Genomic DNA, 72,089 nt, shown 5'->3' on the forward strand with positions numbered 1-72,089 from the left:
AAATGAGAAGATTGATATCGTATCTTTTTTTTATAGAAAATGGTTTCCGGTAACTGATTTAAATGCATAGCCTAATTGAGAAAGGAAACCGAGATTTGGCTTTAAATGTTTTCTACGAAAAACTGTGACCATTAAGAGAACATACCAAAAAAAAAAAATTAGACCGCAAAGATGGAGAAAAACTTATCAGTTTATCAGCATTACAAGCTATCCAGGCTATTCTTAATAAATATGTCAGACTATAATACTTGTACGGATACTAAGCATGTCCATACCCTATAGAATATGACAATCTTTCATATCTATATTTGTAGAATAAATTGATAAATTAATATCGTATCTGTGTTCATAGAAAATGGTTTCTGCTAACTGTTTTAAATGCAAAGCCCAATTGAGAAAGGAACCCGAGATTTGGCTTTAAATGTTTTTTAGGGAAAACTGTGACCATTAAGACAACATACAAAAAAAAAAATGAGACCGCAAAGATGGAAAAAAACTTATCAGCTTATCTGCATTACAAGCTATCCAGGCTATTCTTAATAAATATGTCAGACTATAATACTTGTACGGATACTAAGCATGTCCATACCCTATAGAAAAGGACAATCTTTCATAGAAAATGGTTTCTACTAACTGTTTTAAATGCATAGCGCAATAAAGAAAGGAAACTGAGATTTGGCTTGAAATGTTCTTCACGAAAAACTCCGGCTATTAAGACAAGATTTAAAAAAAAATGAGCCGTTCAACCAAAAACTTATCAGCTTTTACATTACAAGCTATCAGAGCTATTCTTTAATAGAATTGGCAGCATATGTTGCGGATATTTACGATTGAAGCAGCATGCCCATTCCTGATAGAAAAGGTTCAGTTTTATAGTATTTTGGATCCGTTTGAAGCATTAATAAAAACTTGTTGGTCTCCATTAAAATCAGCCATAAAACAAAGGAACTCAGGCCCTAAGCATTTTTTGTTTTCTTAAATTTTAGTTAACGACAAATGTATGCTAAGTTCTGAATAAAGGCTGAATATCATTATACCCTGTACCCAAAGGGTACAAGGGTATATTAGTTTTGTGCGAGTGCACATGGAACACACAGAAGGAGGCTTGGTAGACCCCACAAAGTATATATATTCTTGATCAGCATGACAAGCCGAGTCGATATAGCCATGTCCGTCTGTCCGTCTGTCCGTCTGTCTGTCTGTCTGTCTGTCTGTATGAACGCAAGGATCTCCGAAAGTAGAAGAGCTAGAATAACCAAACTTGGTATACAGATTCTCCTGAGACCGAGAAAGGACGAGTTTGTTCATTTTTTCTGATCCACCCCCCCCCCCACTCCCCCCCCCCCCCCCCCCCCCCTATTAACGATTTTCTATAACTCCCGTAATTCTTGGAATTTTGAACTGAAATTTGGTAGACACATCCAGTTAGTAATTGTATATCCGTATACCAAGTTTCATTATGATAGAATGATCGGAAAGAAAGTTATAGCCATATAACCAGGCCCAATGCACACATACATACATATGTACAAGTACACAAACACACATAGACACGATTCTGATGTAATTGTAAATGTATGTATGCATGCATGGAATATTTTATATTTAATTAGTTAATATTTAGTTAATTAATTAAATTAATTTAGTTAATTAATTTAATTAAATTAATTTAATTACTTTTTTGTGGGGTGGTACAGGGTATTTAAGAGTTGAGCCTGCTCGACTTTAGCATTCCTTTCTTGTTTTTATTTAAGAAGAAAAAATTATATAATTCTGCCATTCTGGTTCTGGTTTTACACGCAGAGAAATTTTTTTTGCAATTACGTTAAATGGCTTAAACTCAATTTCAGTTTTAGTAATACACATTATAAGATTCCATCTTTTTGACCATTTTTTGTTGTACATTTATAACTCATCTAGCCCTTTTTGTTGCACTGTCACGAGCTTGCTCCCTGGAACGGTTAGACAATGCGCCTGACAGACCAACACTTGTGCATGTGAAAGCTAATGTCCTGTCAAGAAGTCGCTTCTTTTGCCCTTAAACGTCACAAATTGCTGAATGTGTGTGTGTGTGTGTGCGTGGTTTTCGAGCGCATTTCTTGTACCCGCTCTCCAGCATTCGGAGACAAAAGGAACTTTTTGCCTTGAATTTTTCACGCAGCGCATCGGGACAAGTGAGACAACGCCAACTTGCAGCGAAGCGCACACCTCGAGCGCGTTGACTTGAGACACTCACATGTCGGAGCACACTTCTCTCACTCATGACAGTTAGGAGTTCCGTCCCGGGTGGCTTCCTGTCTTATTCGTGAAATGATGCGTGTACGAGTAGGCATTTTGCAAAATAAAACACCCATGGATTGATGGACGCTAATTGAAAAGCAAAAACTCTGCGATGCACTGCACAATCACATTGTCATGTGCTTCCAATTAGCAACGAAACCAGCAGCTACAGAAGCTGCAACAAATGACTGAAGTAAACAATAACATGCCCAGGGCCATCCGTCCACAGTGGCTCGTTTTTATATTTTCCAAGAGCTTTTCCCAGTGAACGTGTTCGGGTTCGAAAAATGTTGAAGTAACTCAATATTTAATTAATATTCCAATAAGAGTTTTTTACAACGTTAACAGATTTTGCAGTTTTTTTTATAGAAACAGCAGACAAGCTTGGGTTGCCTGCACTATGTAGTGCCATAAAATATACGTTTTTTAACATAAATAAATCGAATGCTTATTAAAATTATTAATGTGTTTTAATAGAACAATTTATCTTTCAGAAAAAATAGAAATAGAACTAATAAATGTGATTTTATAAAAATAAAATAGTATTATTTTCAGCTGCACGACCTACATATTATCTTGTATGGCATAATTTTACGAGTATATGGCTGCAATTGAAACGATCAGTTGAATTGCAAATATGAGGCATCGCTGTATTAAAATGTAGGTAAGAACTTACCTTCACAGATCTTCCAAATCCTTATAAGTTCAGCATTATAGCCAGCCCGCTCCAGCCCCTTTCTAGTTTGATCAAAATTCTTTTCTAATATTTTACGATTCTCAAACCAGAACTTGACTTCATCTATAGGACTACTCCAACGTTCAAATATGAACTCGATTTCGCTGCACAAACTTCACTTAGACCGTTTCTGAATATAATACAAGGTGTGCTCCAAAGCAAAGAGGACTTTTTTAAAAAAAAAAACAAAACACGATCCAAAAGCATGTCGAACGAGTGTTTTAGCTCGTTGGTCGGTATGGCCGCCAGTACGCCGGTGCAAGCCTTTTGAATAGCCTCTACGTCTGCATAACGCTTTCCTTTCATGGGCAAATGCATTTTTCCGAAAAGGTAGAAGTCGCACGGTGCCATATCAGGTGAATACGGTGAGTGGTTAATGGTTAAATTGTGATTTTTGGTCAAATAATCGATTCTGAGCAATTTTTGGTCGTCAGTCAATTTGTGAGGAACAAACCGTGCACACACCTTTCGTAAGGCCAAATGTTCGGTGAAAATGCGATAAATCGATGTTTTGGAGATGTTCAATTCCATTTCCATCAATTTCAATGATGATTTCGGCTGATTTTTGATGAATTCACGCACAGTTTCGATGGAATTTTCGGTGATCACGAATTTAGATCCAAGAATAAAATCCAGGAGCTTCTAGCATGCTCGTCAAGTGTTGCAAAAATATTTGTTGCTGCTGCCATCCGTTAATGCCTGTACTGCCAGTGACGTTAACTTTATGCGAACTGAACAGCAGACGAACCTCTCTTTTTTGGACACAAGCCAGAAGCATTTAAGTTAAATAATTTACACAATTGTCGCCTTTTTCAAAGTTTTTCTGGGCCTTTTTGCATTTTTGATTCCAAGTGCGAAATGTGTTAAAAGTTACACGTAATTAACGGGCCCATACGAAAGTTTCTCCACAAAGAGGAAGAACAATTTTGTGCACATGCAATGTTTTCAACTCCTGCTTTTCCTGTTGCCTTCCTGAAGCAGCTGCTATCCTTGTTGTCAGTCAAAACCTTCCTCCAACAATATACGCACGCACTCATGCTTTTGTTTCCGAATAACTTTAAAGTGCTTCCGCGTTTGGAAGCTCCTTCAGCATAAAACTATTGATAAAATGTAACTGCATTTAGACTTAAATATTAAATTAAGTAGTAAACGAAACAAATAATTAAAACAATAAACTTAATCTTACTTTAAATAATTTTTTACATTGTACAATTAGCAATCATAACAAGAGAGAACGCTACAGTCGAGCAAGCCCGACAGTGTAATACCCTGTACCCAGGTAAACTTCAGACACTGAGGTATATGCGCCCATAGCAGCAGCAAAAAGAGGAAGAAGAAGGGCGAACTTGTTGCTGCAGTTTGGGGGGTTGTACTGGCGAGAATTTGTTTCGCTAATAACTTTTCTTAGAATTGACTGAATTGAATAAAATTTTTTAAACAACAGTATATAATTGTATATAAATTATGTGTGCAAAGTTTGGTTTAGGTAGCATTTGAAATGTAGACGCTATTGAGGAAATTCTGTAGCGGGGGAAGGGGGGGGAAATTAAAAAAAAAAAAAATAAACTCGTCCTTTCTCGCACCTAGGAGAATCCGGATGCCAACTTTGGTTATTCTAGCTTTTATAGTTTCTGAGATCCTTGCGTTCATCCAGACGGACGGACAGACGGATGGACAGGTGGACGGACGGACGGATATGTCTAGATCGATTTCTCTCGTCATGCTGAATCAGAATATATATACTTTATGGGGTCGGAGATGCTTCCTTCTGTATGTTACATACTTTGCACAAACCTAATATACCCTTTTTACCCTACGGGTACAGGGTATAAAAAGGTGGGCCTAGTTGAAAAGGAACTACGAAAGTGTACCAATTCTAACGTATAATCGTCGTTCCGAACGATCTTATTATTATCTCGAGTAACTTGACCACGAAATTATATTATGTACTATAAACGTAAAGCGTTACAAAGCTGAAAGGGAAATTGGTTGGATACAAATAGTCCCCAATGTTGCTGACGATACCCGGGAAAAGCTATAACAATTTATACAAAAATATTTCATATATATTGCCATTTACATACATTCCTTGTTTATATTTTATTTTAGATATTTAACATTTTCTAAATCTGTGAACTTTAGTATTACTTATAAAAAAACTAAACTGAATTGCAGCTTTAATCTCCAAAGTCTTTTAAAATTAGTCCACGAAATTTTCTTGACGGATTAAAATTCCTTTTAATTATAGAAACATTTATTTACATTCGATAAGCACCCATACATGTTTCGATTATAAGTATAAGGTTTAGTTTAAAATATAAGGAATTCTTTTTAGATCATAAATAAGTACATACATGAAAGCATATCAAAAAACATTGATTTAAAATTTCAACTTGTTATTAGTAATATTCAAAAAATGTATTATCGTCAATCTAATGCGGAACAAAAATGAAAAACTTATTTTATAAAGTTATACTTTATCGTAAATGAATTTATTAAATAGGTATTAAATATTTTAAAATAATCACATTATTCCTTTAAGATTAACGCTTATTAAAGGAATCTCTAATGGCTTCTCATTTCGAGCGGCAGTAACGAGAATGGTCCACTGTGCACCCACATCTAACCAACCATTCAGGCCGACTGCATTTATGTTGCAATGCTGCATCCTATATGCCTCATTCATTCATTCATTCATTCATCCACTCACTCACTGACTCACGTTCTTTGTTCATTTTTATGAGTTTTGCAGTTGGCTGCTGTTGAAATGGGAAATAGAGACATGTTGGCTTTTCTGCATCCGATTTGGCAACAGTTGACGGACGTTTCATGTTGAACAACTTTTGCCATTGTTGCAAAAACAAACACACACACACACAGACACACAAATTGGTATATAGATGTATATAGATGTGGCACACATATGCTAATACATGGACGCACTCATCCATGACGGGTTTGGCACAAAACCACCCTTGCCGATCCCTCCCCCACCATCAGACACATTCCATATTGTGTGCAACAATAAAAGCATGAACATTACTTCACCCATGCATCGCTGAAATCACAAAAGTAACTTCAATAAAAGTTTGCACAGAAATTAAAAGCACAGTTATGAGAAGCTTCAAAAATTGTTGAATTTGCACTTTTAATTTGAACAGAATAGTGCATTAAACTAAAGTCTAACCAAAGTCCAAAAAGGACTTTCAATTCAAATGTTCAAGCATATGTAATATACATATGTACGTATATGTGCTATGATGTGTGCTAGATACCTATGTATATATCCGACTGTTTGTGTTATTGTTGTTGTTTTTCACAAAATTAGCATCTAAAATATTCAGATTAACTACCAACCGTGGCTTGGACGATAACTTTAAAATCTGTTCATTTTTTTAAAGAATACTTGTATTATATATTAAAGTAAGCTGGGATTTAAGTGGGAAACAAAACAAAGTAAACAAGCTATGTATATAATACAAATAGACAGTCTTGCCGTCCAATGCCAATCGATAGTAATTAGTTTATTGAATAACAATTACAATCACAAAATAAAATTGATTAGAGGATTTAACTGAGTATTGTTGAATACGCATATTGGTCTTTTCGAATAGCTGACAATTTTATTCATATAATATCTTTGGACTTATTATACCTTGGTCCTCTAATACGCCTTGCGGTCCGGAAACAATTAATTCTTTTTTAGCCACATTTACAGCTTTATTTTTTCTATTGCACACGCTTTATGTCGAAGATTCTTTACAAGTATATATTGTAAGGGAGAGATGTGCGAATATATTTGGGATCTAGAAAGAGTTGTGTTCGATCCAACAAAGCAAACTTGGTGTTTAAGCAATACTTGTTTATTTAATTCTTTTTTTACTCTTCCCACAATGTCTACATTTCATATCTACATAAACTAAATTTTGCATCCTTCTGTAAATATCGACCTCTATTTTATCCAGTTCTTAATAACACACACAAACTGCAGCATTCTTTCGTACATTACATATATAGCAATGGTTTATTATTTTCTTTAATCAGTTTAATCAAATAAATAAATAAATAAATTTTTAAATATTTATACACAATATGTATTTATTTAAATTTTGAGAAATTGGTTTAATTTAAGGTTTCATTAGAACATATGTATTATATATTTGGTGGTTTACGTCAATCACAATAAAATAGTGAATGCAATCAAAAAGGACAGAACATTTATTGAAACAACTTGCATATTAAATAAGTTGATTCCCAAGCTTTGACTATGAATATAAAAATGTGCATGGTATAATTAGCTAAAATCCCCAATCAAAGTAAAGAACGAGTAGGCGGCTTTACAACTTGCCACAAAAGTGGACAGTTCAATGGGAACCATGCCTCCGGCCAATAGTCGCGGATGCCGTTTTGTCCGCTCTGCAAAGAGAATCACATTCTTGCGATAAACACGACTCTGATAAACCCAATTGCTGCAGAAGCTAGCATAGTGCAAACGCTTAAAGCAATGCTCTAAATTAGTTCCGAAGAAGCAAATGGGAAAGGTTTGACAAAGGAGCGCGAATAAGAGGGAAATGTGGTAGAGACGACCCGAAAGGTCCTCCACAAAAAAAACCAAGGCAAACATAACGGCTGCCATATCCACGCCAGTCACAATGAATTGCACCAGCATGGGCAGCGAAATTATATCCATGGAAAGCAGCAGTAATCTGAAAGGGATCATACATATAGAATAAGAAACAGTTGGAAATAAGAATATACAGTGAAAACTCTCTTAATGAACACAATATTATTCGAACACCCCTTTTAAGCGGACACTTTTTCTAGACCACTCGTGAAGTATTTAAGCATCCCTTTAAGCTCACACTCCCCTTGAGCGGACAAAAGCTGGCCGACGGTGTGTTTACGGCCAAGAAAGCTTTTACTGTACAAGTATATTGATAATATCCAAAATAATTAACGATTGGTTGTACAAGTATATGAGTTTGATGAAGATGTTTCCGAAATTATACATAACCCCTATTTTGTTGTATGCTTGATACTTACTTGTAAAGCTTCTCCTGATCCTCTATGCACCTTACTAGCTCCGCATCATTATCGGCATGATCAGCTTTCGTATAGCCTATGCTAGAGACACGTATAATCAGCAACTCGCAATGACCGGCAATCAGGCAGAGCACCAGAGGTGGGAACAAGTCATCCACAAAATTCTGTCCTATTTGCACAAATATGGCGCCCAGCTGATATAGCAGAGCTAGGCTGTAATTGATCAGCGATTCGCTCCAGTCGAGTGGAAACCAGGCAGGAAACGGCAGTGTCCGTTCGCCACGAAACAGGAACGACAGTTCCGAGTTTATTAAAATGCTGCTGTAGATCCCTTTGAATATGTTGGTCACGAGACGCATGCGCTTGTGCATCATCTCGGCAAAGGGTTTTTGTTCCTCAACTATGCGGCTATCCAATTCTCTAAAAATCGACTCGATTTCGAACAGCTTGTGTAGCTGGTAAGCATAGAGACCAAACTTCAATGAGGTTGCCAATGAGGTGACACTTATGTAGAAGTTGGTAGCATTCTCGAGCGGCGTATCAAAGCTGAACATAACCATACCCAGGACTGTGGGAAACCCGACGGTGAAGAGCATATTAATTAAAAAGGCGGAAATGCCAAACCTTCTGGCATTGATATTAACTGCTCCGAAGATTTTCCATACTCGCCAGGTGATGCGAAAATGTTCGTTGCTTTGACAATCCATTGATGCCGATAGTTCCAGTGACGGTTCCGTTATGCGAACTGAACAACAGACCAGGCTCTCTTTTATAGACACAAGGAGTAGCAATTAAATATAATTTACACAATTGTCGCCTTCATCAAAGCCTTGCAGGGCCTTTTTGCATTTTTGATGCCAAGTGCGAAATGTGTTAAAAGTTTCACGTAATTAAAGGCCTCATATTAAAGTTTTTCCATGTTTTTAACTCCTGCTTTCCTGCTACTTTCCTGTTCTTGTTGTGAGGCAATATCCTTTTACACCCAATACACACATGGCCTCAAAAATGTTTGTGTGTTACCAAATAACTTTAAAGTGTTTCGGCACTCCAACACGTTTTCAGCAACGTTCCCCAATATTTTTTATATTTTAAATTCAAGTTCAACAAGAGAGAATGCTACAGTCAAGCCAGCCAGCCCCACAGTGAAATCTCCTATACCTGATTTTTATTCATCTATAGGAAACGTTGATAACTTTTCATACAACTAACCGGTTTGGATGCAATTCAAAAAAATTAGATAATATATAATATATAATGATTAATATTGAGTTTTACTTTACAAGTCAATCAAAATCATTATTTTTGAACAAACAAATAAAATATAATATTTTGATCAAAAGGATGTTTTTTTAGACGAAAACTGTCGCCTTGGCTTGTTGTTTAATTATATATATGTATATAATTTATTTATTTAATATTTTGTCCTTATTCCATATGAAAAAGACAGGGTCAATACAAAAAATTAATAACAAAACTTAAGGAATAATCATTAATTTAAGAGTCGTATTTTTTGGCTTAAAAATAATGAATATTGGTTGAGTTATAAATACTTTACTCAAAATTAATATTTTTCGTAGATGTAGGAGTATTTCAGGAATCCACAAAGGCAATCCTTCGTATATTTATTCTCAATTTATTTATCCGAACACATTTGCTCATGATGATTGACCTTGATATTGACTTTTTTATCACTTGTGCTGACTCATGAGAGATATTTTATGGTTATACACTATCCACTAACCGTACTATATTCTAAATTGCAATCATACTTGGTTAAAAAATTGAGAACAAATTCCAAAAATCGCTCCATGTCACTTGTTAATAAAAATGCGAGCTAGATTTATTCAATTACTATTTCATGAATTGAAAGAACTTAAGAATGATGGGGGTTTTCCAAATCTTATATTTAAAGCCCACCTTCATAGCTCAATATGTTGTATGGATGAAGTATTTATAAAGTAGTTAAATTAAATATACATAGATCTGTACCTTCGTGAAATGCTTGCGAATTGTGTCCAAAGTTACTTGTAATTAACGGTACAGGAAGTTACTTTTGAATAGACATACGAGTACATGATATATAGTAGTAAGAGAGCACACAATTACCTATAAGCACACAATGTATGAGCAAGTTTTCAGCGACTGATTTGCTGGTGGCACTACCATTGTCAGTCACAGCTCACACCCAACTGCCACCCCTCTCCCCTCGACCATCATCAAATCCCCCCCTCTGTCGTACGCATGCACTTAAAAGCACTTACTTTTGTTTCACAATAATTTTACAGCTTTTCCGCACTTGAACACGCTTTCAACCAGCCATTCAGTTATGGTTTTCATAATTCGGGCGCTGCATTTTACTGTCTATTGTTGAAAATTTTAATGTGATGGAAATTTGCAGAGCTCTGCATAATTATCACATCTATTTTTGAGATGGGAATATTTCCGCAATTAAAAACATATTCTCCAGCACTCTTGAAATAATTATGTCCGCTCGCTCATTATCAACGAATTTATGACTTTTTTTTTGACGTTTTATGATGCTGCAATTAACGATAAAATGGATGGCAATGAATTTACAATGAGGCCGCAAGCATAAATAAGCAGATATTTAAAATAGCAGTTGATAGATTTTCGTAATATTTATGTACTCGTATTGGCAACCGAGCATCCATATTTCTTCTGACACTAAAAAATATGTTGGCATTTGAGAAAACTTAGTATGGGCTAAAAAATTTATTAGTAAGGCTTTAGAAGAATTTTTTTTGTATCCGTGAAAGTCTGTGCTGTCATAATGTCATCTGAAGTGGACAGCGATAGGGTTGACGAAACACCATACAAAGGGCAAAAGGAGAAACCAAAGAAAGTGTTCATGTTTTTCAACATCGACCTTTCGGACAAGGTTCTGAATCAAAAATGCAACGGCGACGACCGCAAAAAGGAACCGGAGCGCAGCGATAAATGTATGTTAGCTCCCATACATAACCCTTGCATTCAATTGTTTGCAATTTTCCTGCAGCTACACTATCTTTAGCTGATGAACTCGACAATGAATCGCCTGAAATACACATCAAATCGGTTGTAAAAGAAACCGGGACTCAGCGCAATCATGGCGGAGGGCTAATGTCGACATTCAGTCGAAGTTGTGCATCCCTGACGCTGCCGAATATCTTTTATATTGCAAGTCATAGTTTCGAGAACCCGAGCTCCAAATACAACAGATACCAGGGTGGGTGTAAGAAAGCCAAAGCTAACGATTTCAGCGACACCCTCAATGCCCTCAACATCTACTCAAAGAAAAACAAATTGAGTAACGACATGTACCTGGACTGGCGGAACATGTGTATGAATGAACATTATCCATACAAATTCAATTATGGTCAGGAGAGTTCTATGGAGGAACATGAAAGCGTAGACGATCTACAGCCTTCCAATGCAAAAACAAACAGTCTTAAATACGACGAAATCCCGTATCGTGTTCGTATCATGCAACGTCGCAATAGCTCCAAGTACAAACCCACAAATGAGTCCAAGCCAAAATCATATATGGGTTCCAAGCACAAGGCCAACAGTGCTCCCATGTATAGCCGTAATACTGACACTAATCTCAAAGCCAATCAGTTGAAGGGGTCCAACTACAGTTATGAACTCAATAGTGACTCGAACGTGGAACCAACATACAATATCTGCCCCAAGAAGGATGCGAAGTACAATCTCAAATCTGAGCCCAGGTACATTCCGAAAAATGCGAGTCTCAAACCAAAGTATAATCAGCATACCAATACGGAGCCGAATTACAACTCCAGCTACAAGCTTTCATATGATGCCAACTTTGAGCCTAACTACAATTCATTTCCGAATGCTGGAAGCCAATTCAGTTACGATACTGAGGCCAACTACAATTTCAGACCTGATCCAAGCATGGGGCCTAACTACAGTACCAGAGCTGAGCAGAAGTACAATGGAAATATTGTCAAGGTTGAGTGTGATCCTTACAATCCAAACAAAGAGTCCAATTATAGCTATGAGCAACATTTTTACAATTCCAATCAAAATACTCAACCTCAATGCAATCAGACCAACTATAATCCTGGGAACAACCAGAGCTCCAAATATAATGCGCATATTGAAGACAATTCTGGCGAATTTTACGGCCGCATGTATAACGCCAACAAGAGCCTGCATTGTAATTCAAATATTCCTGTTCGTGGCATGAACACACAATATTATGGAACTCAAAATCAAATAAATGCAAATTCCTGTTATGGCAGCCACCAACAATGGATGCCTGATGCGAAATTTGCCGAGATACGAAACATAGATTCTTCGCAATTGACCAACAGTTTTTATGGAATCGATGACAAGTCCAGCAGAAGGCCGCGAGGAAAGGCAGCAAGTCCAGCTTCCCATGAATATGCATATAATGCTAATCAAGAAAATGTGCCATGTACTTTCAAAAAACAGCGACAGACCAGTTTTCAAATAGAAGCACAAAGACAGGCATCGGGCTGCGTAGACAAGGAATGCTCCCCAACATCGATTCCAAACCGCATTCCCAGTCACCGAAATGAAGGGTACAATCAAATCCCACAGGTTCCATGTCCAGCTCCTCAGCCGGATCTATATATTTACAATAAAAATAATGAAAGCCGAAGACCCCCCACAACAATCAACTCCAGCTGCGCCCCCAACGAATATATACATCCGTCTGTACCGTCAAGCCAGGTTCCGCATGAGCGAAGCCAAGAATATGCTAATCAGCTGTCAAATATGCAATGCTCCGTTTCTCCGCCAAAACAATTTGTTTATACCAGTAATGAAAACACTGCAAATTACAGAACGCCACCTGCCACAAACCTTTCAGCTGTCAGCTCGGGCTGTGTAACCAAGGAATTTGAATATTCACCCACAAATATGCCGCAGCACATACAATATCAACGAAGTGAGGACTACAATCCACCTGCTCCGATGCAACGTCCCGTCAGTCCCACACAAGAATACGCCTATGGGACCCTTAGACCCAGCAAATCCTTAGCCAGTTCGAGTTGTCTAATCAAGCATTGTGAATATTGTGGGCCGAGCTACCAAATGCCTCAGACACAATGCATAATTAGTCCACCTCAACAATATGTGAATAATGAAAATGCAATCATTCAAGGATCCCCATCAACTGCAATTAGTTCAATTGAGTTTACGAACCCAAGGCTACTAGAGGAGAATGGCGAAATACCACATAGAAGTAGTAGACATCCAAAAATTACTTTTGAAGCTTCTGTGGAGAATGTTGTAAACAGTGCGGAAAAATTGCCAGCCCGAAACCCCAATGAGTGGGATATACCGTACAAAAAAATGGAGTGCAAATGCGACCCAAACGATCAATGCCACCCAATTCCAGTGCGCTACGGTTCGGGATGGGACTATGACAGGTCAAAGGAAGTAACACATCCGGTCCTTCGGGCCCAACAATGCGTAGAAATGCCAAAAATTTCGTGCCAGCAATCTTGCCATTCCTACACATCTGGCTATCAATCGCAGACCTCGCTTGGCGCTGTTCCAAGCCGGGGAGACTTTTCAGAAGCATGCCAGTATATATGTCGTAAATCACTAAGACATAAAATATCTGGGTTTTTAAAAAAGTCCAAACATAACTTAAAGAAATTTCGAAAGCAGAACAAATCGTTAGAATATGACGATCCAATATATTACGAAGCCACTGCAAAACCAACGCCAAGTAGGCATACAAAAAGCGCCTTAGGGTATTTACAGTACTCAACAACCGAGCCTGGAGGCAAGAAATTGACTGCCTCAACAGCACTATATCCTACCAATTTTAGAAATAAACGTACCGCTGACGTGGATCGCAATTTAAGCCATAATCGGTATATAATGTTAAATAAACGCAACCGCTACCAACGGCCCAAAACTAATAATCCAGAGCGACGAGGCGGTGGCACCAATCTATACAGCACTCAATCGGGTAGATTGATGAACGCAAGAGGCCCAAGCGTTTCATTTGAAAACGTTCCCCACGCCACTGCCACAAGGGATTCACACACACCCGTTCAGAAATCTGCGAATATTCAGCCGAAAACTCCCAGTGATTTAAATGTTCATCTCACAATTCACACAACAGACTGCAAACTTGCCAAGCCGCCGACAATCATATCGCACAGCTCTGAACCTGACAAAATCATAACCCTGGCAGCAGATCAGAATAATGACAACCTGGTTATGTCAAGTGGCAGTCCTTCTCCATCGCACTATCAGCCGAATGAGCCCTCAGAAATGTATCGTTCCTATCCACATTGCTTGCCTTCATGCCTTCAGATGAATGACAACTTGGATTTGCGCTGCTACCCCAATCGCTCACCTCTTCCCCATCCCCATCCCCATCAACAACAATACAACACTTCAGACATGACTTCTTGCTACCCCAACCCTGCGCCGCCACCTCAGCAGCACAGCAACAGCTTAGACAATTGCTGCTTGCCCCCAACCACAGCTCAACAAAACTCGAACTTTATCAATTGTTGCTGCCGTCCCACACCCTTCGCGCAGCCGCGAACTGAAAATTTGTCAGCAGACTGTTTAGACAGTTCGCAGTCAACCGAACAACAACAAAACGAGGCTTTGGCAGGCAAAAAATTGCTGGTCGAAGAATTGAAGCAGGAATTATTGGATCAATTAAAGGCCGACGCCCAGGCTGCAGCTGTCAGCCAAATTGCTGCCCCCATATACGGACCCTATGGGCAGGAGATCATCGCAACCGGTAACGCCGCACCCCAGCTGCCCCAATGCTATGACAGTACTAATTTAAAAATGTGGATTCCAGGATCCACGCCAGCCCAACAACCACTGGCTTCATTTCCCCAAAGGTAGTTTATATTATTAAAGTACATAATTTTTTATTTACTTGTTATTTGTATTAATTTGTTCTAGTTCTCTTTAATCTGCTCAGCATCTTGGATTAAGGGCTGTCAAAGTTCTGGAAAGGGGAAGGTTTTACTAATTTTCGGAGACAACATAGAATTCAAAAAATCGTAAATAATAATTTAAAACTGATCTTATTAAATAAATACACAAAGAGCCCAGAAAAGTTCTCTATATATCTTTTCATAAGGTACTGCAAATATGTCTGCCGAAGCTTTCATAACTGTTAAAATTGAAAAATTGGGTGACAATATTTATCAGTTTTGTAACACTCAGGCCTATTGTATTGTATATTTGTATGAACGCAATAATCTCGGAAAGTATAATATCTACAAACCCAAAATTTGACTGTAGGTTCTTCTAATTTCGAGACACAAAGAGACGCAATTCCGTTGCACAGATTGTATATTTTATTTTATTATTTTTATTTAAATAATAAACATAACAGAAGCTAGAGCAGAAGAAAGGGGAAAAGAGCTGATTCGTGTACAACTTTTCATTAGATAAACAGAGTTTGGTGTACACGTCTTAATAATAAAATGCTTATTGTGACGTCATTCCCAAAAGAGCACGTCTAGCAGACGTACAATATGACATAATTGGCATTCTTTGTACTAGGCCTTTAGTTATGAGGAAGCCATTTCACACAGTAATCATTGGCTAACTAAAGTAACCAAAAGTCTAAAACAATGAGTAAGAATTATTTGTGTGAAAATGAACATTAGATAATTAAATTTAAAAGTCAAAAGGAATATACAAATTTGATCAAAAATTATCTATTATTTCACAATATTTTCGAACAAATAACAAAAAATATTAATGATACAATTTATGAAAGAAATATATTCTGCAAGTAATATTAAGAAAAGTTGGCGGTTGTTTCACTTCTTCTGGGTACGTTGGCGAGTGTGTGACTTCAGGGGTGCCGTGATGGTCAAATTACCGCCGCGGGTAATGCTGGCACTTAGCATGGACTTATCCACGTGTGCGGGCAGGAGGAATTCTCGTTTGATTTCAAAATAATTAGCGCCCTCCTCGCGGTGCGCATGCAAACAAACCTGTTTGTGCTTGAGCCGCACTCCTACGTTCGCCAATGGAAACTCGCTCATGTCGTAGTGCCAAACCAGAGAGTTCTCAGTCTCGATATAGTTAGCTGTCGGGGGCTCTGTGGCTTCCTGCTGTGTTGGTTGATCATTGCCTTTGTCTGTATGTTTCATATTGTCGTCTTTTGGTGGCTTCGAGGCTTTTGGGCTTCTGTGGCGCCTGCAATTCCGCCGGCACTCAAAAACCTCACGCTCCAACTGCTGGATGCGCTGCTCGTACTGATCGCGCATAACCTCAAATTCCTCAGAGATGGTGAGGTGCACCTGGCTGAATTCCTTTGGAAAAGCCATTATTAGTCTGATACTATATGCTAAAATATCGTTTCTTCGGGCACTCTTTAGAACATTGAAACGGATGATAAATATTGCGTAGAATTTTCAGTGTTGAAAACTTCGAATAAAATTTCAATGTAAAGGTTGACTACTCGATAATTTTGATGTGCAACCTTTCCCCACCAGATAAACGTGACAGAGCTACTTAGGGGGTCAGAATTTTTTCTTATTGACGTTACTGCAGGAAAAAACGAAGCGCAAGAAAAATTGTTTTTATTTCTTCAAAATTAAGTAATTGATTTTGCAATATAGTTGTACAATGAACAAATTAAAGTCCGGTAATGGTAAACCGACCACTTACAGCCTGCAAGATTTTAAGGTTGTGCGCAGAATTGGCGAAGGCTCCTTTGGCGAAATCTTCCAGGCGAAGCTCCACAGCAATGGTCAGCATGTTGCTGTCAAGGTGGAACGTAAGCATACACAGCATCCTCAGCTGAGTTTCGAGCATAAGCTCTACGTCGCACTCCAGGGCCGTCCCGGTATACCAAAGGTGTACGATTTTTTCAACCAAAAGCAATATAATCTGCTTGTAATGGAGTTGTTGGGCTCGTCTCTAGATGATCTTTTGAACTATTGCGGGGGTCGTTTCTCGATTAAAACGGTGCTTATGTTGGCTGATCAGATGATTAAGCGTCTGCAGATGCTGCATGAGAATAATTTTATTCATCGCGACGTCAAACCGCAAAACTTTTTGATGGGCCTTGGTGAGAAAAGCAACGAAGTCTATATTATTGACTTTGGTCTGGCCAAGAAGTATCGCAACGCCCTTGGCACTCACATCTTGTACGGAGAGGGCAAGTCTTTGACTGGTACGGCACGCTATGTGTCCATTAACACCCATCTGGGCATTGAACAGTCGCGCCGTGACGATATGGAAGCTCTGAGCTATATGCTCATGTATTTTTTGAGTGGCCATTTGCCCTGGCAGGGTCTTGTCTCAAATTCGAAGAAGCAGAAGTTTGAGTTAATAACCGAGAAGAAGCTGTCGACCTCTCTGGATGACCTATGTAGCGGTTTTCCGCCTGAATTCGCCATTTTCATTCAAGATTGCCGCTCCCTGAAGTTCACTGAGACTCCCAAATATTTACGAGCTCGTCGCTTCTTCCATGACCTGTATGCCAAGTTACAGTATTGCAATGACAGTGTCTTTGACTGGAACACCTTGGAATTGCTCCAGAAGCAGAGAACTCAGATGTTAAACTCTGAAGTTAAGCCCTCATTGAATGACGAGAAGGACGAGAGGGACGACGCTGATATGGACGAGGTTAAAGTCAATGAAACTTAAATAATTCTACACAGACTGATAAACACATGCATACTTATAGATATAGTACATTAGATAATTTAAGCAACAGCTTTATTAAAACCCATTTATAACAAATCGCATTTTTCAACGCTTCTTCAGAGTCACATTTTGTATACGTTTTCACGTTATTTGAACTATCCATGTGCCTTGCTTTCACATTTCTTTAGCTTACACTGCCACCAATGCCGGTGCATAGAGCAATTCCAAACATGTCCTTATGCATACAGCTCTGGTCACAATAATAGGACCACTGTCGCATCATTTTATGGCTCTTTTTCATGGCACATGGATTTCTTACTTAAGCAAATTATTCTTTTACTGCAATGAAGAGAGAGAGAGAGAGAGCTCACTTGCTAGTTCCTAAATTTATTAACTTTATTCCCCCAACACAGAGTTTTGTCGAACCTGTTCAGAATTCGAAAACCTAATTGTTCACATATTATCCCTTTCACCAAATCGGTTAATCTTTCCCACTTCTGTGCCTTTTCTTTTTTTTTTTCTCTGTGTGTTCAACTTAGATTTACAATACAGCTATTAAGGATTTGAGTGCAAGATATTTTAGTAGCAGTCCCAGTCAAATTATTACTTAATTAAAATTTGTAAATTAGTCGTTTGCCATCTCCCAAAAAAAATTCAACCCTGGCTATCCAAGTTAATGGCAAGTAGATATACATAAATAATCAGCATCAAGAAGCAAATCGATTGAATCGTTTTATTTTTTTTTTTCTAGAAAGTCTTAACTGAAAGTACGTAACAGGCTAGGTACATTATTACCAAATACACTCTTGTTTATAAACATATAGTTTAAAAATAGAGAACCAAAGTTAATGTAGTCAACTTTAGTTAACAAGTCGTTGACTAATACCCGATTGGTCTATAAACTGCCAGGGGAAAAGGGTAAACATATTATTTTGATATGGCCATATGGTCGTACATACATATGTACATAAATACAAGCATGTACATATAGTGTGTAAGATACATATGTATGTATTCGACTACGCAATTGCAACACTCTAAAATGAGTCCAATTAACAAAACTCAGATTTGTGCAACGCTTGCATTTCATGTCCATGCCATTGCCAAGGATGCAGATGCAGATATGGCCCCAGCCCAGCTGCCAGAAATGTCCGTCAGTAAAATGGCAGCAAAAGTCGATGGACGCACATGACGCCGCCTGCAGGCAAGAAGGAAGCGGCACCGGACATTTGTTGGCCTGGGAGCTTTCGAACAAATGAAAACGTACCAAATGACAGCATCCAATTTACGTTTGCAATTAAACTGACACCGAACAGACACTTTTGATTTAGCCTGCAGTTTTCAGAGCCCCCTCTCCAAGCTCCCGACCAGTATAAAACTGTCCGACTGCTGCTAAAATGGCGCGCCAGCTGGCCACACATGGCGTTGTCCTCCATTGTGTGCAGGGCGTGTCGAATGCGTCAGAATTTAATCACATAACTGCTGCGCAGTTCAACCAACGCTGCAGGCAATAAAAAATTAATTGTTGCTCAAATTTATGCCATTTTATTGCCTTTGGTGTAACATGGTGTCTCTGTTTCTATGCATTTTATTGCTAGCAGAGGGCTCGATCTTATCAAGTGGGCTCGACTTGATTGTATCCGCAATTTCTTTAAATTTCTTGAGAATTTTAGTTGCTTATGACTCAAATCTAGTTGATGTTTGCAGCACCCTCTTGAGACACAACGACCACTTTTCGGCACTGAAACAAGTTTGTATAGTCCGCCATTTTTATTATTATTATTATTTTTTTTTTTTTGTACAATTAGAAATGCTCTAAATTTTTTTTTCTGGTGCTGGCCTTTAAATGAAGGCTTACTAGGATTGACTTGAATGTTCCATATACAAGTACTTGTATGTACATATTTCACAAGGTTCGCTCTGTCGTTACTTAAATATATCGATAGGGTTGTTAGACTAGAGAGTATTTTTATATCGATTACACAGTGTTATTTATGTGATTAAAACTCTATAAATTGTGGCATTTTCCGCACTGTGTTGGTGCCATAATTTTACAATTAATAGGTATAACTTTGAATACTTTTAGCATCAATATATAAACTAATTTCAACATTATGTTTAATGATCACATAGTATTATGTTAATGACTTAAGATGTTGGAACAAATTAGAAAGGTTTAGATAGAGGTGTGTCCCGTCGCACTTCCTTTTGTGAAATCCTGTCAATCCATTTGGTATGCCTGATAACACTCCACTACCAGAGCGTCTCCTCGCAGGTCTATATTAGCTAGAAGCCGATGACGGAATCGCATTCGGCTAGAAAGCTCCTTTGTTTTCGATGTTGCTTGACATTTTTATCGATGCCGACTGACAGACTCGATAAATGTCCTCAGAATGGTGTTCTGACTTTCCAAATCTCTGCTGTAAACATTTGGTGAACTTACGGAGCAAGCATGATTTTCCACAGACATCTGCTTGTAGATTATTGGTCGTTCACACATGCAGCAAATGAGCCGTCGCGATTTCTACTTTTCGGTAGGCAAATTGTCTGCGCATCTGAACATAGCTTAAGAGATATACCCAATATATAAAAAGGCTTAAACTAACAATATAATAATATTTAATATTTTTGAATAATGCACTTGTAAATAAGCGGAAATATTTCGCATGTCAAATTCGAAAACTACATAATTTTATTTATGTTCATAATTGGTCAATTTAAAATCCTTGCCCAGAAACTATTTTGAATGAATTACTACTAACTAAGTGCTTTTAACTTTTGAACGGACATTCTAAATATCGTTGGATGGGGAATCAAACGCATTATTTGTCGATAAGACTGCCTATCGATAACAAACTGCGAGTAGGTCATTAAAAGTATTTAGCTTTGGTGAATAAATTCCCTTCGCGACGCGTCTTACACCTGCGACTTATTCGTACTATTGTCCCAATCGTACAGACAGTCTGCAACTATAGCGCCGCCCCGCCCATTGGTGCGTCACTTAGGAACCGACACACACACACTATATTGTTCTCAAAAGAGCTTAAAGAAATAACTTAGGAGCAAATTTTTTTTCGTTTTGCTGCTGCCACACATACATAATTACATGAAAAGAAAATTAGTGTTGAGATTTACTTTGAGCATCTCTCCAGGTGAAAACTTTTAATGAGCAATTTTCTCACAAATTTCCAAGTGTTGCCGCATTTAATTTTTTAATTAAAAATTTTTTTGCTTGCCAACGTTGAAGTTGAAGAAAAGACAGGCAACTTGGCCAGTTGGGACAACTTTGCGCAAAGGAAAGAAACTGAGGCAGCAAACCTTTCAATTAAAAGATTTCAAAAGTCGCCACTTAGAGAGGTTGTCTCCAAAGGCCAAATATGGGTACGTCCCATCCCATCTCCCGCCCCTCTCCATCCCCACCCCCTACCGCAATAGCACTGCAAAATTTGTTTGCCTATCACTCTTATCAGTCGAGGCATCGGTCAGTGCGTCAACGACAGCTATTTATATAGGAGTACGTATGTATGTATGTACGAGTATGTGAATGGTTGTACGAGTTGTAGTTGTACTTTTATTTGGCAAGTGTTAGGCACTAGTAGGTGTTTGCTCTTATTTATTGGCGGCCACTCGGTGGCCCATGTTAATGGCCAATTGACACGCCACTTGGCTCCGACGAGACTCGTACTCGGCCTCTTACTCGGACTCGGCCTCGGACTCGACGTGTGCGCCCCGGCCTCCCAAAAGACGAACTGTTTTTGTTGCCTCTCCCTTTCGCATGATGGAAACGAAGGTGGTGCGGTAAGGGGTACGGCCGGCTTGGTTTATCATCGGCATGGGTATGGACATGGGCATGGGCTTGGGCATGGGCATGGGCATGGCCGTGGGTGTAATGAGGTGTTAACTGAGCGTGCTGATTGCTGCCATTTTTGATAAGGTGTCCGCATTAATATTTCTCTTGCGTTCATTCGAACCGTTTTGCCAGCGCGTGTATTCAGTCAGACGGCAAAGCACTTTGTTATCGCCGATGCCGCCAACAAGGAGATTGTGGCTCAGGTGTTGGGTTAGCCACAGCTGCGGGCGATTATGTCTGCAGGGCTTTAACTTGTGTCGCAGATTAAAGCGTAGCCTTAGTTCACACATTAAACATAGAACATCCTGCAAATTTACATTTTTTTTTAAAAATTATTTAAACATTTACTTCAGTTTAACAAATTTCAATTAATTTACAGATTTGTGTCGCGATACCCTAAACACCTAATCACTTAAGAGCTGAGGATGAAATCCTGGACTGTGGACATTGTCCTAGGATTATATTTCATCAATCTTTTTGCTGAAAAGGGACCCAAAGTACGGGTAGAAGGAAGTTGGAATTAATTTAAAAATGACCCAGGATCACACTGCTTTTAGCTACCGCTCTCACCTAATCTAACCAAAGTTTTCTTTGGAAATATGACTTGTATTTTGAATGAAAGGAAATTCATTTTACAGAAGAATGAAAGATACTAAACTGTTAAAGCTATTAAGGGATCGGCTTTGCGTATTTTAAATTGTATAAGGAGTCTGTATGTTGGGAATCCTAAAGTGTGTGTTTTGGTGTAAATAGAAATAAATAGAACAAATAGGTCCTTAAGTTGTGTAATACTTTAAAATGTTTTTGTATTCTGAAAGACAGAGGTGAACTATTTCTCCTTTACCAATTTGGAAATGAAACATACGTGGCTATTCTGGCATGATGTCCAAATATTTTCGCTCTCTGTAAGTCAATTTAATTATACGCATTTGTTTCTAATACTATACTTGCATTGTTTTTATTGTGTCCCCCTCTGCAATCAAATAAGCATTTTATATTCTAGGTACGAGTACACATGTGCAATGAGTGTTTTGCGAAGGATGAAGGCAACCCGAAGGTATCCTGGCAGAGCAGCTGGACAAAGTCGACGACGACGTCGATGTGCATATTTGAAAACATTGCAACTCCAATGGGAAAATGCTTAAATGTAACTCAATTTGAACGCAATATGTGATGCACTCTCTCGCAACGTAAAATGCAACAACAACAACAAGAACAACACGAAAACAACTACAACACGAATGTATGTATACAATAGATATGTACGTGTCCTCGCACAACAACAATAACAAGGAAATGGCTGACAGCAGCAGATAAATGTGCACCAACAAGAGTGTCGTTCCACCATACCCGAACTAAAATATACTTTTATTTGATTTATTTATAACTTCAATTTGCGCACATTATTTTTGCAATATTGGCAGCGCATTTCGAGCTTTGATGTATAATGGCAGGCAGTATGGCCAATGGAAGTGGAAATGGAAATGGAAGTGGATGTGGCAGTGGCAGTGGACGATGTACGAGTACTGGCACTGGACGGGTGGTTCCAGGGAATATGTAAAGTTGAATTGGAGCAAAGCAATTCAATTTGCTGGCGAGTAATGCATTTCGGTGCCAATATGCAAATCAAATGCCAAGTGATGGTCCCTGTTGTTTGCAGATATGTATGTAAATATTCACGCTGCAATTGCAAATGCATACGTGTACATACTCGTACATACTATACATTCATATTTGCGAGCTGCCACGAGTGTGGGTCCTACCCGTATATTCAAATTTGCAGCGAATTGTGTTGAAATGATCATAATGATGAACTACCTAGTATATTAGGAGTGAAGTGCTTCAATGGGTTAGGCTTCTATATCAGCAGAATAATAATAACTTCGGCTACTTGTAAGTGTACATATTTTTATATATACTAGGTATCGCGTGCTTCAAATCGATTCCAAACGTCAGTTCAACTCATAACTATTTCGAATAGAAAAGAGGTGGAAAAGTTTTTTGCAAAACTCACTCTAGATGCAGCTGTCGGAAGGTAGAAGACAATCAACTACACAATGCATTGCAATGTGTGGAACAATGCATGAGGCGTGGAGAGGAAATCTATCGTATTTCTTGTCTCGACTTAACAAGAATTGTAACGGGTATAGACAATAGCCCATTAGTGTAGGCGAGGTGGTGGGTGCAAGATTGAGAGCGCACGCTATTATGTTCCGGCTCGGGCTCGTCGGCTAATGGGTGGTGTTCGATGACTCTCAAATCTTACGGCCTTTTAATTAGCTTATTATTTAAAAACAAAGCGTGCTATCGGAAAAGCCATAAAAATCGGTAAGTTGACACAAATAGGACAAAAAAAAGAAAGCTGGGTTTGCAGATCACAGGACACAAGTGGACACACCTTTGGTATTCCTCTGTTGACGTTGAGGAAGTATTGGCCCACCCATCCTTGATCATTCATATCCCAAAACAATTATGCGAATGACCCCTTCAGACCTCTACATGCTGCGGCTAGCGGAAATCATAAGACCGAAAAATTTAAGCAATCATTATAATGTTTTTATTAAAAACTAAATTCATTGAACACCTTGTCTTTTCGAAGTTCCATATATAACCTAACTTTATCAAACGGCAAGTTAAAACTAGTTTTCAAGTCTTTCGCATTAACTTTTTCGACGAAATCAAGCCTATGAACATTTCTAATTAAATATCTAGTAGTAAAAAAAAATATATATATAAGTAGGTATAGCAAAGTGAGTAGAGCAATTGGCGTGGCTGGAAGAAATGGTTATTTATATTCAAATATTAAAGAAATTAGGGTAAGAAAATATAAACAAATATTTGAATTATATAAATTCATGCATTTTCCCCTTTTGGGATGTTTATGTGCGTGCCGATAATAGGAGAATTATGAAACAAAAGCCAAGAATTGGCATACAGGCGTTAAGTTTGTTTTTATGCCTAGCAGGCAAGCCTGTGTTCCAATTGAACAGCTGATCACTTCCGTACGCATGCACGCAAGTAAGTATGAAAAAATAAAAATTAAAACGGCTGTACTTACAGTTTTTGTCCAACGTCGAAAGATCTTTCGGGGGGGACGCGCTGTGTGGGCTCACCGCTGCTTGCATGCATAATTTTTGGCACTAAAGTTTATGTTCGATATTTACTGGGTGGGCTTTAACTTGTTTTTTTTAAACAAACCAGAAAAAAATTGTCGCCATGCACATACACATTTGTAGTTAACGAATTTTGCTTTGTGTATTATTATTTTTTTTTTTTGTGTTCACTTAGGTATATTCTTTCCCACTTCATCACGCCATGCCGAGTTGCTTTGCTCGCGTTGTTACACATATGTACATTTAAATTTTTGGATTTAACACAGGGGAAAAAAAATTAAAGAATAATAAGCGCACTAGAGAAGTTCATTTTTGCGCTGGACACATATATAAATATATATGTGGATATATATATAATGTTGCCTTTAAAGGTTGGGGTAGGCTAATTTATGCCTTTTTCTTTCCCACGGGCCTCCAACCAACACAACGGGGCTTTGCCAATTGCCCAGGCACAGGTTTCACCGAAGACAACACAAAAAATCACTCGCACTCCGTTATTAGGCGACGTCCGTCATAGACGATATGACCCACAATTCTGCACGAAAACAATGTAAATCGAAAAAATGTGAATTAGAATTTGCATTCCAAATGCGAAGAAACGAGAAAAATAAAATTTACCCGATGTCCGGAAGTGGCACCATGCAGAAAAATCCTTTCGACAATAGAATCCTCCAATTTAGTTTTCGCCAATTTATATACTTTTTATTCGCTGTTAATACTATCGTTGCTGTATTAGGTTGTAGGTTATAGGTACAAATATAATCTGTATAACCAAAAAGTTGATAACCCCGTTTGCGTGGATAAGGCACAACCTTCCTCTAGGCGATCTCGAAGTAAAAAGAAAGATCCGGATGCTAAGGCCAAGCAAGAAAACTTTCTTTTACGGAAATTGCTTCACACCTCTTTTGACAATTTCCTTTCGACAGGTCAAGGTTAAAGAAAGGGCCACTGACAACTCGCAAATATTGCCACTGTGCAACAATGAAAATAAACAATAGGTGGCCGATAGCCGTGCGGTTGCAGAAAATTAACTCCCTTTAAAATAAGTAAAAACAATTGAGAAAATTTGTTTATCTTGTTAACTAAGGCCAGAAAAAAATTTGATCGTAGGCAGTTGACGCTAAAACATAACGCTAATTCAAATCGTAACTACACAAGCAGTGTGTGTACATAAGCAGCCGAAGCACTGCTTGACCAAGGTAGTGCAATAGAAAAAAAATACGATATTCCTGCCAGCGTCGTTACAGAATTAACTCTTACGTGAATGTTACGGCTAGCCCGGTGGCTAAACACCATGTATCCAATCAAAAATAAAGTATACGCGTGTTTTCTAGAACTTACTAGTTTCTACATACCGACTTGGGCTACAACCGTTTTCTTAATCTATTCAGACAGGAAACTACAGCGATTTGTTTCGTCATGCATATACAAGTATTTCCATATGGTATATACACATATATGTTAAGAGATGCCTTATGATCTTTTGTATTTACGGGTCAAAGGGTCAGAGATTCCTATTTTATATACGTTAACTTTCCCAGTCTTTAAAGTTTAATGCATAAGCTTTTTATTAATTTTAAGTTTGCTTTCTCTGATATTTTGATTGTTTGTTATTCGGTCTATTAACGTCTCTGACTACACTTCGGGGCATAGCTAGCGTAAAGGTAAATAAAATCTGACAATCGGGTCGTGGGCGATTATTAGATACTTAGTATTGCAATTTTATAAAAAGTTTTTTCTCAAAATATGTATGGATAAAATAATTGTTGACTTCTTACATTATTTCAAGTAACATATGTATCCATATCAAAATTCTTATACCTAAAAGTTGTTAGTCTAACCAGCTGCCAGCCTAAAGCATCTCTGTTGGTTAAGAATTTCTTCCGTAAAATATAAAGGGAAACTGCTCTGTGTTTCATGATATCGAACTGGGGATCGGTCCAACCTAAACCTACCCACCTAAAGCATCTCTGCAGCTTCAGCAACGCCAGTAATGGGTTAACAATCTCTTCCGTAAAATACTGTATAAAGGGAAACTGCTCTGTGTTTCATGATATCGAGCTAGAGATCGGTCCATATCCATGCCCCTCAAACGCTTTTGAATTGTTACAGTGATATTATATTGCGGCCAGACTTTATTACAATAGTTCGCTTCTTTGGTCGACTATGTTTTATGATCTTTTGAGCTTTATAAGAAAAAGTGGGGTCCACGAATTATGCCGTTTGGTTGGAAAGTAGCGAATATACAATTTTATAATAAAGAATAACTGCTGAAGGCCTATTTAATGAAGCATTGGCCCTTCATGTAGATCTCAGACCCAACGTTCGGGGCCTTGAATTAGGCTATTTGAATGTGGTTCATTATAACGCTCATAAACACCTTTAATAAAGGAATTACAGATTGTAATTGTACAGAGTGCAGCGCATCATCTATATATATCTGCAGTAGACTGTCGAAGTTACAATAACTTCTTCCAATCGGTACCATAATACCTAAATAATCCGAAAAGCTTAAGAACAAGCTGCGAACTTCGCCTGGTGACCAAATGAATTCCCTTCCCCTCGTCCTTTTTATTTCAGTCACCGCATTTGTTATTTTAAAACAATTGTGAATTTGTTTAATTATAAACAGAATTAAAACATTTCAACAAAATGGGTAATTACAAATAAATTCTCGCCATTATTTAGTACTTACTGTTTCCAGTTTACCAACGCACAAAATTCTAATGAAAATTGCAGTTTAAATTTTGTGCAGTGTTGTTAATTGAAAAATAGTAAACAATTGGGAAAAATTGATTAAAACCAACTACTATATGTTATTTATAGTAGATGCTAGATCGCTTAAATGAACCGAATTAATTGTTGCCACAGAACGCCAAGAGCTTAGCAGAATGTTTAATTGCATTAATTTAATTTCAAATTATTTCAATTTCCTTTTGTGCATCGAACTACTAACGGGGCGTATAATTGATTTCATTTCCGCGACTGCCACGAAAATGCCAACAATAAATCTAAAAACACAAAGCAACACCAACGGCAACAGCAACAACAACAAGAACAAGAACAACAGAAACCCATTGAGTAGCAACAACAATGGGAACAGGAATAATCGGCAACGATGGCTGTGGACTTAAAATTATGCGATAAGATCACAAATAAATTTGCATAAAACTGCATTTAGACGGCCACAAACAAGCCAAAGCTAAAGCCAAAGCCGAAACCAAAACCAAAGTCGAACTTTTCTATGGAAACAAAAAACGGCGGAAAAGCGAAACAACTTGCTGAATGTTCGCCGTGATTAATTATCTACATGAAAGCGCGCAATTTACAGTTTTACCTTTAGTTACCACCGACCCCCACCACCACCAGCACCACCAGCACCACCTTCATCTGCTGCTCCATGAGTAGCACTAGCTCGCTTCTCACTTATTTATGGAGTGTTTAGTTCTGTGCCTTCTGCGCCTTCTGGGGCGTTGTGCGCTCGCTTTTGATTCGAACGGCGGATAAACTTGCATAGTTACATGGGTGGCAACTGCTGCCAACTGCTCCTGATTTCCATAGCCGGCTTTATCTAAATTAAAATCAAAAGCTTTGCCATAGTTTTCCCGCTGCACGCTAGGCACCATCACCATCACCAACACCAACAGCAACAGCAATCTCTCCAGTTCTGGGAGTGTTGTTTTAACTCACAGCTTTCGCCAATTCAGTTTAGTTTGCTTTGGTTTAATTAACAAGATGATCGAAACGGAATTTGATTAGTTTGATATGTAAACACGAGTGGAAGCAGGGGTACGAGTAATAGGGAAATGGACGCGTGGCTTGTGGCAGACATTTGCAAATGCGCCTAAAAGTTTACTACAAGTATTATGCTGTCATGTCGCTTATGAATTTTTTGACCTCCGCCATGTTCAAATAAACGAAATGACTTTTGGGGCCAGATGATGTCACAATGCCACCGCCGGCGACGTTGACGCTGTCGTTTTTGTGACATTATGAAAGTATCCCCAAGTAGCTTCGTAATGCTGCCTTACATATATAAATGTATGTGTGTGTGTGTGTGTGTGTGTGTATCTCTGTGTGTCTCTGTGGGCGGCGTCTGCAGGTAAATGGTGTGTATTTCAATTTCGCTGCAAATAAATTGCCAACAATAAAGAAAGAAAAAGTGTAATTTGTTTGGGTCGTTTGTCCTTTGGATTTCCCTTAGCTTCCTCTTATATTTAGTGAGTGCGCTTGCCACTCTCTGTATGTGTTTGTATTTATGTCTGTGTGTGTGTGTGTGTGTGTGTGTTTGTGTATTCTTGCGTCATATCTGCCTCAATGTATCTCTCAATGTCTGCGGCTGAGCGATGAGATTCTTATTTTAATTTTGATTATGTGCCTGCGCATTCTCTGCAGATTTGTATCTGCTAGTTACATTTACAAATTGCCCAACGAATTACCACTCTCAGCCTCAGAGACGACCATAGCCCCCGTCCTCCCACTCCCTTTCGACATCCCCATTCACCACCACAGCTCCACAAATGTGATGTGCATTCCAAAATTGAGTTGTACGCCGCAACGCATTAAAGTGAATTTGTTGCTGTATTTACCAACCTAAATGTATACATATGTACATTTATATAGAATATGGTAGCATGGTATATATACATACATAGGTATTCGATGGTAATGCCTCTATTGATTTTTTGGTGTGGCTGCTGTGGCTCAAATAAATGGCCCTCTAGTTCATGCAACGCAACTGGATGCCGTTAAGTCGAAGCTTTTAACATTTGATTGACATGTGAATGCCCCAACAACAAATTGCCGGCCACTTAGCAGCGCATTATGGGAAATTTTTAGGTTTTTCCTACAGATAGAGCTTGCTTGCTTGCTGTTGTTGTTGTTGTTGCTGTGCATGTGGTGGTGGTGCACAATGGACATTTGGGATAGTGATTGTACAAAGAGGTACGATCAAATTCAAGCAATCTGCCAACTTGTTTTTTATCATAAAGTAAAGACTCATTCAATACCTATTTCATGATGCGCAAATGGATACTTTTATTGCCTTTAAAGTGGAATGCAGGGATGCACACTTAGTAGTTTTTCCCCCTTTGTTGGAGCTTCTTAAGCTTTGCAACTTATAGTCATTAAATCGGAGCTATCCATTTAAAAAAAAAACGTGGCTTTTACGAGCCTAACTACAGAATTGTTGACTTCCCAGCTGGCAAACGACATCGAAAATGGAGCAAGCGTTTAAACTGTTTCAGAAAAACTCTGGTCGAAACAGTTCTTTCTCCCACTTTTTCCTTTCACTCTTTTTTTAATACTTTTTAGTTTTTTAGGACCCATGTAATTCTGTAAAGTAAAAGCAATAAAAACTTGAGAGAATACGAGCACTCATTGAAGGACAAGCTTTTACATTTAAATGCGTTTTTTAAAAACACGTAATTATTAAGAATATACCGTTTTAAGTATAATCTGTTTAATCTTATATTAACACAGGACTAATGCGGGTTAGATTCTGGAATTTTTTTTTATACCCTGAAGGTAAAACACTGAAGGAGACGTGGCACGCCTTTGTCCATCTAAAATGAGAGAGTTCTAATCAATTGTTGTCCAGATTTTAAATAAGAAATTGATAATTGAATTAAGTAGTTAGGAAAAATGCTTTAAAACGTTAAATTAAGCTAAATTCAAGCGTAGCCGAAACCATTGATTAAATGCGGCAGAAAGGAGTCCAACATCAGGCCTAGCTATTTATTTAAAGAACGACGATATGGGCCAAATAAATGTAATTGGTAAAGGCAAGCCATAAGTAGAGTATAACGAGTTAAGAGCGTAGAGCCCAAAACTAAGTCTATCCTGTTTAAATTTAAATGTCATGCCTTCAACAAAAAGCACTTATTTTGCTTATTTTTTCTAAGGATGCCAACAAAATTATATACAAATGAGTTGTTCACATTAAGGACTCCTTGCTGGCACATAAGCTCATTCAATTGTTTCAAAGCTCACAGGTCGTGAGCTTTGTCACATCGTAGGCCCTATTTATTCTACTCGAAACAAACACTGTACATACACACACATATGAGCTCAGCATGTGCTTACGGGTGTGCCGGAAGTAAGTAAAGAAGCACCTTAAGACGAAAAGGTTTTGAGCACGCATTTCAAGTGCCAAGATGAAAAGCAGTTTTGGACAATGTCGACTGCGCTGCAAATTTTACAATGGCCAACTTGTGGGCCATTACCCAAAACAAAACAAAACAGAGCAGAACAGAACATGAGCAACAACATCAAAAACAACAAAAACAACAACAACAAGAGAAACGACAACAACAGTAGCATGAGCAATGCTCGTATAAACAACAACAAAAAATAAGAGGAACAGGACGACAGATGATTTTGGCTTGTATACATGCAAAACGCTTATTAAAACGAGACTTCAGCCTGTGGCAGGATGCGACACATCCTTAGGCAGCTCACAAGCGTCGGGTATATTACATTCTGGTGGGGTGGCAATTTAGATTGAGCCTGTTGGCGCCATCCGCATTCTGCCATCGTATCTTCCGTCTTCCGCATCCTGCCTCCAGACGCAAATAACGACTACAGAGAACAGACCTTGCTCCAACAGTTGACTTCAGGTTAAATAGATTAAGGATATCACTTTCAACTTAGTGTCAGGGTTGCACCTGCTGCCACCTGAAGGCCGCTGAAAGTAATTGCCAAATATTGGGACAGCACGACACAACAACAACATCACGAACGACCCTTAACTGGTGCACGCACTATGGACACACACACAGACACACACACACACACACACACATACGCATATACGAACTAATAGAGAAGCCTTCCCCATTCCACATGCCTCCTGCTACGACCTGCCACCGGCACGAAATTGAATTATCAATGTTGTTGTCATTTGGAATGGCGTAGCCCGAAACTTGTCTGTGAGCTTAACCTGGTCATTAACGCTGAAAATAGAACTCGTTAGCGGCCCCAACAATTAAGTTGTCAGTCAGCCGCGAGTGTCCGAATGAGCTATGATGGAAAGGACGGCGACGGTGACTTTGAACTTTGATTGGAAAATTTGCGGCAAGCACACTCAGTCCTCCGCTAAACCTGTCATCGCTCGTATTGGGTTCGAGGCACCTTCTGAAATTGTGCTAAGTGCTCGAACGTCAATCGGACTGATTTTTATACTAAAAGCCTCTAATGGTGACCAATTAATATTAATGGACTACAAGGAAGTAATTTCCAAGCACAACTGAGACTAAAATAATCGTGAAATTGTCCAAGGCACCCTTCTCAGGGTGAATTGGCAGCAGCAATGAAGGGTTAATATTGTTTTCGTAGGCGTCGCTGTTATTGACTTCGGTTTCAGCCCCCACTTATTGTCTGAAAAAAACTCAAACGGTTTAGTGTTTTCGCGCCCAATCCCATATTGGTCCCAGCCAGCCCTGTCACGCATCCAATGCAAACATAAGTAGGCGTTACAACAGGCACACCTTTGTCTCCAGACAACATGCGTTTCCTTTAATTAATGAATAAATTATTTACATTCGGCTGATAAATAAACGAGGGTCTGTTATGAAAATGTCAAGCTACCATTTAAGCTCCACAATGTCCTACGGACAAGGACGAGCTGTGGGCGGGGGGCGACGCGTTGTTCTTGTGCCAGTCACGGACAAGCAAGCATCGATTGCTATTTTTATGTCGCTTGACACTTAACTTTATTAATTTTTCCCAATGCCTTGCCATTTTCGTCTAACTTTTAATCACTTTTTGTGCTCTGGTCGGCCACCCAAATGGCATGACATAAAGTTTTCTATATTATTAGTAGAGAGTGCTGCCTTCTGTTTTCCAATTTTATGAACTCATTTCTTGTTTTTGCTATTGTTGTTGTACTCGTAGGACAGGACAGCGGGAATGACAACGACGATGATATTGGTGGCACATAAAATAAAAATTTCATTACAGCTAAAGCCAATTAATTTGTAGTTTTTATATATTGTGGTCTCAGCTTAAATGGAATGTCATGCCAAGTGTTTGGGATCTCTTCTCTCATCCTTCCCAACCCTCACTCTCTCTCTCTCTATCTATATCTATCTCTTCTCTTGGTAGTCATAACTTTTGAGGCAAAAACAATTGCTTTGGGTCATTTGCATCAGAGGAGATGCATAAATAATTTTAATATTGCTGCCAGAGCATTTGCCTTGTCATTTCATTAAAAATGCAAATTTCAAGCACAACTTGTGAGTATTGAAGCATTCTACAATGGTGCGATAACGCACTTCATTCTCTCAACGAGAGCAGGCTGTTTTCCACTGTTATTGTTATCGTTGTTGTTGCTGTTGGTGTTGCTGTTGCTGTGGTGCTAAAGGTGAGCTCCCAGTCCGCCTTAGCCAGCCTCAGCCTCTGCATCAGCCTGCGGGTCACAAGTGTAGGGGCGACAAAGTTGTCTTCAAGTGGGCACTCGGCACGATGTTGCCAAACAGCAAACCGATGGTACAAAGACGAACGTGCCAAGTGCGCCAGCTACCGCTACACTTGGCCAAACAATGGGGGGACGATATGATGCTATACTTGTATATATGTGAATATATATGTACATATATATGCTCTTGCAATATAACAGCAACAGCAATAACAACAACATCCACTGTGCTGCGTACTTGGAGAAATGCACTTGCCTCTGATGTCTAGCGGTATGTTTGTAGGTATGGAAGGATGACATGGCATGCCACTGGATTTATGTTAATTGCATGCTCATGACGTTGAGGTTATGTGTATATTTTGAGCCCAAGTGCTGACTTCATTTCCACCGAGGCCTACGGTACTTGTGGCTGTTGCTTTAGATGGCTATAAGCACACTTGGCGAGCATTTAGGACCTCGCTGGTTACGTGCCAGAAAGAATCTGTTGGTATGGGTGCTAAAAGGGAGGGCGGAGACGAAGAAAAAGCGTGCTATTCCAAGCGAAAGTACCAGTACTTGGGATAAGCAAGCAATTGAGCTTAGATAGTAAAACTCAATGATGCTACAAAGCTCACAAAAATAACTGAACCCATCCAAACAATAGGTTTGTAAATAAATAAATACAGCCATTTTTCATCAGAAGGTAATTACTTACACGAAACGCGAGAATACGGGCTTAGGATAACCCATAAAAGCAAATACCTTTTAAAATGATTAGCTCATCGTTGTATATAAGTAATTTAAGCCTCGATTGGCCTTAACTTGATATAAAAAGACACAAGGAAATAAACGAATATGTAGCAACGCTTGAGGCCCCTTTTTTCCAATTGTTTTAAAAGAAGAAATGTTATGTTAATAAGTAGCCAGTAGGCGTACCGTCTTATTGATATTTTCCAAAATTACTCAGTAATAAATGTGAATACTAAAAATACAAACTGCTTGGCTCTACTTATCAACAGACTTTATCTTCTACTTGATCTGAAACGATCGCGCTTTTTCCATCAATACTTTTTTCAATAAATTTTCAGATCTAAAATTTTGTTCATCATTAGCTTCTAGTCGGTATGGTACATAACGGACTGCCTTAGAAACCTTCCTGTACTGATATGTTATGTTTTTCGTGTATCATTACAAGCTTCGTTCCAGTTTTACTATATAAGGGAATCCTTCTGATATATTCAAGTAATACAATACAGACATTGTCCAACTAGCAATACGTACTTCGCCCATTGAGAATATTAAGGTAGCAGCGCTGTTATAAAACCCATATTCCTCTTCAACACAATCGCAATTGCCATCTATTATTAACAAACTGTTCATTCACAAAATTTGTGTCTGAAAGTATTAATTATTAACGATTGTAAATGAAGAACATACGAGAAATACTTGAAAATTTTGCCCAAATGTATTTTTAATTGAGCACTTATTTTTGAAATAATGCTTATGGCTTCCTTCGACCCCTTCGGACATAATTCCTACTACTTCATATGTATTTTCTCGCGACTTACTTAGCTGGCAACTTACCATGGCAACGTACCAGCTAATTATATGACTGCGTTTTTCAAGCTCGAATATGGCGGGAGATGTCAAAATTCCGTTGCTCAGTCGGATGCGTCAAATTTTGCAATTATAATATATGTATGTATGTGGAAGTATATGCACTTCGTTGCAACCACAAACAAAGTTACGCAGCAATTAAACATTAATTATAAAACCTCAAAGCAGCACATTAGTGGTCGCTGTTGCAGACGTGTTGCAGAGAATGAGAAAGAGAACTGAACAAATGCAACGAGCAAATGCCAAAGAGCACAACGCCAAGCGCCTCAAATTATGCTACACATTGTAGCATACTTAATTGCCACTGCGACATGCGCTTCGGTCGACACATAAAGGCGTGCACCGGCTGCCTCCGCTGCATCCACTGGCTCTGGTAGCTCTGGTGGCTCCGGCGCCTCTTGGGCGTTGCGTAAGGAGCACTTGAGCCCCAACTGCAAACTAATTACTCGCCTCTTTAAGAAATTAAATGCATTTTGGCCTTGGCAACATACAACAGTCCTTTGCAAATTTGTGTGCATACTCAGGAGCGGGTAGGTGAGCACATAATTGCCACTTGCTGCTGCCTCTTGAGGCCCTCCCTCTTTAAAATCAAAAGAGTTGACTTGTAATTAAAAAAAGTATATATATATACATACCTATTACAAACGTAAATGAGTGCCACTGCAAATGTTCTCAAGAATAACACAGTTGCCTGCACAAAATGGCCAAGATTTGTTGGCCACAGTAACTACAAAAGATGCACGAGGGTGGGGTGGGCGGTGAGTGGTGAGTGGCATTGGGGACTTAAGCTAAGCCACATGCAAATAAACAGTTTCATGTAATAAAATTCGACTTACTAAAAATCATAAAAATGTTTAAATTGAATTGAATTGAATTGGACTGCACAGTTTCTCACAAGCGAGGAAAGCTATTTCAATTCGAAGATGATCGAAAAATGCTAATATTAGTACATTTGCACAAAAAGTAATTTATTTTCATCCCATTAAAGGGTATTAAGGGCTTAGCATTAGCTGAAATGCTAGGCAAAAAGCTGTGCCTGGTTTTTAACGACCAAGGACGAAGAGAGTCCGTTGCGTTGAACTCTACAATTGGCTTGTTGAAGATGATGTACTCTATTATGAGAAACATGTTCGTATATTTCTAGCGCAGGCCTAAAAAGTAGTACAGATATCCAATTATTTACCTGTACTACGAAATCTTTATTACATGAACTTATGCATACTAAATTGTTCAGTAAACTCAACAAACATTTCTTTGTATACACAATTAAAATTCCCAGTGTGCGGAACTTTTGAGTAACAAAAGAAACAAGATTTGCTTTGTTTTATTCAAACTTTGACTTGTAGGGTGAAACTTTAATAGTAATTTTAGTTCTTTCATAAAAAAATTTTTTTTTACGAAAACTTAAGACTCGATAGTTCCAATTCAAGCAAAAGGATGACAAAATTACAAAATTTCTGTACAATATCACAACTGTAGACGAAGTTTCTCGTCAACCGCTAAACGGCTGAGAGCCTTTTTTATTTCAGATCCTCTTTTAACTCTTTCACATTTATTTTAAAACTAGAGATTTTAGATGATAATGATGAGATGCATTCTAAGTACGTATTTACTTGAAGCTTAATATGTTACATATAGTTAAGGCATAGTATAGTATTTACATAAGGGTGCTTACTACTCTCAAAAAAGAGCAAAGTCTTTCTACTACTTATATAGCTCTCGGTCGCCAAAGTAATATATAAAATATTATACAAAAAAGTAATATTTTTCTAATGCTTCATTTCGTTTTAAAATAAATTTATTTATGATTTGTCTTTCAGCGGTCTATATGTTCGAACGTATCCATTAATATTAATTATAATATTCGATACATTTATTATAAAAGTATGTGCTATACATATTGCTATAATATATTTTTAAGAACTATCAGTAAACAAGTTTTAGAGAAGGTCAAGGTACAAGGGGATTACAATTGTTTAATGTACTTGAGTATAGAGCATTATACTTTCAAATACACATATATACATATATCTTTCTCAAACAATTGATTAATAACGTTTAATATCAACTCTATGAAGATGAAATTCTGCTTATAATAAATTTAACAATAATTATGTCGACAATGTCTCGCTATTGTCTCAAGCTGAGCAATCCCAGGATTGACATTGCACCCACAGTAAATCTAAAATACTCCAATTACCTTAAATTTAAATAAAGTTTTTGCTAATTTGGTAAAATGTCTTTTGTTTGTGAAGTTTCCCTACTTGTATTCAAGTTTTGATTAAATATTTATGCCTGTGCCTTCCTTCTGCTAAAATTAAAGCAATCTAAAATAAAGTATCTAGCATGCTTGGTTTGGGAGTAGTGGACGATTGACGTAAGAGCGACTTAAGGGATGTCCTATTCAAGTGGCGAGCAGTGTACATACTCGTACTATTGTTGCGCCACAGTACTGTTAACTGCATCCTTAAGTAAAAAGTATTTTGTTCCTGGCAATAAAAGTATATATGTATATAGTATGTATGTACAAGTATATATAAATGTCTACAATTCACCAAATTACGTCTAAATAATTGAAATAACAAATGTTTTGCATGTAGAAATTTTGACATTTTTCAGACAGACGCAGGTCCCTCAATTTGTTGAGACAAAGTGAAATGAATTATTCATGCAAAAAATAAACTAACTGCGGGCATATGCACGAATATGTACATGTATGTATGTGTGCTTAAATATACACAGCCATACATACATATGCTACATACTTGTATGCATAGATATGTATTTGTTTGGATAATACATGTGTAAGCACTTGTTGGGCCACTGTTTGGGCGCCTCAGACATATTGTACATTTAATATAGCACCCTGGTATCCTGGCACCCTGGCACCCTGAAACACTCACACAATGCCTTGGTATTTGCTCGGCAGCTGTGGGTAATTTGTAAACGTCAAAAGCCAAACATCATATGATGCCTGCTGCCGGCTGCCGACTGCCTGCTGCCTGCTCCCTGCTCCCTGCTCCCTGCTGCCTTCGTTGGAGCAGCCTCCATGTCAAAAGATCAGAGCAGCGCGCACCGCAACGTGCGCTCCGAATGAATTCGCACGTGTCCGGAATGGCAGATGCTGTCTGCTTCATTTTAAATACAATTTATTGTGCAATGCTCACTACACACTATGCATACATATGTACATACTATATATGTATATGTATAGTATAACGTACTGAAAGCTGCTTCTGTTGCTACATACTTGTATTACCATTCTCCTAAAACAGAAACTAAACGAGAAAAGCGCTGAGCATCATAATCCACATTGCTTCATGCCTTTTAATATTTAATGTGGCCAGAGTAGCGCAGTTTTAGGCGGGGCATGCTATTTGTTTTTAGCCACAAATACATCATGAATTGCATGGAAAAAAAATATGATTAATAAAATAAGCCGAGAAAAAACATGTGTCATACAGAATGCGTACCACACGTCTCCTCGTACATCTACGAGTACAGCTCCTCATAATGTATGTAATGGCTGCCTAGAGTCTGAAAGCTGCAGAGCATCTTCTTAACCAAATGCTGACAGAGACATATGCCATACACAAAGACAGATACACTCAGCTTGTGGCAGTGTGAAAAACTACTACAGATATACTATACTTATACTGACTAGATGTCTTAAGCTCCCGCCTGACTGCTGGTAGGCTGCACACGTGCTGTACGTGCTCAATTTTAATTTGGAGCCGTATGTCTTAGGCACAAATTCATAATTCACTGCGTGCCTAGCTGGTGGTGTGCTAATAAGTTGGAGTTGAACGCTGAACTGGGCGGGGGTGCGAGTGGGGCCGAAGTCAAATGAAAAAGTTTGATGAGTTTCTAAAGTACTGGCAAACAAAAGTATCTACAGGGAATGATTGATGCGTGACAAGTTCAGACACAGAACAACTAAACATAGTTATTGTATAATGATGAGTTATCCAACAACCACAACACAATCAATCTACATACTACTCGTACAACTATTGGGAAGCGCAAGACTAGCAGAAGATTTATGGCACTTTTATTGCCTACATGATTATCTAACGTTTATGGATAGAGTGGTCAGCGGCATATGAAATAAATCATTACCCTTAGACAGCTTAAGCTTGTTCTAGATTTCATTGATTACCATAAGCAACAAATATTTGAGAAAAACTCAAACTTTTTGACAAACAATGTATATCTAAAAGATTATTGCAAGTATTTAAAAAATTAATAATAAATATAAGCTAAGAAGTTATTTTACTTTGCGCCAAGACATAGTTAAAGCCTCCATAATAATACGCTTATAATCATGTACGATGTATATGCCGTACGGTTTCTGTGTTATTTTTCTTTTATCTTGAAGTATGTTTTCCCGCCGCAACACCATCATCACATATTACAGAATAATGCTGTCTCTTGTTGTATTTGATTCAAAGTTTCCACAGGAAAAAAAAGGTTAAGCAACTTATGTAAATAATCGTTTTAATTAAAATGAATAAATATTAAAAAATCTCTCTGTTTTATACCTGCCTACTTATATCGATTTTTTCAATTACTTGCTGGTTTGTGAATACACCGCACTTTTTTTTAAATAACGCTTTAATCGTATCCCGTCAAAGTTTCATTGTAATCGGATGAAGGTAAGCCGAAACATACACAAAGTAACACTGTAATTATACCGTTTATTTTATCAATTAGTCCCCAGAGATTTGATATGCTAATTTTTAATAAAATTTTCCACAAATGGCTCAGAACTCAACTTTTGGAATGCATATTTAGAAGTAAAATACAGGCCAAAACGTGTGGTACAATATTATTACTTGTAATGAAACGAAGTGTTTTTATAACGATCCAGAATCCAATCATCCAGATGGATAGGATAGGATCAAAATAGCAAACGATGTTGATTTGTTTCTACGTTTTATCGGGAATTCGATACATCAGGCGAAACGGGTAATGCTCTGTTTTAACTATGTTGTTGTTTTGAAGCGTTTGGTGAATCGTATTCGGCCCGAATATCTAGACGAAGCAAGTTGACACAGATTTCTCGTTATTGCGCCATCTGATTGGCCATTAAAGGAAAGCGCTACAAGGAATTCGAAACAACTGAAAATGCTTGTACCATCATGTTGAAGGACATTTCGGCAGAGACATAAACGAACGAGTGCGAAGTTCTTCTTGATGTGTTTATTTTAAAAAGAAAAACTCACATTGCTAATATGTCAATTATGCGGTGTTATTGTTAAAAAGTCCTGTTTACTTTGTAAATCACCCTACCCTTTTATGTATAATACAGAGATGAATCGAAGCAGCAACAGCTGAGGGTAACGTCCTTTCACGACATGAAATGAAATGTACCCTCATCAGAAATACAAGTAAGATGTAAGTATCAAATTTTGGTAGAAAATCCCGAGAGTTAATGTAATGTAATGTAAAGTATGAAAGGGGGGCATCTAAAAAAAACACTATTTAAATTGGGATCAAGAATTACTCTACAAACCGAAGACATGTATTAAATGTAGGAACACAATTATTGCTGTCCTAATAAAAATGATTGTTTCTTCATTTAAATAGGAAGGACACAAATACTATTTAGAATATTATATAAGCAGTAAATATTTCAAATACGTTATATTTTTAAAATATGTACTTATCAATATCTGAAATTATTTTTGTTTTTCAATGGTAACCCCAATCGAGAACTACTTATAGACGGACAAATTCCTTAAATTTATCATCCAAATAACTTAATTTTTCAGTAACGAAATGGTGCACAATTTCGCCTGGCAAAAAAATTTAAAGTACATATTTCGGTTTACTCATATTACAACTAATTTTGAGTCAATATTTTAAATGAGTGGTACTGAAAGGTTCTCTTAGATTTCAAAAAGCTATAAAAATCGATTACTTTAACTGTACTGCCCACATTCGGATTCAATATACATATTTTGATGACCGCCTTATGGATCGGCTTTTTAATGAGTTCCATACACTGATTTGAATGCTATATCGATTTGAAAATTGTATTGGATATCTGTTATTTTTTGTTAATTTTTTGTTGCGGAATTGGCCTGCAGATTTGGCCATAAAAAAATAGTTTTAAATTTTTTTATAGAAGATTTTTTTTAATGTAGAATTTTTTAACTATTAATTTTGAAATCATGCGTTATGCGATGATGGTAGGCGCCGCGATTCAAATCGAGTCAAATACTCAAGAGCGAACTCACCTTGTGGTATTCCTGTTAGCGCATTGAGCTATGCCAGGCCCAGGATATCTGTTACTAAACTACATTTTTTGTAGCTCAAACTGATCTTGCGATATTTATATAAACTGGATGATCCCGAAAATTTGTTAGGCTGCTCTTTTTCATCATTTTAATTTTGCGCATTTGATCAATCTCTGTAACCTACTGCACCTCTGAACAATTTGATAAAGTCTGAGTCAATAAAACACATCATAAATTTACAAATACACGCTGACAGCACAATTATATCAAGATCATGGTGCTCGGCATCTCAAAGTGTAAGTGCCACGTCGCTTCGCATCGAGTGCCGATTAAACTTTATATGCAAAATTGAGGGCAAGACTGACAGACTTTGCGGCATGTAAATGATAAAATCAATATTGATTGAATGATTGACATGTTAATGCTGCACACAAAGCTGGGGTTATCATAAAGTTTACACTGACTACATAATACAAACGTGGCATGGAATATGTAATTCTTGCATAATTATCTCGGTGTGAGGGTGTTCGTGTGCATTGCATAACGAACTCGTTACTGCTCGCGTGGCATTCAAGTGTGCGATACAAAGATACATATACTATATAGTACATACATATATATATGTACACATGTGTGACACTTCCCAACACACAAAATGTTTGCATTAATGCGCAGCGCCCATGGCAATGGGATCTGGAGTCTGGTTGGCACTGGGGGCGAAGCAGTGCGGTTCGGTTCGGTGCGTGGCGGGCGTTTATGCGAAAAGTTTAATCAACAAACTAAAACGCTTACAAACGTGAAATTTAACTAATTTACTCTGCGGTATATGACGAAAAAGTTTACCCCATTTGCGCATCATAATGATAAAAGTTTGATAACCCTGCGGCGCTACGGCAAAAGGTGAAGGGGTAATAGTGTAGGGCGATCTGATTTATTTGGAGGGGCAGAGTAAGTGTGTTGTTCAGTTGCAAATAAATAATTATAAACCGCATTTCAATTGATTTTTGTACTAAAATTGATGAGGCAAATGGCGGCCTAATTAAAAAGGACTACACAAAGTGATGCACACGAGTGGATGATGCTCCAATGGCAATAGTAAAGGCAGCTCTACTGTTGAACCAGCAACTGCCGCCCACTTGAGAGTCCGCACATAAAAAAAAGCACATGAATGTGGCACAAACGCAAAAGTTCCCAATGAAGTGCGCTCTTGAAAAGCAACATTGAATACGCTCGAGGAGCTCACATGTTAATTAAATAGAAAGGCATCAACGATGAGAGCGATGAGGACGACGAAGGAGGGGATGAGACCATGTACACCACTGCGTATGCGTGTTGTTGCACTGCAATTGCAATTGCATACTCAAAAGCCCAGCGGAGCCATTCAACTTCAATTTGTTTGGCCTACGCATTGAATTGCGGTTTACGGATAAGCAAGAGATGATGCCCTTGCCAGCTCAGATACGATACTATACATACTCGTACGTAGATGTCTGGCAATATGATTGAGCCCGTGGTTAGGGGCCATGGGGCTTGGGGCTTGGGGCTTGGTGTTGGGGTTTGCCGCTTGATACTGCCAACGGCTTGAGCTAACGTCTCATTCAACCATCAAGTGCTACTCAAAATTTGCAGAATTCATTTATGCAAATGAAGTGCCTTTTATGGCGCCACTCTCAACATGCTCCGGCATTGAGCGACGAAACCGCAGCTCAGCGTGCCAGCAACAGCAACAACAACAACACCAACACCAATCCCAACACACAAAAAGGAGCCAATGCAGAGACAAGTAATGAATGAAATTTGAGCAGATTATTCAGTTCCTTTGTGCAACAATTAAACAATTTACGTATATTTTCGAGAGCTCTAACATTTTGCTAACTAATTACGCAAAGACAACGGTGGTTGGTTGAGGATTGAAGGCCAAGCCCAACCCCACTCTCAAATAAGGCGAGTTGATTTTCCCTGATGAAGCACAAACGCATTTCCATATGGCTGCTGCTCCGAAGCAATAAAAGCATAAAAAGAAACACACTAATCGGAATAATTGGACCAGAACTTTCAATTGGTGTCTGTGCAATCAGGTATGAAGGATATTCACAATTATTGGCACTAGTGGAAGAGCATAGGAATCTATTTCTATAATTTACAATAAGAAGCTCAGAGTGCGACATTTGTGCCTGTCCACCAAAATGGACAACTACTCCGAAATGCTGAATAATGAAAACACCTGTTTGTGTCTCGCGACGGTCCAACACTTAAAGAAACATTTAAATGAAATAAAAAATGTATGAACTAAGTTATAAATAATGCAAGTCCGGCTTTCAAGTGCTCAGCTTATTTTGATGATAACAAAAAATTCAGTTTAACAAACTAATGTAAGAATATAGCAATAAATATGTATTGGATAAATTGCTTCAACTTCATATGTGTGTGTGGTATACAGGAGGGATGGGAATAGTTCAGATCCAATTAAAAAGCAATCAGGGGTACGGGGGCTTACATATTGCATGGAATGCTCGAGGCTTTCGACCCACACCACATTGTAGTCAGATATATAATTATTTCTGTATTGATTTGTCTGTAAAAGGAAAATTGAATTGGATAAGTTAAGGCTGCACGTAAAACTTCCATTTCAGCGTACCTAATATATTTTTAGGCATACCTTAAGGACTTGCAGCTTTCATCAGATGTCTACTTTTCACTTAGCACCATAAAGATAGGGGATAGAGCGCCCATTAACTTAATTCATTTCACCATTTCATAAATAATGCCAGAAAATCGACTTGTAAGTTTTCATGTCCATACATATTTTTCATTTCTCGTGTTTACTGGCAACCTAATCTTCTAAGTCGTCGTCGGATGTTGGCCGACAGTTCATGCCATCAATAAAACAATCAGTACGCTGACAGCCGCAAATCCCCCTGGTTACATGGTCAGCCATGCCCAAGCCAGAGATAGAGAGAGAGAGTGGAAGAGAGGGAGACAGACAGCGCAGACTATTGAGCCATGGCCCATGGACTTGTCAAGCGGACGACGTCGAGGGCGCGGCCAAGAAGGAGGATGAGGATGCGCTGCCACCACGAGTTATGGGCCCCATTCATAAATTGACACATTATCAAAATTTATTGGAGCAACGGCGCAGATACAAAGGCGTGATATGACTAACGTTCTGGACGAGAACGCAAGCAAATAACTGTATAAAATTAATGACGCGACACATTGGAACAACAACGGGAAAAACAAAGCACAGACCGAGTACAGAGATAGCAATAACACAAATAGAACAGAAGCAACAGTTGCAAAAACAAGAACAAATATGAGAGAAAAATAAAAATATCCCACATACACGAGCGTACAATTTACACACACAAATACACAAACACACATACTAGTATATACTATGTACAAGTATACAAGTGGATGAGAGAAGCAATAAAAGGCAGCGGGCTCAGTTAACGGAAGTCACCCCCGCTGCACAAAACATGCACACAAACGGGGTGGGTGGAGTAGGGTGGTGTGCAAGGGCGGAAGCAGCGTGTGAACGGGAAGGGCGGTAGCGGGGGTGCTGTGGTCAAACGTATGGCGCACCAAGTGGCCGAAAAAATATTTTACCCGCACGTTTTTCCGGCTCTCAGACTGCACAGTGTGATATTCAGGCGATTCATATGGACATCACCATTTCTACGGTTTTCACTCATTTCCACCCAAAAAATATTAATTCTATTTTTTTACAATTTAAATTATTAAAATCGTTATCATCTTTGTAGTTGAAACAATGGAGTCTGATGTGAGGGCATATATATATTATTTAATATTGCAGTACACAACTTAAATAAAACATAATATCTACATATGCGCCAGGGTGGGTGGTCCATGGAGGGTTCTTTTTTCTTTTGCTTTAATCATGTGTTATTTTAACAGTGACAGCTCTATCTCGCTGGAAAGAGCGCTTGAACGATCTTTGGTTTCAGCAGAATGGTGTGCCATGTCACAAGTATCCGTAATGGACTTATCAGCCGTCATGCCAATTGTCTACCTCGGAGCTGCGATTTGACATTTTGCCGTTTGACTTTTCGTTTTTTGGAGGGTGCCGTGGAGAGCCGATGTTATGCGAATTAACGATTCAGGCCCATAAGACAAATAGAGATAGAACCAGAAACCGTCCTCAAAGTCTTGGATAACTGGGTCGCTACTGCGAGGCAGTCACATAAATAAAATCGTGTTGCAAGATTAATTATTTGCTCTTTCCAATAAACCAATATTATATTGTACATACCAAACAAAATACATTTTTATTTTTTTAAAGAAACCATAATTTGGACCCTACTCGTACTTCCTATTATATTTGACAAAGATCTTTTAATGTATCATTGGCCCTAATCCACTTTCGTGGGCCCTTCCAGTGATGTATGTAGCTCGAGCTTACGGCATTGATATATATATATATATTGTTGTAAGCCACGGATAGAACCAAATACATATAATTGCAATGTCATAATAAACTTATTGACGCAGAGAGAAGGTAGCACAATAATAATAATAATGCTGGACAAATAATAGTTTAAAAATTCATTATAAAGAAACTGATCGAGACTGATTTATTATTTATCTTTATCCTTGCTGATTTATTCTTCCATATCATTTTTAATATTGTTGTTTTAAAGTTGTTAAAGATAATCAAAGACTCCGATTTCGTTGCCAGTTGGTCGATTATCAAGTAAGTAAATGCTATTAAACAAGAAAACTGATCCTGTTTCCAATACCTGGCCTCGCTTACTGGTTTTCTTGTCAGCTTTAGAGTGACAGATAGTTCCTAAAAATCCGATTTGCTTTTGAAGATATTGGAACCAACAAATTGTTTATTAACATGTTTTTGCAAATGAAACTCTTTGAACAATAAACTGTTTATAAAAATAAGGCAACTGTTGACATGGGAATTATTTGATTATGTGTGAACAATAAATGATCATCTTAAGAAAGTTTGAATATTAGTCGTGGATTTTTATTTTTCTTATAAAATAAACCAATTTCTTATAAAGATTAATCATTAATTACTATTTAACGAGGTATGTGTATTTGTTTGTAAATCTAATATGAACATACAGCTTTGTTTGTTGATGAATAGAATGATTAAATAATTAAATAAAGTACCTCAACATAGCAAATAATTGTCAGGCTCTTCTACGTATCTATTATATTAAATACGTACATGTCTGAATACATATAATTAAAATATATTGATATATACGTTATAATTATCGAATGCAAATGCTATAGAGAAGAGGAAGAGGAATAAATTCGTTGCTGAGCAGATTTGGTGGGAAACTTATCTATTTACTATCCATGGCATTTATGCTGACGAAAATTTGAAGAGCAGTGAACAAGATCTTAAAGTATTATTTAATGATATTACTCGTATTTTCAGTCCAGTAACTTTTAGAGGTCCAGAGCTTAGAGGACACATAATAAAATAGTTTCGTATTTAGAATACCCTTATTCACACGATTTCTCATTTTGATTTTCGACACTGCCTCCACTGCCGTCTGTTGTGTCACACGCCACGCTGCGGGACATCTTCCAGAGGGGGTGGAGGGTTGGACTGGCGAGGGTTGCGTGCAATTACATGCGCTTCTGTCTCACAAAGGCGACGCTTGCGAAGGGCTCGAGTGCGGGGGCTTTGTACGCGTCAAGTGTTGTGATTTCTTGCTGAAGGCGTGTGCACTGTCCACTCTCCGAACGAACCGGCAACGGTTTGCAGTGACGTTTTTATTAAATTTTTCGGGCACACAGACTTAGAGCTTGGGCATTAAGTTCACAAATTTTTTAATAAACTGCCATCAAGAAATGAAACGCAATGAAACTCAGCTGGCGTTACCATTCTTCCTGTTGTTGTTGTTGTTGTTGGGATTGTTGTTGCTGTTCTTGCTCTTGCTATTGCTGCGAAAAGTCCTGCCTGGCCAACGAATTTGTGAGGGTTGCAAACGCCCTTTCGATTTCCTGCGGCGACGGCGGCCACCGCATTCAACTGATGGAAATTACTTGTTTTGCTTTGTTGTGGCCAGAAGCAGTCGAGGGGGGTTGGTTAGTCGGATTTCATGGGGGGTGGGGGCTGGGGGTTGATGTTCTTTGCCCGCTTGCTGGGCGATTGGGCGAGTGGGTGGCTGGATGTTGGTTGGGTGTTTGTTTGATGTATTAATTTTGTGTATTTGGAAAGTTGTGCGGGTATAAATTTCAGTTTGCTGCAAATAATTGCGACGTGAACGAATGCCAAAAGTCAGCGAGCTGACTCCTGACTGTTGACTGCTCCTGCTGCTGACGTCATCTGCTGATGCTGCCCGAGGTGTGTGCCATGGCAAGTGCCCACTTGAATTCCGAGTCTACAAATGTTGTTCACCTTTTTACACGTGGAAGCATCAACGTCAACAACTTTTTTAACAAAGTGCAGAGCGCAGAGCGAAGGCAGGAAGCCAGCAAGGCTGGCATCAGGCGGCAGGCGGCAGGCAGTAGACAGGCGGGGAGGCAGGAAGGCAGTCAGTCAGGCAACCAGCTAGACAATAGTTGACTTATTCATGCTGCAAAGTTCCGCAGATAGACGACAACTACAACAACAACAACAATGTCGTGCACAAGTACGAGGATGAGGATGAGGACAATGATGACGACAACGCTGGCGAGGACTTCCGCAGAAATCATACTGAGACGATGCTGTTTGACATTTCAGCCTGAATTATTTATTCGCTGCACTTTATGTCCTACGCGCACGTCTATTCTGTCTCCATCTCTCTATCGATATCTCCATCTCTTTTATACGGACTTCATCTCTGTCACTGTCTGCCACACTTTGCCACAACTTTTGTTTCACACCCTCCCTACTTCACCTCCCATGTTCAGCGCTTTTTTTTCTGTACTCCACAAAAATAATAGTAGTAGTAGAAAATTGCAGTTGAAAATACCCAGGGAATCAATGTAAAATGTATACTTTTTCAGTTTAGTTTTTATTTCGCATTTGCTTTGGCTTCTTTGTGTATGTTTTCCCTTTCTCTATTTTTACAGATTTTTTTTATTCATTTTGGCTTTTTTTTTTGGTCATTTTAATTGCTCATCCCCAAGCCGTTCTTTTATTTAATCAACAACTGACATCGCCGTTGTCCGCACGGTGACAGCAGCCATGCTGCCAGCATGCATCCAGCATCCAATAGTCGGTGTATCGCAGAGTCCCTTAACAGTGTAGAGCACATAATCCCCATTGGCCGAGAGCGTTAAAGCTCCACACAACTTCACATGCACATTATTCGTAGTTTTTAAGCATTTTGCATGCATTTGGCAGGCATTCGCATTCACATTCGAAATCAGTGCGCACCGGTTCAAAGTGAATTGGGAGACCGCGCTGCGGTCTCGGTTCGCCATGCATAGTTTGGCAGCGATTCGTTGCTGACAAGTGGCAATGGCAGCCCATACGGTTTGGCACTCACACAAAGAGCATGAGCAAATAAGATCTAAGCCAGAAATATATCTAATGAGAATTGGCATGGTAACGATAGATGGGCGCGGTATGTGCGCGGCATGTGCGCGCGATGTAAAGCTCAAAATAAATCCCCAGCATTAAATGAAAAGTAAATAACTGACGAAAGATGATGAGATGCAGGATCCAAAAACAAATTACAAACCCATTCAAAAGCCCGCCCTGCGGTAGCTATTGTGCTCTTCACGATTGATGCTTTCTGACTGCTGATTGCCAGTATTATGATATATCATTAAATACGCGCTCGAATGATGTTTAAATAAAACAACAAATCTCTGTAAAATACAAACGCGAAATGATGTACGTTATTAACGAGTGCAGCAACAAATTGAAATTATCAAACGAAGCAAAAGGTGTATTCAACTTTATGTTTCAAAATCTTGAAATAAGCAGGGATTGCAGGCAAGGGCGTACGCAGCTTTTACAAAAGGGGGGCCAAAAAATTACAATTTTCATTAAATAATGCACAATGCATTTAAAAAATAATTTATGCATATGACCAATGAAAAAATTTCAGCAAATCCAGCTCAGTTCCATTTTAAGGCGAAATAGTGTGTTATAATAATGAACGTGTGGTCGACTTTATATGGCAACAGCCCCCCTTCCCCCAAGGGCGTACTCAGGCCCTTGATAACTATTACAGTTATTTTGGTTTTTTTTTATCGAAAAATTTACATTTCAGTGCGCCAAAACAAACTTACCTAATACACTTTTACATGCTCTCTTTTCTTCAATTTCAAGTTTTTAATAGGAAATTAAAAATATCAAATATAATTAAAGTCTAAAATTATATAAACTGCCCTAAGTTGAGCACTATGTTCCTTTAACGCCAGTTAGTGTCGAAAGGGCGTTTTTCGCCCTCGAATTGGTATTATGAAGGCTTAGGTGGTTCATTACTAAGTGTAAAATGAAATCATTTATTAATTTATTTAAAAGTTAAGTAATTTTTGTATTAAAAAAAAAGTTTTTAAGGATGTTTTTTTTTAACTAAAAAATGTATTATAGTTGTTAATATAGGCTCACTGACTAAGAGTATATTTAAATATTCCCCTGAAACCCCACAAAAAAGACAAAATTACAACTTGAGTTTTATTGGTAAGCGAAAAAATGTAACTCAAGGAATAATCAATATTTTATGAGTTAAATTTTTTTGCTCGAAAATTATGATTAACTGATAAGCTAAGTTGTAAAATCTAATCATTACTTTTTAACAAAATTTATAATGATTACAGAGTCTGTAAATAAGTTACAGTTAATTGTCTACTAATATTTTATTCAGTTTGATAACTAAGGCTAAGGGTATCTATTCTTATATGTAGGTGCATTGGTGCAAACCAAATATAATAATATACGTGTAAATATAAATATTCATAAATATATTAAATGTAAATGTAATTGTTGTAGTGGTACGAAATTTGTTTATAAACACTTAAAACATGTGATATTATTATTTAGCTAGAGAAGACATCTAAAGCAAGCTGATTAATCAACAAACATTAAAAAGATATTAAAAAAACGAAATACATGAGGTAAGATTAGAAAGGAATAACCTTTGACCGTTTTAACAACTGAGTGTGGTGTCTGCAAAGAAAAACTATTAATAATTATATAGCATTTTAATACATACTATTGTACCTAAAAGGGGAAACGAGTACAGTCAAGGCATTTGAATGCATGTCTGGGTCCAATAAAAACGTAACTATTACCTAAATTTAAATGAAACCTTCTGAGTTATTATGATCATCAATACTGTTTGCCAAATTAAAGCCACAAAGCCGCTGTCAGATATACATATGTATGGATAAATGTATATGTATATATTCTCTAATTAATGAGAAAACAACAAAAGTGAGGAATCATGTAATCAAAAGACGCCGGCGCGCACACACATTCGCGCTAATGCAAGTGTACATATATATATGTGTGTGTGTGTGTGCGTCTTTTGGGCTGTGCGTGCTTGTGGGTGTACGAGTATGTGTATTTTGTTGTAATCAAACTAATTAGGAAATTATTTCCATTTGTCTATGGGATTTGTAGTCTGAAGTGGATATTTATATAGGAGTATGTAAGTATGTGCATGGCTGCCCACGCTAATTCTGTGGGAATGTGTACAGAGGTTTTTGGGAAATTAGAGATATGTACATAAGTACGTATGTATGTTCGAGTATGTGTGGGTGTAGAGCAGTGATGTGTTGTGTGTCCTTATTGGCATTTTTGTATGAATAAAAATAATTCATGTATGTATTATGTTTGTTTGAAATATTTGCGCCACTAATTTGACTCGACCCACTAGCGCTGTCATCTAATACACATATACTCGCATACAACTAACATATATGTATACATAGACGTATATACTTGTACATTGTATATACATAAATATATAGGCACATGTCAGCTCATGCACATGTGATTGTATTCATTTGTTTGTAATTAGGGATTAAGTAAGATTACGACCATCAATATCAATTATTTGAATGCCGACGCCCCCGCCCCCGCCCCGAACATAAACGACGCTTTAATGTATTAGTTAGCCTACATGTGTTCATTAGAATTTATGCCCAACAAGTGAAAGAAACATCATCGAACAAAATAAAACAATAACAACAACAAAAACACAACAAAGGGCTTGGAGAACAAAAAAGCTGCGTAACAATAGTCGTGGCATTAAATAAATTAATGTTGATTTAATGGAATGCATATTCATTAGCCTGCTTCTGCCCCCGACACCGAAACAGTTTGTGGGCACATATTTAGTTAATTGCAATTAAGCTCGCTGGTTTACTACAGCGGTCAGAGCGGGCGGAGTGTGGCAAGGCGGCGATGCGGTGTGGCGGCTGCGGTTGCAAATGTTTGCGGCACCGCCGCTGGCTATTTATGTAACCAAATAGCAAGAGTAGGAGCGACAGATACTCGTAAATCCGCTTATGCGCAAAAGCCGCTATGTACTTAGAATAGATTGCGAAAAGTGCTTTTTGTGAATGAAATTGGGCGAACGCAGGCAAAACGGACAAACATTATTTTTGCGAACAATTTAATGCCTATGCCTAAGCCAGTACTACCATATTTTCTATTTACTAACCATTTTTTCCCTTCACATTTGTTGCGGCTGTTGCATTATTTTCTGCCGACTAGCTTATAAATAAAGTAGTGCTTATTTACAAAATAACAAATAAATTGTTATTAATGTAAATATTGAAATTAAACTAAAATACATTATGATGTACTCGACGAATTCTCATTGGGTGAGAATTACTCAAAAAGCTCACTACATTATTTTTATTTCTGTTTAAATTTTCGGTAAAATTAAATTATAAACAGGCCAGACTATCATAATGCAACGCTCTTCTCACTTTAATTTATACAGGTTTAATTATTATTATTATTTGTCTCAGCTACTTATTTCGCTCTAGCAAATTAAGTGAAAGCCGTAAGAAATGGAGGACCTTTTGAAGTGGTGTTGCTATAAGCTGGACAGAGGCTATGTACATATATTAATGGAGAGAGAAAACGGAATAATAGTGCAGCATAACAGCTACAATATGTGGATAACAAACTGTCCACTCTAAATATTATAATTTATTGTTAATGTCAATTCAAACAAAGAGAGAGTTTTTTGATATAAAGAGTACAAAATATAACGGGCTGAAGAAGGCGTAGCAGACCCCACAAGGTGTCTATATTCTCGATCAACATGACAAGACGAATCAATTTAGTCCTATCTGCCTATCTGTCTGTATGAACAACTAGATCTTGTTTTCATATCTTTTGATTCGGCTTTTGATCGTAAGCAGCTAATTGGCAATTCGAAATTGTTATTACAAAATTTAATAGCTAAAATAAAGCAAAAATTAACATATGATAACTGTATATGTATTTGAATAATTTATATATCGATAATATACATCAACAAAGAAATCTGTACTATAGATGTAAAAAAAAACTAAAACTAAAACTAAAGCATACGAGAAAATTTAAAAATATCTTATAACTAATCCAACTTGGTGGGAGGATTTTGTTTGCCAAACGGCCAGCTATGCCCCGATTCACAGCACAGAGTAGGCACCGAAGTTATTATACTCAACAAAGAAGAAATAGGGATGAAGAAATAAAAATAAAAAATCGAAAACAAGTAAAATTAAATTATAAAAATAATAAATTGAAATTAAAATAAATCTGTAGTAAAATATAAAAATGTTATATGACTGAAAACTTTATTAGCCTTAGTGCAAGTCCTTTATAAAATCAATTTCATGAGCACACTCTAATTAAAAATATTACGTATACGCAATGAAAGCAGCAACTTTTGTTAAAAGCAACAAAATAATAAAGTCATGGGTTAACAATTCTACAAAGGAACTTGTACACCACAGGCATAAGTACAAAAGCCACATCATAACATATGTATGTATAAGTGTGTTAGCACGAGCCATATAATCCCGGAGCAGAGAAGACGGTTGCTTAAAAAGTCTACAGAAATTGCCAAATACTTGTAAGTTGCGAGTTCCCAAGCAGTGCAAACATTTTACATTTAAATGAATTAAAACGAATTACCCAGGGCCAAAAGGAAAACAAACATTTCCATTAGGCAATTACTTTGTGAGCGGGCGCTTTCCATTAAAGCTGCCAAATGCAAGTGTCGACGGCTTACTTGCTACTCTGCCCCCACACTCCCCACTCCCCACTCCAATCCGTTTCAACCATGCCGGGCGCGGGCATGCTACGCGCTGTTTGACATTGAAATATTACAATACATATATTGATTTTTTTCAGTTGGTGTCCAGAAACGAACCGAACACATCAAAAACAGCCAAAAAGTCAAATTTCTGTGACTGTTTTTGTCGCAAATGACTTTGCCGTTTTAATTGATTGCCAGCAATAAACCGAACAGGGAGCCCCACACACTCAAAAACATTCGAGCAATATGTTTGCCGATTGCGTATGTGTGGTGCTAACTTACTCACACACACACACACACACACACACACACACACACACACACACACACACACACACACAGCAAATATTCTCACACCCGCGCAGCTGTCGCTAAAAGTTTAAATGGGGAATAATGGCGACAAAGCGGGGAAAAGCAAAATGGTGGGGTTCGGAATGTGAAGCACGCCCGCTCTATCCCTGCGAAATGCGAGCCTTTGCCGTAACGCACGTTGTGGAAAATTTTTCGTTTTATTCTTAGAATTTGCTACAATTTCAACTTTTATTTGTTCAACATACATTGGGCGCTAAAACTGGGCCCTGGGCGAGAGCGGGTGGCACCCCTCACACACAGAGCCAGACCCCAGACCCACGAGTATGTGGTATATGGTACGTGGGCGTGTTTGACTGTGTGTGTGAGAGTGTGTGTGTGTCGCCCCCCTCGGCGCATAAAATTCTCAATTACATTTATGATTTCTTTCTGTGTTATTTTTTTGTCGCTAAGATTTGCTCGTTGTTGCGAATGCTGAGCCATTTCGCTATGTTGCCTTCGCATACAGTAGAGTATGCTTAAATATAACTTTTAAAAGCGAAGTAACTCTTTTTTGTACTCACATCCACAGACTAGACTGCCAGTATACTTTAATCTGGAAGTTTTAATTTGTTCAGTGGTTTAAATGTTTTCTTCGGGCAACAGACAAATAATTTGCACAATTTGTTTCGCTTTTGACCCTAGAATTCGTGTATTATTTGCAGAATATGGTTTAGCATATCTGTGCCCTTAATTTATCGGTGTACGATTCGAAGTGTGAGTTTTGTCTTTTCGGATTCTTAACTTGTTGTAGAATCATTCAATTTCATTTGGCATATCTTATCTATTTTACAATTGTGTTAAATGAGGAAGATAGCGACCAACTACCAATAATTCCTATCATTCTAACACCTGATAGTTATGCCAAATAGATATACTTAAAACACATTAATATTGAACGTGGGCGATACGTCTATGCGAACCGCTGGCCATAACACAAATAGAGCTAGTCGCACATTCGAGTCGGCTGGTCTTATGTTTTTTTCTTACAGAGCAGCTTCAGTGTCCTATAATGAATGGCCTTTTAAATAAACATTCAAATTTGTTTCTTACAGCAACTTTTTAACAACTTTCTGATTCAATTCCTCAAAGTTAGAAACATCTGTAGACTATGCATACATATGTCTCAAAATTTCTATGGACTTGTGGAAATTCCGAAGAGTTTTATTTAGTCGTTGCAGTCTGTATGCCATAAGAGTGTATATTTCTCTTTGTATGTGCGTAGAGTACATATACACAATTATATGCGTGTGTATATATATTTATATTTTTTTTATTTTTATGCCACTTTTATTGCATTATTTTCCACGCGGGCGTCGTTCCGTGCATGTGTTTATTTTTTTTTTTTTTTCTTTTTTTTACATCTTATGGGTTTGCCGCCTTGTGCTGTGCCTGGGCAAAGCTTTGGGGTTGGCTTTGGTTTCATTTTTTTTTCCGTGGACAACACGCCGTGCCATATTTCTAGGAACGTGACTGAGTCGCAATTTCATGAGCTTAGTTTAATTTGCCTACATTACGCTGGCAAACAGACATCAATAAAGAATTGTGTTCGATGGCCGCACTTTTCAATATTACGTATACGACTGCGTTTGAATCTAAGCAGCAACAAAACAACAACAACAACCACAGCACACGGATGAAAAAACATCGGCAACGGCAACAACAATAACAACAAGAGCAAAAGGCAGCAGCAACGACAGGACGCGCCATTGACATCCCAGGACAGCAAGTCTTGGTCTCGGAATTTGTTCGTCTATTTCCCTGCTTGTATGCCTGTTAATCCTTTTAATGGACTATTAAGCGTTTTTACGGCCCGGCCGCTCGCTTTGCCGCCTGCTCTCTTGAGTTTACGATAATCTCATCATTTGATGTTGCAGCACGTTCCCAGCATCGCTTTCCGAGCTCATTTTATGTGCTCGCATATTTGCATTGTGTTGAACGATGTAAATTTGGACGGTACCCCCACTTGAAACTTGGACTTGGACCTCTGACGGCTTTTGAGTATTTCGCAAAGCCGACGGCCATTTCTCCAAGTTGTCAGCAATAAATTGATTGGGCCAGCAGGCAGTCCTTCCTTCCTTACTAGTACTCGTAAGTTGGTAAGCATTCAGGAAGGCAGAAAACGAAAACTTGCCACACTTTGTTGAAATTGATATGGCATTGTGTATGCGTGTGTGTGTATATAAGTGTATGTGTGTGTGTGTGTGTGTGTGTTGGAGCTGCCACATTGGTGAGCTTTGATTGACATGTGAATAAGGAAAACCGCAGCCACTTTCAGTTAGCCGCCCAATTAGGAGCGCTTTTTGCCTCTTTGTGCAAAGCAATCCTGCGAACAAAACAAAGCCAAGTCGAAAGCCATTCCCAGCCGACGCTCGCCGAACAAAGGATGGACGGACGGTTGGACAGGCGACAGGACATAGACATGGCGTGTCAGTCACGCAGTTTTTTAGACGACCAACGACCACAGCAGACAGTTAGGGAGAATGCCACATTGGATAGAAGCTTCTGGGGCGTGGCAACGCTGCCGGCCGTGTGACTTTGTTGCGTGATTACCTTAATTGATGGGCATTTCCGTTGAACAAATGAAGCCACTCAATTAACACCTTTCATGTGGATAAAAGTCGCACGTCAGCCTCAATACCACTGCCAACTACCAGCTCATACCGACACACACACGTCCACACACTCATACAGCTATCATCACATGCACACCTCTACCATCAGCTATCGTGCACACAAATACGGGCAAACACACTCAAGTTGTTAGTTGAAGAAGCCTCGGGAACGGAGTCTCGAAAACGTTGCTGAAACTTGATTTTAGTAATTGCCATGCTTTTTACACAAGTAGAACATTGGTGTGAAAGGCCAGATAATGAGCACAAAATAATGAATACGAACAAATTATACCAGACGACTTTTACGTAATCATTTGGCAGAGAGACAGAAGATATGTGTGGCAAATGCTTCCTTAAAAGTTGAAAAGTGTCAGCGTATATGGTTTTTTATGAATATGTTAGTAACATGGCGAAAATGGATTGGTAGACTGCACTTTATTTATACTTAGGTACACTATATACATATAAGAATGATGAGAAGTCTGTCTATTGCTCAGCTCTGTGTACCGAGTTCACCTGTTGGCGGCCTCCTACACCTTCTATATATATTTGTTTTCCGAAACCGAATAACTTTTTTTAATGAAAGCCATACCTATAGCCGACGTACCTATAGCTTTAGGGGAAGCGAAGATAACTAACTTAAATACATTTTTTAACTCCACTTTCATACTATATTTAATTATTTCTTTATTATTGTAATAAACTATATATAAATATTTCATTATTATTATTTGTATATAAATATTTATTTTTATCGTATATATTTCATGTAAATATTTCATTATTATTATTTGTATATATAAATGTATATTTATATTTATCGTACATCACATATCAAATATTTAAACAAAGAAAAGAGAACACACTTTGATTATTCATTTCTTAACTATTTCTTAACAATACAGCAGTAGCAGAATAAAGAAATTTAATATCCGTATAATAATCTCACAATGTAACTATTTATCAATTGAAAATTGCATTAAATAAACCAAAACCGGTGCAAGTTATGCCAAAAATGAGTTAACAAAAACTAATGCAATATTTTTAACTGATTTATGCAAATAAATTGAATTAAATTATTACAAAATTCGTTGTTTTATTTTATTGAGTAAAAATGAAGTTTTTTACGAATGAAATATTCACCCTCAGTCATCCTCGGAAATTGCAATAGCACTCGAAAAAAAAGTGCGTTGGACAAACTAATAGACGGATGGCATACCAAATCGTTTGAAGGTGCCTAAGCAGGTTTAAAGGGAAAGCATTTTGCAATATAAATAGAATGTCTCTAAGATTGTTTGATATTACAATTTCCGGCCAATTTGTTGACAGACGGAAGCAATTATATTTGTGGCATTTTTAATATAGAAAGGGAGAGAAAAAATACTCTGAGCTCTTAAAAAAAGAGCTTAAGAAAATTCAAATATATATTGGTGATCATTAGAGCTATAGGCGAAGTTTTCAGGGTTCCTGATTTCCATGCAATATGGTTACCTATTGGATTTCAACTATACTAAAATGGCTGTTATTTAATATATGATTTTTTATAGTCATAAGTATAATACAAGACCGAATTTACAAATGAATTTCCTTCAAAAATATATATATGTAAACTTACAAAAACCGTAGCATACGTTTCAGCGCCAGAGTAGACCTTAAATTAATAAGTGTGTTTGAATTCATTTTCAATTTAAGTAATCAAATATTTATCATGACATATTTCAAGGGGATGGTTTTACGTTCAACGTCGTTGCCATCTTCACATGTATAATTAATGTCAAGATGAAATAAAATTTCTCCTTCTTCTTGATAAGCAACCTCTGCAATGCAAACCACATCAGGAAAATTATTTGAAATGAAAACTTGGCTTTTGAACTCCCACACGCACACTCTGCGTTTCGTTAAAAGTTGAGCGCACGCGCTTTCGTAAATTGGTTAATAAAATAATACGAAAAAAGATACACAGAAAAAAACACATCCAAAAGACTTTTTAACGATAAACCAAAAAACATGAAACAAAACTTTCTACTTTTACAAAGTGTTTCATTTTGTATGCGTCTTTTTGCGATGTTAACAAAATTATAAAAGTTGGGCGATTTCTTTTGAGCGCCACTTCAGGTGAAAACTTGTTACGTGAACTTTTGTACAGTAACGCCCTTCCAGGCGCACACTGCCTGCCGAGCGTTACATTTAATTTTTCAATTAAAAATATTTTGCACTTAGAGCAAAGGTGATGCTGCTTGTTAGTAAATGGGTGCAGTAGAGATGCGATCGTGACGGGATTAACTTGTGACTCTACAAAATATCGCTTAGAACAAAACTATACTCCTGATTGGATGATGATTATTACATTTTTTGAGAACTCTTCACGTAGATATCATACTTCTGCGATGATTATAATTATATTCCAAGTAATTAGTTATTTTTCAGATGTTAAGGAATTTCCTCAACAATTGTAGTCAAAGTCACAATATTATTTATATCGACACATAAAAGATACGAGAATGATATTTGACAGTCATCTACATAATAATAGACTATAATTTACAAACAATGTTCGTGTATAGTATATGTATGTATGAGGTATTCTTTAATGCAATATTTAATGAAAAGGTGTGAATGAATATAGTTAAATTGATTTGCGTCGTTTAAAGTAGCTTAACCTCAAATCAAAAATGCCCGGCTTGGAGTCGTCGCCTTATGCTCGACACGTCTGTCGAATTCAACATCTTTCTAACGACTTCTGCACGTCTTCCTGCTGCTGCTGATCCTCGTGTTCCCCCCTTCTCTGCCATTACAGTACTTGCAGTCAAAGCGTCGAGAGAAGCCACGACGTTTTGATCAGCTGTTTCATTGGCCTGTTGACTTTCATAACTCGTTATACATAACCATATCTAATATCTACATATCTACATACAAGTATAATACTCAATCCACCTTTAAAATAAACAATTCACAAATATGCCATCATTTACGATCACAATGGAAATACTTTCTTGAATACAAGTTATATGTAAATATGAAAATTCTTAAGCCTGCTTACTCGTACATATGTTATCACGAACCCATCTCTATCGTGTGTTCATGTGCACAGAAAGTTGGCACTTTTACCAAGAACAATAAAAGTTGAGCAAAACACTGCGACAAACAGGCCTTCCTTGCGACCTACCCCGTTGCCTTAATAAATGTTAAATGCTGCCAAATTGCACTGAATTTGTCATAATGAGCCAAAAAGCGACTTGTTGGACAGCATATTTGCACTGCACAGAGATTTACACAAACAGATTACAACAACTTAGTGTAAGGAGCGTCAGAGCTCATTGCAGCTGTCTTTGGTAGTTACAAAAACAACAGCAACAACAACAACATTGACAGCAGCCAAAGCTGAAATCATTACAGAGTGAAATTGTTTTGGAAGCCAGCCAATCCCAACAACCGAACTACGACAACCATATTCTGTGAGATAATTTCCTGTCATTATTTTGTGGTCTTCCGCAGTCGAACGTAAAAATTGCGACTCAAAGGTTTATTTTTGCCCAACCCCAGCCACAAACGAGGCAAACAAACGTTGAACATGAACACGGCAGCAGACTTTCCGACAAACGTACGGCCAGACTATCAGATTGCCAGACTTTCAGACGGCCAACAACTGGGACAGATTGGCCCAAACTGACAGGCAGTTGGTCAGGCAGTCAAAAAAAAAACCAAAAAAAATTGACTGCATTGCCCACGGGTCAACAAATAAATTGGTTGGTTGGCTGGCCGACCAAGCTGCCGACCGCCTCGACTTGCCTCCGCCCCGCCCCCTATCCAACCGACGGACTGACTGCCTGACTGCCTGACTGGCTGACTGGCCATGTTGATTTTGAGGTCATCGTTGATATTGCGGATGCGAAATGCTTTTGATTGCATTGGCGAACTGAAATTGCACTGCAGCTGTCGCTGATGATGCAGTGGCCCAGATACAAAAACACCAACAACATCAACAACAACAACAACAATAACGAAAAAGGTCAGACAGGGTGGCTGAATGTGACGATGTAGGGGAAGCGCCGACTACGACGTATTAATTGTGGTTTTGGGCTGGCGAAAATTGCCATTTAAAGTGCAGCTTGGCTTCATTTCATTGCCGGTTAAGCCATAAAAAATCTGCGCGGCTGGCGTCAAATATTTATTACAAATGCGCCGCTCGGCAACAGCAGTAGATAACAAGTCTAACAGAGTATTGCCTGTATGAGTGATCTAGAGATGTGCAGTGCGCTGATACTTATTTTAGTTTATATGGCAAATTTCTGCTCTAGCATATATGCTAAGAAAAAGTTGGATTTCATTTAACAATTTATTATTTATGTTATACTAAAAAACAAAACAAAAGGTCACAATTAAAATGCTGTTCTTATGTTGCCATTAGCTTCAATCAGACACGAAAACTTTTTTTATCCTTATTCACGAACGTTGGACAAACATGGGTTAAGCTGCATGTATGTCTGCCACACTTCATTCGAGTTATTATCTACATCTTAATAGCCTAGTAAACCATTTTACAATTGGAGTACAGGGTATTTTAGCTGAATGTAACAATCGGGAAAGACCGACAAATACCCTGTATCCAAGCAAGAGTCTACATTTTGAAGTTGGATCGATCTGAGCTCTACTATTATGTAAAACTGGACACTCATCCAGGCAGACAAATAGACAACGAATCGAGCAGACGAAAGTACTCTTAAACGAATTTTCTAGCCAGAAAAATATCGTAAATGAGCGATATAAAATTGGTAACATTTTTATTTTGAAAATTAATTGCACAGCATGCACCCAAAACATATTTTTGTGTTAAATGCTTGCTGCACAATAGGACTGCAAAAATGTTTCAGATAAGACAGTAGATTTATTATAATAATGAAAGTATGTGGGAATTTTTATTTTATTATAATTTTATAAATCAATGTCTGTCGATACAGACAACGAAGATGTTTTATATCATATTATAGTATAATATATTATATTACAATAAAGATATAAAATAATATTATTTTATAGCTTCAACTTAAAAAATTGGAAAGCCTCAAAAATAACAATATAATAATGTCTATAAATGCCTGCGACACATTAGATGGATTTCTGTTTTCCATTTGGCCAGCTATACCCTTCATTCACATCCATATGTGGTCAGAGATAGACTGTAGACTTAACAAACCAAACGAACTAATTAGATAAAGTAAGGAGCAGAAAGAGATCAAGGCAAAATATTTCAAACATGATTTTAACAAAAAAATTTAATCTATTTTTGCAACGGCAACATACAACTTTTAAAACTGCAGCCCTATAGCGGCTAAACTAACCCCTAATTGCTATTGTATGCGTTCATTTTACTCTTGATTTGGTTCTGAATCGGCAATACACTGCAGTGGCATAGTAACAGACATAGAAATAATGTCCATCTCTACGGGGAGAGAAGGGTAGAGAGGAGGAGCGACCACTTAACGTTATTGACGTGCACCTGCAGAATTCAAATAAGAACAGTTGCATTTTTAGTTTGCTTGACAGTTTGGCTCACGCTTTTTTGTGCTAGCTCCTAGCAAACATATGCGATTGCGAATATCAATGTGTGTGTGTGTGTGAATGCGGGCTGGTATGCAGATCTGGGTGTATGGGTGTGTGCGTGTGTGTGTGCGGGTGTGCGGGTGTGAGCGTAGCTGTGGGCAAATATTTCACGAATTGAGCTGTCATGCAAATATGCCATTTCAGTTTTTGAAGTTGACAGCGCAAAAATTGCGGCATACATCGAGGCGTACATGAGTGTCTATGGATGAGTTTGAATTTATATACACACAAATATACGTGCGAGCATACTTGTGTATGTGTGCGTGTGTGAGTGAGTGTGTGTGCTATTTTGGGGTTTTTGTGTTCTTGCTCATTGTTGCACGCTTGTGTTGCTGCCGAACAATTGTCATTTCCATCAATCATGACCCACTGACAGAACGACACTTGAGCGTGCAATAGAAATTTGCCAGCTGCACGTTTTGCCGAGCTCTGAGTGCCGAGTGCCGAATGCCGCCTGTGCTGTTCTGTGATGTGCTGTACTGTGCTGTGCTATGTGCTGTGTGGTTTTCAGGGTCTGCCATTATGGGGCTTTTAGCTGCGACCCCATGGAATGGTGTTGCTTGGTACTTAGTGTAGAGACGCACACAAAAAAGTTCCATTATAAATGTCACATCACATCAACAGCACTTCGTTGAACGACATTTTCACACTTAATACGCTAATAACTCAGCTGCAAATAGCGACTGCTTCTGCTGTCTTTGTTTCTGTTTCTCTGCCTTGGAAATGCACAAACAAAAAGCATAAGAAATGGCAAAAGTTTTATTGAAAGTGCCACACAATTTGTTTGTATTTAAATTATCGTACAATTTTCCCCAAAAAGTTTCGCTCAAAATGAGCGCACGGCCCCTCCTTTCCTCAGTTGCCAGCCGGTTGGTCTGCGAGTCCTGCATACTGGCCTGTTAACGTTATGGGCCAGCCTGACTGAATGACTTGGTCGCGCATTCTATGGCCAGGAAAGAGACTTCTTGAGTCAGCTCCTGCCCGTTTTGACTTTTGCCTTTTGGGCCACGTCGCCTTCAGCTTCATGGCATTTGAATTACATTTGTGTAATTTTGCGGAAAAAACTTTTTTATTTGCTAATTTTGTTAAATTAGAAAGGAAAATGAAAGAGAATTGTAAATGACATTATAATATGCGCGGCAACATTATTACTAAAATGTTCGCTTGCGGCTAGATAATTACACATGTAATTTGCAATTCATTTTGAGACAACAAGAACAGAAACAGCAAAGGCAACAATAATAAATAAGTGCTGCAAATGTGTATCTACAACACTACATGCACAGTTTGTTAATGAATAATCAATTTGTTTTAAAAGGCAGGGGAAATAATGAAACAAGCAAGATATTTAAATGTGCCTGTTATTGAGATTGTATGTTTTAAATAGTAAAAAAAAAGTGGCTTGATTTCATTCATTCAAGATCCTATTACAAGAAAGAGAACTCCATAGATTAACTTTGATTTCATCAAAAGCTGAGTTAAAGGTAATACGAAAGTACTTTAATCATTAAAAGTAATAGTATTGATTGTTGGCTGATTAAGTAGATGAGCCTTAAGTGGAATTCAAGTTAACATTCTGCCTTTTTCAGTATGCAAACCAATTTTTGTTTCAATGAAAAGTATCAAAAGTAAATCAAAGTAAAAGCACATTCCTACATTCGTTACATATGAGCACCATATTAGACAGATAATTGTTACAAATAACAAAGCAGTAGTTTATCGGAAAATGCATATAATTATTTCGAGCTTTTAAAATTGATATTTCATCAAAGTAACAGTGAAACTTTGATTAAGTCTAGCTTTGAATCTTTCTCAGCTTAATAAAATATATATATTTCAGTCCACTTCTCTGCAATCCGTAATCCACCATCAACACACACAACGAACTTACAATAGTGAAGGAACATGTTTCGAATTTTAATTTAATAAAGCAAGACAACTCACAAGTTAGAAAAAATTACATATTTCAAATTATTTCTAAATTACTAACCGTTTTATGTTGATTTTTATTATTTATACCGAAATGAAAAATGCAGAAAGAATTAAGAAATAAAGATCATATTATATAGCTAATAAGAATATCTAATATTGCTCTTGCCGAGTTGTGCTTTTGTCCATCCGACTGAAAATAATACATAAACTAAATATTTTCAACAGAAAAAGGGACCCCTAAATAAATACATATATTCATAAATTTGCCTCACATTTAGTAAAGCAAATCATAGGCAGAGGAGTAGAAGCCTCAACTAATGCCAACATTTGTATTTGGTATTAGAGCTTCCAACTTGCTTACTACTATGTAGAATGTAGCAGAGCTTATAATAAAATCATGTGGAAGTGTCCAGCTTATGTTCACAGCTGGACATTTTGTGAGGAGCACTATTGACTGCATGTGCCAGGCCTACGATTCCGTACACAAAAAGAAAGTAAGCAAGAAAGCATAAATAATAATGGGTACTTTGGTACACATGCCACAAAAATCAAAATCCAGTTCCCGTACTAAGGGTCCTTATACAGTACAACCTCGCCAACTTGGACGATACTAGCATTTTATGTTTCCGAATTAAAAGCAGTTTTATGTAATTTAAAGCTTTAGATAATTTTTCTTCTAATTTTATTATTTATATCTTCTAATGTTATTAGAACACTTGAGCGGAGCAAATTACGGACCAAAATGTTCCTAAAAATTTGATTAGCATACATTAAATGCTTCTAAAATTGTTAACGGAATATTCCTGAATGAAAAATAATAATAATAATCTAAGCCTCTCTAAGCCGTTAAACTTCTTAAAAATAAGTAATAACAATTAGGGTCTAAAAAATCCTTAATCGGCCATGCATGGTGCACGAAGTTTCATTTTTTTATAAGATTGCATTTATATGTCCTATACCCCAAAGGGTAAAAGAAGGAGGCAATGGCAAAACAAGTACTCCTTTCCAGACAAACACTGGAGTCAAGCAAGGCTGCCCTCTCTTGCCACTGCTCTTCAACATCGTGGTAGACGAATTCATGAGGGAAATATGCAAGTCCAAGCGTGGCATCACGTGGAACTTCAACAGACATCTTGAAGACTTGGACTATGATCTCTCACAGGCTCTGTGATATCCAATCCAAAGCTGATGACCTCGTTGAGTTAGCCAGTCGAGTCGGGCTGGAAATAAACACGGCAAAAACAAAAGCGATGCGCTTCAATCACGCCAGCCAAGGAAATGTCAACATACGTGGGAACCCAATCGAGTTTGTCGATAACTTCCCATACCTCGGCACCATTATCTCCAACAATGGTGGCGTGAACGAAGATGTATCGAGCCGTCTTACCACAGCCCGAGCAACATTCGGAAGACTGTATCGCATATGGAGAAGCGGCCTACCAAAGGCGGAGCGCATTAATCACCGCAGAATAGGCTTCAAAGTAGGACCCTGTTAAGATACAGGAGGATACGATGTTGTCTTGTGGCTGTTACAATCATATGTATAATCATTTCAGTGGCGGATAGAATAGAGTTTCAGATTTGCAAGCGCATTGTAGTTCTCTATATGTCCGGACTATCGAGATTATACTGTGGATCAATGCTTGTCACATTAAGCCTGAAAGTCGCAGCAGTCATTGGCAAAATAGTGATAAGTGTAATGTACAGCGACGTCAAAGTGAGACATGTGCACTACTTGGATGTTCTCTAATGCATGCATACATATATACTATGAGCATCTGTATGTGTGTGTGTGTGCATAAAAATGCTTCCCTTATGCACATACAGGAGCATATGTATGTATGTGTGCGCCTGCTATGTTTACTCAATAAATTAAATGTATGTAGTAATTTGAAAATCCAAAATAAATACCCAGCTTGCTTGCCTCTGCCGTTTGAGTGCCTGGTTGCGGTGGAGAGGGGGAGGCAGAAGGAAGCAAAATCAAATGCGCTGCTAATATTAAATGTACACAAACGTAGGAGTTAATCCTTATCGACAATTTGACATCAGCAATTTTCGATGCTTTTGCTTTCAAATAACGGAAACCATTAAGTTGTCACATGCATTCGCCGCAATGCTACACCACAGCACCATCAGAAGCTCCAGCAGCCTAGCAGCCATAAAAAAAAGCGCACACACACTCACACATATATAAATGTGTACACACACACACACACACAAACACACACTATATGTACCAAAGTCAGGCGTGAGTGAATGCACCCGCACGGTGCCAAACTGTACTCGTACTTGGTTGTATATTCGTGTTGGTGGCCAACACTGGCGCAGGCGAAAGCCACAAGTGGTCATTCAGACAAATGGCCAAATGGCGACGCTCATGAATAATTCAGATTTTAAATTGCATTTATGCAAATGCCATGCGGATGCTCGCAGATTTTCGCCACTGGCAGTCGCGATGCGCCGGCGCCGCTGTCGACACCAACGCCGCTGAGCGGCGCATTCCATCCCAGCGGCACAGTGGCAACAACAATAATAGCAACAACAGGAACAGGAAAAGGAGCAGCAGCACCAACGACAACATCAGCGACAACACCAACAGCAACGGCCACGGCATCGGCGACGGCAACGCATTTGCAACTTAATGCCCCGAAAGCTGCGAGTTTTTCGCTAATGCACAATTTGTATGCGTCAACACTTTCGTCAGAGCGGTCCGGTGGAGCAGCAGAGCAGCAGAACAGAAGCAGCGCACACTTGCCATTTCATGCATTTATTTTTATCATCGCAAATATCAAAACTGCTGCGATAAGCGACAGCAACCGTAGCAATACACTGCAAAAATTAAATAAAATCAAGTCGCATAAATAAATATGCAAGAAACAATAATTATCAGCTGGGGCACATGTTGTAACTTGCAAAGCTGAATTTTAATTTATCATCCTCACTCTTAGCCAAACATATAAATTACATTCTCACATCACAATTCCAGTTATTTATAAGTAAGCCATAACATATCATAATGGAATAGAGATTTTCACTGAAATCGTTTTTTCAAAAGACTTCCGACAGAAAATCTAGACTTCAGGTTAGGTCTAATTGTATGGTCAGTATTTTTAATTAATCTCTGAAAATGTACCATATATCGCACACAAACAAAAATATGTTTAAACTATACTATCTGTGTTAAAAACTCCGAAAGCAGAACAAGTTGTTGTAAGGCAAGCCCAAAACAAAATTCAAAGTCAACAAATTTAAATAAATATTAGTAAATTTGAATTCTTACAACTATATAAAAGTAGTTCGGATACCCACAAAAAAGCTTTTCGTCTTACACTTAACTAACTGTTTCCAAACAAATTCAATTGAAAGCATGAATATGATTTTTCAAAGATACTCAACTTTTGGGTATGTTGAAAAACTCCATTAAAAACATCTGCTTTTATGCAATCATATACGAGTACGAATCTGTCCTGCTTCCTCAGCAGTCGACGTGCATTTTAAAATCACGTTTTAAAATAAAAATATACCACAATAAAAGCACATTATAGTTTATTTGATTTTGTTAGTGCAATTTCATTAGGAAAACTGTTTCTTTAATAATCTTTCTTAATTACCAATAGTTATTAGTATCTTGAATTTTACTAAATGCCAAACAATTGAAATGAGTTTATAAACACCTGGGAAGAAAACTGCTCTTATCCTTTTTATGCCCCGCTACCGAAGCTTAAAATATACCAGAAAGTCTAGAAAAGAAAGTCTAAACTCCAAAAGTATTTAACGGGCAGCAGAAGGCTTCTCAGATGCAATGTGCCTATAACCTACCTATTTATTTAATTATCAATATATCGAGAAAGAAAGGAAAATAATTAGGTTCATCAAGAATGGTAAGTAGACTTGTCTTATATAAGTATATGCAGGTCAAGTTTATTACAAACCTTTCACATTTATTACAAGCCAATAAATATTAATTAAATCCAAATTTGAAATATGAGGACATCAAGCAATTTGTGTTACATTTTATATGATTTATTTGTATACCCTTGAGACTAAATCAATCAGAATGAAGCTTAGATTTCGGAAACGATTGAGTCGATGATGAGCAGCCTTGAATGTAGACTCGTCTAAGCCCTAATTTCCTTTGTGTTAAGCAATAATTTTGAAATATAATATTTTTCCGAGTGTAGTCACAGTAAGAAGAGCTCAAGAGCACTTGATTTCATTTTCGAGCTTGCATTGGTTGCTGGACGCTGCCAAGCGCCATTCACGCCACCAACAACAAGCACAATAATAATAGCGTGTATGGGGGTTGTGATGGGCACGGGGGGGTTTTGGTTGGGGCCAAGTGAAGCACTGACCTGCAAGACATAAATTGGGCAGCCCAAAACCACCTGGCCTGCTCTCAACTCTTTCGCAATTTGTGCGCATTGCCAGCTGCAGATGCTTTCTTGCCAGTTTCGAGTCTCGCTCCAGAAACTTGCAGATTTATTGCTCACAAACTTTTATTGCCTGAAAGAATATGTACGCAGACGGCATAGATGCAATCTGGAACTTGTTTGAGAAAAACATTTTTTGGCCAGCTGCACAGACGGGTAATTGAAGTCGCTCAGCTGGCACACCCAGTCTCGGTTACGTTGGTTTATCTATTGAATGACTCGCATGACTTTTGGTCAAGTCAACCTGTGTGCGAAAACAGATGCCTAAGTGTTAACTCGTGTAGTTGATAATAGTTATAATTGAGGCAGCTACTTCCCCTTAGTCCTTATACTATGTCCAAATTGACAATATGTGGAAGATTTTACTTCTTGCTCTTACAAGCCATCACACACACGTTTTTATAAATTACAGTCTTTCCGGTTTATTGCAACACTACTTTAGCAAAAGTTTCTTACATAATAAATCGAATTTAGTTTAAGTCTAGAGCATTTATGTTCCTAAAGTGCTGAATTTTGTAGGCATACCTTTCTTCTTATTTATTAAAGCTTTGTAGGCATAGAAGACATTACTTTTTGGTCTTGTGGCTTTTGCAAAAAGGTTCTTCTTAATAAACAAAAATAAAATGCAAATCTGCACTGAAAAGTAATAATATACACTGAAAAGAGCTTCCTTGTATCTGCATCTAAGCATCATTGGAATGTTAGAGTCATGCAAGAGCAACTCTTAAATACACTTTACCAAACAAAAACTATTTCTTTTATGAACAGATTTTAAAATTGTATCTTTTTAACGTTTCAAATTACTGATGCAATTTATCTTATTTCTATCAATGTTACAAACTACAGACTCACCCTTTCAGTATACTTGTACATAAGAATGAACAGGATATAAGTGCCATGTAACGTTAAATTTTAAAAGCTAGTGCAGTACAATAATATTGACATGTAGATGGAGAGACGAATATGGTTATACCGACTCAACATTTCACTGATTAATGATATACATACATACCTATAAGTATGTATTTTGTATGACAATTCCTCCGTTTTATAACTCTTTAACTGCTAATAAAGCATAAATTTTAACTCAAAATCGGACCAGTTAATATATTAACACTCTCAGTGCTACACCGATTTAACCAGGAAACTTAGATTGCCACGCTTCCCCACATTATTTGCATATCTAGATCATAGTTAAATTTATGTTTGAAATCTTCTAGTGTACTAATTGTTTCAACTATAATAATCTTTTTCGACACTGCAAAATGCGCTATTAAAAGTGTTCCAATCCGCTAAGTAAGCACATACTTATAGTAAGTAATATTCTGAATATCAGAACTCCTAAAACAAGGAGACTACTTTTGTACCCTCATTTTAAGCATATTTCAAAGATTCCAGATTTATTAATTTCCTTGCTAGGTTTATATCGCGACCTTAACTTTAATTACAAATAACATCGAGCTTGCATTCCAATAACAATTTATTACCAGATAAATGCCATAATGGTATTATAGAATGTATTGATATAATTTGATAAAAGTAAAGTATTTTATATACTTGTACAATATTCAAATTTATAGATAGTATACATTAATTTAATTCACTTCAGTTCCGTTTACGGAAGCTCGTTCCTTTTCAAAACTTTGCAAACGTTTTAACAAGCGAACTACCTTATTGCGAAATATCTGTTTTTTCTCTTCAGAAAGTGACTTTACAATAGGTAACAAGCCTTTCAAAAAATCCATGTCACACACTTCGTCCAATGTGGGCACCCTAGATATTGCTGGGGACGGATTCTCGGTATCTAATGTCAAGTCCACGGTAATCCAAGGCCGAGTATTAACAGTTAACTGTTTCGGCCCAGAAGTTTTAGGAAATCTGCTCTTAAACATATCAACCGAAACATCAAAAGCGAGTGTATCATCGCTGCTGACATCTACAATGAAACCATCTAGGCTGTCTGACTGCGATGAGTTCTGTTGCGGCGGAAATGGTACCAATTGCTCCGGATCGTAGATCCGGCGCAGAAACTCCATGGATTGAAAGTGGGGCCACTGCGACTTGGCCACGACACGATTTTGTAATTTTCGAATTTCGCAACGATAGAGGTGGCGCAAGCTCCGGAATCCTTTCTCACATAATTCAACTGGAAAATATTTTACATACATACATATGTATATCTGTTCAGACAGCACAACTGAAATATATTTTTGCTTACCGTCCGAATTCATTGCTTCAGCTACTTCTTTCCACAGCAATGCGCACAGACCCTGGCGAGAACTTGTGGAAGTTTGGGTGTCCCAAAGCGCCTGTCGCTTAATAACTTCGTTTATCAATTGAGCAATGTCCATTATGGCCTAACCGTCAACTTAGGAAAATGTATTCTTACAGAAAACGAATAAGCTGAATATTGCAACAATTTTTTATCAATACTGCGTCTATTCTAATATGTATTGATACTTTCCTTCCGGTTTGTTCGAACAGAGAAAATTAGCTGCTTACGAGATTTTTGACATGAAATGATGCGCTTTTTTAAATCGTATAAAATGACAGTTATCCCAAATTTACGGAAAGAAACTGAGGCAGTACAGTTGGGATGGGCGAAACGCGTGGAAAGAAACAAAGCAAAAAATAATATACATAGTTCTAAATTAAATCGATGATTTCACTTCCAATTTCACGGCTAATTCTTTCACCAATTTAACAGATTTCTTAGTCTATTTAGTGCAGCCTATTTGGTGCAGTTTTAATAAAAACTTGTCTTGGACATGGATTAATTACTAATTACCCGATATGCTGTATTTTTTTTTATTAGATTCATACTCGAAACCTATTGAAAACTTCGGATATTACTATATTAATAATTTATTATCAATTAGTAATTTAGCTTATACGAAATTTAAATAATTTTTGGTCACATTGCTCGATTGATGCATTGTCAATATTGCTACGATTTCGATGACATTTTTAAGCGCTTTTTCGGTTAAGAAGTCAACATTTTTTAAAGTTATTGTAATCACGATAAGTGACTTATCACAAATGATATCGAATGCTAATACTATCAATAGAAACCTAATGCAAATATTGCTTAAAAGATAGTCCAGGAGGTATCGATGAAGCTGATCTAGTATTTTTGTGGGCTTTTCTCACGATTGGTTTTGTCTGTTAGTTCCTAAAAGTGTTTTAACAGTTTTCAATAGAAGTGGAATCCGCCCATTATCAAAGCTACAATGGACACAGACTAAGTAAGACGCAAACTTAATGCTAATTAATTCTTTTCGTAAAATTGTATTCGTAGACAAACGATAGAACCACTGCACACTCGTTTCAAAATCGTTCCATTTCAATGCTCCTGAGCTATTTAAATCGGTACAAGTTATCGTTCGCATTGGGAAGCTCCATCACTATCGGTTTTGCAAATTTCTGCGTCTTGCTAATTATTTATTTGTCTTGGAGACTACTGCCATTTACAAAGTAATAAGTAAACGAACTGGGCAGGGAGATATTGTAACATTGCAACCAAACTCGACATATACATATATCCAAGTTTAATATTGAAGTATGGACACCAATCCAGGCGCGGGCGCTGTGACCATCGTTCAGACTCCACCAAAGAATGATGCTGTAAATTCTGCCGTCAGTCCGCAATGGGTTGAAATTGGATTTAATGGGACGAAAATTAACAATTTCTTTTTCAATGCAATTGATTTCTCTTCACCGAAAGCTGCCACAAAAGATATGTGCAGTGTCATCTTTGGCAGAGAGGTGCTCGGCACACACACACTCTCCGGCAGATCCGGACCATTCAGTGTGCGCCATAATAGACCGACAAAGCCGAAACTTTCGCCGGAAAAGGTGGAGGACATCACTACTTTCATCATACAATTATTTAATGTGGGAAGAAGAGAAGTACGTGAGCTTATTTCCCAGATCTGCTGCAATTATGCGAAGTCGTTGGAAAGAGAGAAGCGGAGCAGTATGTGAGGGAGGCAGAAAATGTACATGACATGCGCCTGAACTTAATTTTTTTTTTTTTATGTAA

At 37.9% G+C, this 72,089-nt stretch overlaps 5 protein-coding genes across 5 annotated transcripts; 2 read left to right on the forward strand and 3 right to left on the reverse strand.

Moving 5' to 3' along the window:
- Positions 1–7,310: 7,310 nt before the first annotated feature.
- Positions 7,311–8,655, reverse strand: LOC115630766 (odorant receptor 23a). The gene is made up of 2 exons (XM_030527422.1): positions 8,060–8,655; positions 7,311–7,722 (listed from the first exon to the last, which is right to left on the reverse strand). The coding sequence occupies exons 1-2, from the start codon at positions 8,653–8,655 to the stop codon at positions 7,311–7,313; spliced, it is 1,008 nt and encodes a 335-aa protein (XP_030383282.1).
- A 2,172-nt stretch (positions 8,656–10,827) lies between these two features.
- On the forward strand, positions 10,828–15,152 carry LOC115630521. Its single transcript, XM_030527125.1, has 3 exons — positions 10,828–11,019; positions 11,076–14,931; positions 14,996–15,152. Exons 1-3 carry the CDS (start codon positions 10,851–10,853, stop codon positions 15,003–15,005), a joined length of 4,035 nt encoding a protein of 1,344 aa, XP_030382985.1. The 5' UTR covers positions 10,828–10,850; the 3' UTR covers positions 15,006–15,152.
- A 594-nt stretch (positions 15,153–15,746) lies between these two features.
- Positions 15,747–16,333, reverse strand: LOC115630525. The gene has a single exon (XM_030527129.1). It carries the CDS (start codon positions 16,318–16,320, stop codon positions 15,868–15,870), a length of 453 nt encoding a protein of 150 aa, XP_030382989.1. The 5' UTR covers positions 16,321–16,333; the 3' UTR covers positions 15,747–15,867.
- A 348-nt stretch (positions 16,334–16,681) lies between these two features.
- LOC115630767 (casein kinase I) lies at positions 16,682–17,803 on the forward strand. Its single transcript, XM_030527423.1, has one exon. It carries the CDS (start codon positions 16,682–16,684, stop codon positions 17,705–17,707), a length of 1,026 nt encoding a protein of 341 aa, XP_030383283.1. The 3' UTR covers positions 17,708–17,803.
- Positions 17,804–69,509: 51,706 nt separating this feature from the next.
- On the reverse strand, positions 69,510–70,424 carry LOC115630719. The gene is made up of 2 exons (XM_030527371.1): positions 70,266–70,424; positions 69,510–70,193 (listed from the first exon to the last, which is right to left on the reverse strand). Exons 1-2 carry the CDS (start codon positions 70,396–70,398, stop codon positions 69,643–69,645), a joined length of 684 nt encoding a protein of 227 aa, XP_030383231.1. The 5' UTR covers positions 70,399–70,424; the 3' UTR covers positions 69,510–69,642.
- Positions 70,425–72,089: the final 1,665 nt, after the last annotated feature.

Source organism: Scaptodrosophila lebanonensis, unplaced genomic scaffold, assembly GCF_003285725.1.
Source record: "Scaptodrosophila lebanonensis strain 11010-0011.00,11010-0021.00 unplaced genomic scaffold, SlebRS2 tig00001410-arrow-pilon, whole genome shotgun sequence".
NCBI classification, from domain to species: domain Eukaryota; kingdom Metazoa; phylum Arthropoda; class Insecta; order Diptera; family Drosophilidae; genus Scaptodrosophila; species Scaptodrosophila lebanonensis.

Coding starts and splice junctions, on each gene's coding strand:
- LOC115630521 (XM_030527125.1), top strand. CDS start 10,851: ATGTCATCTGAAGTGGACAGCGATAGGGTTGACGAAACACCATACAAA. Junction 11,020..11,075: donor ACCGGAGCGCAGCGATAAAT/GTATGTTAGCTC, acceptor ATTTTCCTGCAG/CTACACTATCTTTAGCTGAT.
- LOC115630766 (XM_030527422.1), bottom strand. CDS start 8,655: ATGCTCTTCACCGTCGGGTTTCCCACAGTCCTGGGTATGGTTATGTTC. Junction 7,723..8,059: donor GATCAGGAGAAGCTTTACAA/GTAAGTATCAAG, acceptor GATCCCTTTCAG/ATTACTGCTGCTTTCCATGG.
- LOC115630525 (XM_030527129.1), bottom strand. CDS start 16,320: ATGCGCGATCAGTACGAGCAGCGCATCCAGCAGTTGGAGCGTGAGGTT.
- LOC115630767 (XM_030527423.1), top strand. CDS start 16,682: ATGAACAAATTAAAGTCCGGTAATGGTAAACCGACCACTTACAGCCTG.
- LOC115630719 (XM_030527371.1), bottom strand. CDS start 70,398: ATGGACATTGCTCAATTGATAAACGAAGTTATTAAGCGACAGGCGCTT. Junction 70,194..70,265: donor TGAAGCAATGAATTCGGACG/GTAAGCAAAAAT, acceptor AATATTTTCCAG/TTGAATTATGTGAGAAAGGA.